The sequence below is a fragment of the Triturus cristatus genome, chromosome 2_2, assembly GCF_964204655.1.
Source record: "Triturus cristatus chromosome 2_2, aTriCri1.1, whole genome shotgun sequence".
In the NCBI taxonomy this organism is placed as follows: Eukaryota; Metazoa; Chordata; class Amphibia; order Caudata; family Salamandridae; genus Triturus; species Triturus cristatus.
This window is the reverse complement of record NC_140582.1, coordinates 1,146,121,775-1,146,193,863: the sequence shown is the minus strand read 5'-3', so window position 1 is coordinate 1,146,193,863 and position 72,089 is coordinate 1,146,121,775. Positions and strand designations below refer to the sequence as shown.

At 47.2% G+C, this 72,089-nt stretch overlaps 1 long non-coding RNA gene across 2 annotated transcripts; it reads left to right on the top strand.

The window, feature by feature from the left end:
* The first annotated feature begins 22,450 nt into the window (after positions 1-22,450).
* On the top strand, positions 22,451-48,933 carry LOC146863263 (uncharacterized). 2 transcript variants are annotated; one of them, XR_014978580.1, is made up of 5 exons: positions 22,451-22,556; positions 26,112-26,187; positions 27,367-27,429; positions 46,712-46,782; positions 46,870-48,933. It is a non-coding gene; the product is annotated as an uncharacterized LOC146863263 (long non-coding RNA). The 2 variants fall into 2 exon arrangements; XR_014978581.1 differs by lacking the exon at positions 26,112-26,187 and having other exon boundaries at positions 22,459-22,556; positions 46,870-48,921.
* Positions 48,934-72,089: the final 23,156 nt, after the last annotated feature.

The following is a 72,089-nucleotide window of genomic DNA, read 5'->3' as shown; positions in this document are numbered from 1 at the left end:
ACTTTCCTCAACCTGCGCACGTGTGCCAGTACCGCGGGCTGATTCCGAACGGCCGAAGGTATGTCAATGGGTATCATGTTGGCGTCGTACCCGAAATTGGCCTTGAACGGTGACATGCCCGTAGAACAATGCCAGGCATTGTTATACGCCAATTCGGCCACCCATAACAAATCCACCCATGATTCATGAGCTGCATCGGAATAACACCGGAGGTATTTCTTCAGTGTCTGATTTAACCTTTCGGTCTGCCCGTCAGTCTGTGGATGAAAACTCGTTGACAGCGCCGCTTCCACCCCTAGTGCCTGACACCATGTTTTCCAAAAACGGGCAACAAACTGAGGTCCTCTATCAGACACGATCACTCGGGGCAAGCCGTGTAATCATATAACCTGAGAAGCTAGTAGTTGAGCAGTCTGACTAGCGGTGGGAAGATTAGAACAGGGCACAAAGTGACCCATCTTGGTTAGGTTATCCACGACCACCAAGATAGCTGAATGTCCTTTATCCCTGGGCAACCCGGTTATAAAATCCAAACTTATGTTCTGCCATGGGCGAGCTGGCGTGGGCAGGGGCATTAGTTGACCTTTCTTGCGGGTGTTCTCCCCCTTGGCTCTGGCACAAACTGCACACTCCCTCACCCACCTCTGAGCATCCGTTACCATTGAATCCCACCAAAAGTATCTCCGAAGTAGATGTACAGTCTTGGTTATTCCTGGATGACCAGCCATGGGTGTTACATGGCACCAGACAAAGGCCTTTTTCTGCATTTCCTTCGTGGGTACATACAGTCCCTCTCCTTGAAAAGGTAGTCCTTGTTTCACTGCCCTGCCGGGTTTCCTCGCCGCCCATCTTTCCCAGGCTCCTAGGGATCGGGAATCCCTAATGGTGTCCAAGAACTTCTCAACCCGAATCACCCCTAGTACCTTGGTCGCCGGAATGATAGCCTGAGGGGTGATCTCCGATTGCTCCCCCGGCACCTCCTGACGGGACAGTGCGTCCGCCTTCCGATTTTCACAGCCCGGTCTATAAGTGACCACGAAATTATATCCTGCGAAGAACAACATCCAACGCATCTGACGCTGCGTTAAATGTCGCGCTGAGGTCATGTATTGCAGGTTTTTATGGTCTGTATAGACGGTTACCGCCTGACTGGCCCCCCACAGATAGTGCCGCCACTCCTGGAAAGCCCTCTTGATAGCCAGGAGCTCTTTTTCTGCTATAGTATAGTTGACTTCAGCAGGGCTCAATTTTATCGACAGGAAGGCTACCGGGTGGAGGAAACCAGTGAGTGCATTACGCTGGGATAACACAGCTCCAATAGCCTCCTCGGAAGCGTCGGCTTCCACCACAAACGGATGGTCTGTGACAGGATGCGCCAAAACTTGCGCTGTAGTAAACGCTCTTTTTAGGGACTGGAAGGCCTCATCGGCCTCTTGGGACCAAGCAAAGGGAACCCCTTTCCTCAACAACCTCGTGATAGGAAGAGCCGTGTGAGAAAACTGCCCTATGAATCGGCGATAGTAGTTGGCGAACCCCAAAAAACTTTGCACCTCACGAACGTTTCTTGGGGTGGGCCAATCCACTACCGCCCTGACCTTTCTCTCCGACATCTGTAACCCCTGGGGACTGAGGTTCACCCCCAGGAACTCCACCTCACTTACACCAAACTCGCATTTGCTCAATTTGACGTATAAACTATTTTCTCTCAGTTTTTCTAACACCCGACACACATGCTCGGTATGACAAGATACATTCGTGGAGTAAATCAAGATGTCATCTATGTACATGACCACGAAACGGTCCACATATTCTTTCAGCACATCATTGATGAAGAATTGAAAAGCCGCCGGGGCATTGCAGAGCCCAAACGGCATTCCTGTGTACTCATAGAGACCGTATCGCGTCTTGAACGCCGTCTTCCACTCATCCCCCTCGCGTACTCGAACCAGGTGATAAGCCCCCCGCAAGTCCAAGCGGGTATAGATCTGGGCTTCCCTCACCTGGTCAAGCAACACTGGTATGAGGGGGAGAGGATAACGATTGCGCACGGTGTTTTTATTCAAGACGCGATAGTCCACACATGCCCTTAGAGCCCCATTGGCTTTTGCAATAAAGAAAATGGGAGAGGCTGCCGGAGAGCGCGAAGGCCTGATGAAACCCAACCGAAGATAATGATCAATATACTCCTTGAGGTGGATGGTCTCGGGAACCGACAAGGCATATACTCTGCAGGTTGGGATGTTCGCCCCCTCCACCAAATCTATACGGCAATCGTACTCCCTGTGTGGGGGTAACGATTCCGCTCTGACCTCACTGAACACATCACTGTATCTACTGTACTCCACAGGAAGACGTACATCGGTTTCCACTGCAGTAGCGGCCAAGTACGGGGAAGCTAACACTGCTATATGAGTCGAAGGAGAATGTGACATGTGTTTCTGACAGTAGTCAGGCAAAAAATGAATCGACTTCGACCTCCAATCCACCCCAGGGTTGTGTAGGCGTAACCATGGCATACCTAAGATCACCTCGTATTGAGGGGCGGCTATGATATTAAGTGCCACTATCTCCGAGTGTACCATTCCTTTTGCCCTAAAGGTGAGCCCCACCTCACTAGTTCTTTCGGTTATTTGACCTGATTTCAACGGCTGTCCGTCTACTGCTAATACGTCCTCCGCGTTGTCTCGGGGAACCCGGGGCAGTGCTAGACGGGATACCAACCCGTCATCTATAAAATTGCCTGTTGCGCCGGAGTCCACCATCACCGAGACTTGATGGATTTGGAGGTCGCATGCAAGCTCCATGCACAGAACAAGATGTGATTCAGTTTCACCCACCCCAATGGTGGATAAAGAGGTGAGTTTCCAAGGTTGACCTCCCTCCTCCCTCTGTCTAGGGGCCTCAACCGGTACCTCCTCTGTTACTACTGAAGAGACCGCTATTCTCTTGAATCGATTGCCCCCAGAGGTTTTGGGTTTGAAGGGGCACTCTCTAACATAATGCCCCTTCTTACCACAGTACATACAGAGACCCTGCGTTCTCCGGGCTTCCTTTTCTTCCTTTGACAACTGAGCTCTAAGAGCCCCGATTTCCATCGGTTCAACACTTTCTTCTGGTCCTCCCCCTGCCTTCCGACCTGGACGCTCCGAAGGACCAGGCCCTCTGTCCCATCGTCTCCTGCTACCCCCTCGCTCTGACATACGACTATCCAGACGTAGAACCAAATTAATCATATCCACACACGTGGTTGGTTGAGGGTCCACTTGTGCCACTACATCTTTCAACTCCTCCTTCAACCCCTGGTAAAAAAGGGACATCCTCTTTTCCTCAGGCCAATCTGCCTCAGCCACCAACCGATTGAAAGTAGTTAAATAGGTGATTAATTCATTTTTTCCCTGTCGTAACTCCAGGAGTTCTTTGTCGGCGCTGAAAGTAGTGGCCCTTCTATCAAACATTTTTTCAAATTCCTCTTTAAAGGCTGACCAATCCGATAACATAGGGTCGTTCCGTCTTACCAAAGGCACAGCCCAATTGGCGGCGTCCCCCGCCAAATATGATATGGCGAAAGCCACGCGTGAATGATTGCTGGGAAAAGAGGCTGGCTTGCAAGAGAAGTGCATTAACACCTGAGTCAAAAACACTTGTGTTTTACGAGGGTCGCCAGAGAACCTCTCGGGAGTAGCCAACGGAATGGGAGGGGGCACCGTGACCTGAATGGAGGATGCTGAAGAGGAGGCACTAAAAGGGTTCCTAGATAATTGTTCCACCTTATCTCTTAACGCCGAAGTTTCGGCTCTAGAAGCTGCCAACTCCTGTTGTACCAATACTAAGGCATGTAACACCTCCTCCATGGACGCCATTATTGCTGTGACTGAATCAGGCAGAATGCAATTCGTGGGTTCGTGATTCTGTCAGGTTTTCACTCTGCGGAATCCAGACGCAGCAATACGCTCCACCTCCGGACCTTCCCAACACCCTGAAGTATGAAACACAGGGTGTTCGAACGATACGGTGAGGGAAAAAATCCCCAAAAGGGGAAAAACCCCAAAAGGAAGGGAGAGGGAGGGTCAGCAGGGAAAGGAAGCTGGAAAACATAAACAAAAGGGTTAACATAAGGCATACATGCTACTCTCATTAAATTCTCGCTACAATCATTTAATGATTCACCTGTGAGATCTCAGCACACTGACTCTATCCCTGGAACGCTTCCGCTATCCCTTCTTCCTATGGACACACACGAACCCAGATTCGTTAGCGTGAAGACAAGCCACCTGTCATGCTCTCTAGACAATGTAAACATATACTACCTACCCTCATGAGAGGGCTGCTCAACCTCTAAGAGGATCCATGGAGCTTACTCCTGAGTACGAAGGTTTTTGCTCCTCTATAAATCCCCCGGAAATAGCAGCAAAATAAACAAAACAAGAATAACGTGTTGCGGGGTATATTAGCAGCATATACCCCGAAGTTTTCAACCAAAGCTTTGTCCCCACACTGGGATTCCTCCAACCACGGAGGGGCGTAGGGATCAACTACCGCCGCCCGCGTTGGCACCTGTAATCCACTATGGCTATCTTCGTGACGGCAATGCAGAGTCTACCTGCCCCTCGCACTCCGCCACTTGTATGTAAACAGGAACACTAGCACGAAGGCAGCGCCTCTCGGCTGTTCCCCGATTTACCACACTTCCGTGTGGCTCCGGTTACTCTCACCGTTATTGTCTGGGATTCAAATGTCTGGTCAAGTGCGTCTTCGGGAAGTCAGTCGACCGCACGCCAGAACTCCGCCAAGTCCACGGTCGGAGTAAACCGCGACCACTCCAAACAAGGGAAAAACTACCGGAACTTCGAATGGTAGCTGCCGCTCCCTTGGTTCCACAAAATCACGAACGCTTACGTTTCTGTTAGCGTCTCCTATATCCGGTCCTATCGCAACGGCTGATGGGAGTAGTAGTTCCAGCCCCCGAACTTATGGGAAATGTAGTTCGTTCGGCAGGCTCAAGGGCTAGACCCTGACATCTTGGGGGGTATCGAAGAAGAAGGTCTTGTCCTGGAAGACGACCCAGAGACGGGCCGGGAAGAGGAGACCATCCCGGAGACCAGGCCACGATGTTTCTGTTTAACATCGTCATAGGTGCGCCGTTGGGCCTGCACCTCCCTGGTATAGTCGGGGAACACCATCATTTTGTTATTTTGAAAGATCAGTGGCCCCTGCAACCTCGCCGCCTTAAGGATAGCGTCCCGGTCTTGAAAATTGAAGATCCTCATGATGATGGGCCGTGGCAGGGCCCCGGGCGGGGGACGAGGAGTCAGGGAGCGGTGGGTGCGCTCAACAGCAAACCAAGGGATCGCACCCAGGTTTCCATGAATGTATCTGCTCTGCCTTGTTCAGCTCCTTCAGGAAATCCGACCAGGCGCAGGTTGTTCCTCCGTGATCTGTTTTCGGCATCCTCAGCCCGGCGGTGGAGCTCGGAAGTGCGGTTCTGAAGCTGAGCCACCTGGGTCTTAAGCTGGGTTATGTCATCCTCCGCTGTGGAAATACGCGACTCAGCTTCCATAATCCGGGCCGTGGCGTTGCGGAGATCCTGACGAATGAGGGCCACGTCAACCCGTACCTCACCAATCTTGACTTCGACTGAGGCCTGGGAGGTTCCAATGGCCTGCAGAATGGTGTCCAGGTCACCCCCAGCAGGAGTGGGGGGTGCCACAGTCCCCCCTCCAGGGTCCCGGTCGCTAGTAGTATACCGGTCCATCGTGGATTGGGTTGGCGGGGCGGCCGCCTGCGTGTTACGGACTCTACCCATCTTCATCGGTGAAGAAAGTCGTCGGTGCAGGCCAGGAGATGAGGCACGGCCGGGAGTCCAGCAGCAGGAGGAGACCGGCACCCAGACCGTCGATACTCAGGTCCGGGCGCCCCCTGGTAAGGCCCGAACCGACCGCTCGCCGAGAGCCGCAGCCCGGCCTGACCAGAGCGGTAAGTGATGGTTGATCGGAGCCCGATGAGAGAGAGGCCAGGCAGGTCCAAAGCCCCCCACGGGCCGGCAGACTCAGGGGAACCCCCCGAGGAGAAGTGCGTTACAGGGGGGGCCTGGAGCAGCGATACCATCACTCCACCTGCCACCCGACACAGTGGCTGATCACCGTCCCCCCACAGTCCAGGGCACAAGGACACCACCAGGTACTGGCACCTCCAGAGGCCTTGCAGCAAAGAAGAGGTCAGCGCTCCAACACAAGTCTGAGTTAGCAGGAGAGATATGGCGAACCAGCCGGAATCCGAGCCCCCCCACTGGTCACCAAGCACAGGGGGCCCCCTGGAGAGGAAATGCAGCGTGGGGGGGAACGCTGATGTCCCTCCGCCGCCTGCCACCTGACACAGTGTCCGAGGCCCCAGCCCCACTCACTGGTCGTCCGAGGCCTGCAGATATCCCAAGGCGTGGGCGCCTCCACAGATCCGGCTCGGCAGAGACCAGCAGCAGGTGGAGACCGGCACCCAGACCGTCGATACTCAGGTCTGGGCGCCCCCTGGTAAGGCCCGAACCGACCACTCGCCGAGAGCTGCAGCCCAGGACAGTCGGAAGGACGGGGAGACACCAACGGGCAGGAAGGACTCCAACCCAGTACGGAGGTTGCCGGACCGGAGAGGCAAGAGGGCCAACACACCCCACGGCCAGCAAACACGGAGAGGCACCTCCCAGGAAACTTTGGCACCAGAAGGCGAGTGAGACAGCAAGAAGGAGGGGGATTATGATGGTCGAACCCAGCCCCACACACCAGCAGGCAGCCTCCAAAGACACTAGGTAGACCAGACGCCCCCAAAGGCCGGTCGTCCCCGGCCTGACCAGAGTGGTAAGTGATGGGTGATCAGAGCCCGATGAGAGAGAGGCCAGGCAGGTCCAAAGCCCCCCACAGGCCGGCAGGCTCAGGGGAACCCCCCGAGGAGAAGGGCGTTACTGGGGGGGGCCTGGAGCAGCAATACCATCACTCCGCCTGCCACCCGACACAGTGGCCGATCACTGCCCCCCACAGTCCAGGGCACAAGGCCACCACCAGGCACTGGCACCTCCAGAGGCCTTGCAGCAAAGAAGAGGTCACCGCTCCAATGCAAGTCTGAGTTAGCAGGAGAGATATGGCGAAGTAGCCGGAATCAGAGCCCCCCACTGGTCATCAAGCACAGGGGGCGCCCCCGGAGAGGAAATGCAGCGTGGGGGGGAGTGCTGACATCCCCCCGCTGCCTGCCACCCGACACAGTGGCCGAGGCCCCAGCCCCACTCACCGGTGGTCCGAGGCCTGCAGATATCCCAAGGAGTGGGCGCCTCCACAGATCCGGCTCGGCAGAGACCAGGGCAGATGGGGAGAAGAACGTCCGCAGCTCCGGTAGGCCTCAGGAAGGGACCTGCAAGGCCTGCAATTCCCCCGAGGCTCGAACGCCTCTGCAGATCTGGCACGACAGGCTGGGAGCTGAAGGAAGGACGTCCACAGCCCCGGAGGGCCTCAGGGGAGCACAGGGCTACACCCCAGCGGGATGCAGCACTGGGCGATATCCGGGCCTCCGACGTCCGCCAGGGAAGGCCTCACCCCCACAGGCTCGTCAGACCGCGCAATCAGCGCCGGGCCGGGGAAAAGCACCAGAAGCAATCGGGGAAGAGTCCGTTCCCCACACCACTGCCCGACACCGGCAGTCGAGGCTCGGTTAGCTGTGCGCAGCCGCAGGCCCACCTGGTGAGACTCAAGTGTAGGCCCCCCATAGCCGCAGGCCGGGCCTCGATTGTAAGAAAGCCGGGATGCTCCCGGCGGCCGCCACACACCACCTCCAGCACCGGGGTGCCCTCACACCAGAAGTGTCCGCAGTGCGGACTTACACAGGAGGCAGGCAGGCTCAACCACCAGCGCAGCCAGGGGAGCCGGACCCCCAAGAAGGGGCCGAGTATAGGGAGGAAGGTCCACCGGGGCTGCCATTTTAAGGACTCAAGGCTGGTGGAAGAAGGCGGCAGCCCTCCACGGCGGGGTCACAGATCCGCCCGCAAAAAGGATCAAAAGAGAGCCAGCGGTGTTGGGAAGCTCAGCGGGTATGCATAAGAGGTGAACAGCAGCTGGTAACGGGCGGATGCCAGGTGGATGACGGAGGCGTCCGGAGCACTCTTAGAGTGCATCCGCCATCTTGACGCCTCAGGTCACGGCCACCGTAATTTGTTTTAATTGTTATCTACATCAATTTCTCTGGGAATTTGAGATTTGTATTTACTACCAGTCTACTACTAGCTGATTTGTCCTCCTCTGCGTAGCCTTCCCCACAAAACAGGGAGGATAAGTGAGTTTTTGGTAAGGCTTTGCCGCCTAAAGTTGTCAGATGTGGTAAAATGGGATGGTGGTTAACCATGCTGATCATATCAGCATGGTAACCCGATCCTTAGGTGTTACCCTGCAGAAATCAAATTTGAAAAATACATATGTTTACAGATGTTTTTAGTAATCATATTTGTCTTTGCTAATTTTAAATCCAGTTATTTGAATCCGATACCTTGGCCCATCACCCATTTTACATGGCATGCTTTTGTATGTAATACATAAATATGTATAGTGCCATTCAGAGAACTCAAACCTACCTACAGAAAAAGACAGTGCTGTACAACAGGCTTACAAGATGAACCAAGGCTGCGAGAAGTCATCCTTTTTGCCCTGATCAGCCCCATTTTTAGACAGATACTGGTGGCAACTGACTCTGACTGTGCCCTGGGCTTTGTTATCCAGGCCCAGAGCCAGGGCTCTGATTAAAAAGGTATATGGTAATTAGGTGTAATTACAATTAACACTGACAACCTACCTGTAAGTCCCTAGTATATGGTAGAGCATGTAGGTTCAGACGCCCAGAAGCTATGAGACACTTAAGTGTGCACTACTGTGTTGCCTGCTGTCATTTTAAAAGCCAGCCCTGCTTTTAAATTAAAATTACATGCCAATTTGACTTTGGATTTAAAGGTACTTCCAAAGTATTAAACAACCTTATTTGTACATACTAGTCCTCCCTAAGGTCTAGCCTAGGTGCCCACAGGGTAGGGTGTCATGTAAAAATGAGCAGGGACATTTAAAACAATGTTTTATATGCCCCGGGGAGGGAAAAACTACCAATTTAGTTGTTCCCCAGTGTAGCACTTTTAGTTCCATAGGCAAACATGTGAATACTGTAATACAGTGTAACTATTGACTGGAGTGAGCTAAAGAATTATTTCAAGGACTTAAAAGATTGGTAATGATAAATCCAACAACTTGACTCTGTTGAATTTATCAGAACTAATACAGAAAATAAGTTATAGAAGTTTATTTTCTATGAGCCAAAATACGGCCTTCTAGCAGCGTCTCTGGATTGGTCAGTCCTTAACAGGCTTAGCCAAACTGCTTTGATGAGCTTATAATTGATCTACACAGAGTCAGAGGTTATTTAATGGGGAGTATCTGCAGCTGCAGAGAACATGCTACAAAGGGGGCTGGGTAAATCAAACTGAGCTTCAAAGAGAGCAGGACAGTAAGTAATGCCAGACGGGCCTACCCCCTTTTCTTGTACCCTCCAGCCAGATGGCAGCCCCAGAAATAGAATTTGCAGGAGGTCTGGTGAGGAAGTGTTAAGGGAAATGAGCCAAACCAGTAGGTTTAGTAGTTTAGCCAGCTATTACTCCCAAGGAGAGCTATTCTCTATATTGAATTTTAAAGTACAGTGCTTCGTGGGACAAGAAAATGCCACACTTTGGAGGATGCTGTCATGCTTTGGGTGATACCCTGTACCCCATTGGCCAGGGGCTCCCTCCTGCTTGTCTCTCAGAATGTTCGACAAATATGTGAGAGCTGCATAGCAACTCAGATCTGCTGCCTGAAACTATGAGGAGAAGGAAGACTTCCCTGGTGGAACCCTGGTCTCCACCCGGAAGACTGCTCCTGCTGCACACTTGGAACTACAGCCCTGAGGACCTTGCCTTCCTCAAAATGGATTGAGGAGAGGACTCCCTGAAAGCAACTAGTTAACAGAGCTCACCTACTCCATCTCCCCTTATGAGTCCCCTGCCCTGGAGTGCTTCGAGTATTTTGGCAGGTACTTTGTGGGAACTGTTGTACCAATTTCCGAGGAGCAACTCATAATTAAACTAATAATAATAATATTAACAGAGAGACTCTGGAACCTTGGGTTTGTGCTGTAGACTCTGTGAACCCTCAAGCAGAACTTCAGGAAGAATTTGCAGACGTTTGGAGCATCTTTTGGAAAAAGCTCCATCAGGTGACCGACCGGCATCGAGAGTCAAGTTTATCTCCTCGCACTTGGATTTCAGGTTCGTCCCACTGAAAGCTCTGGAGCTCAAGACTTCTAGGAGTTGACTGGGGGCTCCCACTGAACCAAGCTGACGAAGACACTGGGAATCCGGCCTGCTGGAGAGGCCCGCTCAATGTCGAGAGAAAATCCTCAAGAAAAGTTTCTGAGTGTGAAGGTAACATTTTGACCATGGCCTCCTGATTAGTGTATCTGACCAGGACTCCCTGTAAAGTGCAACCAGATGTCCCAAGTTGGTGTTATATGTTTTTAAACACTAGAAAGGGAATATTCTTTACAAATTCATATCTCCTATATAGGGTTTTTGTCGTTTAGGTGTCATTTTAATCATACATATATAACCTATTTTCATAAATTGGTTGTGGATTTTTATTGTGTGTTTTGTATTACTTATTTAAATTATTGGTGTTTTTAAATGCTTTACACACCTGTCTCCTAAGTCAAGCCTGTCAGCTCGTTGCCAGCTACCATTTCTGAGCAAGGGAATAATTTATTGAGACCTTATCAGGACCTTACATTGCATTTGTAGCCTTATTGCTAGTGGCTGGTGCATGCTTATCCCTAATAATAATCCACCACCCAATAAAGGTCATATACAACAGAAATCTATGAGTTAATGGAGCCAGGAATTCCATACTTATGATGAATGAGATGATCTTTAAACAAATTTGTCTGCAGCTCTTTTCTGAGTTGTAGGAGACAAGCCTAATAAGCAGACAGATATAGTTCAATATTCTTAATATCTATCAAGAGGATGGTTTCCTGTTCTGCATTTCTTTACTTTCCAGTTTGTTTACTCAATTAAAGTAGAGGTTAATTGACCATAAAATAGCCCAGAACAGTACAATATAGAAAAATGCATGATAGTATGGTATAGCATATTAACATATATTATGGATTTGTAAAGAATAATCTTTGCAACTGCCAACAGTTTGCTCACATGGGCACATCCAGGTGACAAAGGATTTCTATGACCTATGGAGTTTCCCCACAGTTTGTTCTGTCTCCTGTCATCTTCAAGCTTTGCAGAGATCTTTGGTGTTTTATTCACAAGTAACATCATTAAAATTCACCAATCTGTCGGTAATACAGACATGTGCTTGAAAGACTTATCTGCTTCATACATCCAATGCCTCAAACACCACTTGCACATCATAGAGATCTGCATGGCTAGCGCCTACCTGAAGCACAATACAACCAAAACAGAATACATGTTTTCTGCCAAGAACAATAAAAAAGATATAGTACAATCATGGCTTAATGACACAAAGATTGACGGCTTCGAACCACAACTGTCATGAATTTTAAGCCACCTAGATTCACCTTGACACCGATTTCACCCTCAAAGAACACACTGCCAAGAACAAAGATGCCTGGTAAATACTTTCCATTTTAAAGAAAGTTAAACAGTTTCTTGCTGAAATTGACTTCAGAGTTGCTGCTTAAGCTCTTGCCCTAAGGCATCTGAATGATGGTACTGCTCTACACCATGGCCTCCCAGACTCTACACTGGCACCTACATACAGCAGTGCATCTCATTCAGGGCCTAAAGAAATATGATCACATCACTCCCATCTTGATTGAACTCCTTGCTGTCCTGCACCATCTTGAAAACTAACTATATCCTTTACAAAGCTATCATAATCGTCCCCCAGCATATCTTGTAGACAAGCTCCACATCTCTGGTGAATCACGGCCCACCTGCAGCCAGGATGAAATCAAACGTCAGACTACAAATTGTTGGAAAATAGCAAGAAAACAGGCCTTTTCCATTAATGCACCCTGGATCTGGAATAATATCTCCAGATCAATTAGGAGCACCCCTAAGCTGCACTAATCTAGAAAACCGTTGAAGACTCACTTCTTTAAATACTCCTGCATCACAATGCTTTAACATTCCACAAACCAGCTTCCTCACTTATTACTTGTTGACTTTCTGCTTGTCTTTGACCAAGCTAGGACCGCACAATAGAAATATCACATAAATACATCTATACATGATTTATTGAAAACTACATGCAGCAGTTGATTTATATGAGTAATTATATGCACAATTTCATTGGAGGCATTCATTTGATACAAAGGACTGTGAAAGAGTCCTCATGACGCTGGTTTGGTTACAGATAGTTATTTTTATTATATTGGTCTGAGATCCCGCTGAGTCTTCTTGATTTCAATACAGAAGAGGGATAACAGCGAGACAACCAAAAATATTATAGTAAGACAGCTCATTCAAGAATATTAAAATAGTAGAAAATAATGTATTTCTGAACTTAGGGAAAATATACAAATTTGAAAACAATCACTTCCTTAATTTACTCTATAGAACCAACCATATACAAATCTTTAAGAACTCACTCCAAAAGAAACCGATAATAAGATCTTCTAGTCTGCATCCTTTCAGTAACATGACAGAATTTGTGGAAAACAATACTGACTCACCAAAATATCATCAAAATACAATAGTACACAAAAATATTGGCATTCTATACTTAATTAAATATAGCACAAATATCGATGAAAAAGTATCACAGTCCAAAAAAATCTATCAATATCTATATTGAACATTCAAATATCGAAACCAAAATATTGTCTGCTAATTACATATATAGACTAGTGATTCCCATACTTTTAAGAAACATAACAAACCTTTAAATACAACAAACTTTTGCAACCCACATTGCTTTAATGGACGAGGCAGGCAATGTTTTAATGTAACTAAAGCATTGTGCAGTAGTGCATTGTGATTTACAGACAGCACATTTTCCAATGAAATGGTCACTACATTTGCACAGACATACAGTTGTACTACTAAATCTATATTGCACGCACATGATAATGTGTGGAAATCAGGTTTCAGTGAATATTATTTGTGCATTACCAAGTAAAGTGTCTTGATTTGTTCTTATCTGAATAAAGTATTTGTTTAAATCACACTTCAGACTTACCAAAAAAATTTGCTTCCTTTTTGCTTTTCTTACTGATGAATATGTGTTGTTCATTTACGGGAATTTACAGTTTGTTGTTGTTAGAAGGTGGTTCTGACCATCTGAGCCGCCAGGATTTTTTGCTTTTTGAACACCTATTTGTTGAGCTTTTACTGTAGAAGAGCCTCATAAGTTGGGACTCACCCACATTGATAAAATAGACTGCATGTGGATTTTACCGGTGTCCCCCTGGCGAGAGTAGGCCGCTGCGCTGCAGCCGGAGTAAGGGGCACCGGGCTGGTTACATGCAGACACGTGTGTACCTGCGTGTACACACATGGAGGGGCTGTGCAGGCGAGATTCCTGGCATGCGCAGCCCAGGAGCAGGTACAGAAAGAATGGTGTGGCAGGACTTATGCAGAGTTGGGTGATGACATGGAATAGGCTTTATACTATGAGAAGAAACATGTAAGGGAAAGTCAATGTGCTTTACTGTTTTCAATGAAGGAACACTCCATTATTCTCCTATGAAGATGGGGATCACATGGGGTAGTTTCACTTCCCTAGGGCCTACAAATTCCAGACACGCACCAAAGTACACTGTAACTTATCTGAGAAGAAGTATTCTGCTGAGTCCATAGCCATATCTGAACTGCTTATGGGTAATTCAGAAATGTCATATTCCTCTGACTCAGCTCATAACTAGAGCCTGGCTGGGTGTGACCCTGCCAGGCTGTATTAACGACCTTCCTCCCCAAGCTGTAGCATCTAAGATTTAGCCCTTCGCGGCAAGCATTCCAAGGGCGAAGGTCTCCTCTTCAAGAAGTAGAGAAGGTGGGTCGAGCTGCAGGTTATCCATCATCCGCTGTCACCTGGTGCCAGGCACCAAGCTGCTCTGGAGAGAAGGCAGCAAGGGGGAAGGGGACTTTTCAGAGACCATGTGGCATGTGACCCCTGGACGACGCCATTTTGAACTATCCCAGTGGCCTGGGTAGGAAGGAGAGACCAGGGGCAGAGAGATGATGTGACGCTGCCAGATAGAGCAGCGGAGCCTTCCTGCCAGCCCGCTCCAAATGCTTTTAAAAGGTCTTGGACAGGAAGAGGAGCTCTCTCTGGGGTGTGATCTGCTGAGGGAGACTGGAGCTGGAGCCTTGCGCTATGGGCAGTTGGAAGGAAGAACCCCCTGACTGGCCCAGGATCCTGAATTGCACCAAAAGTGGAGTCCAGGACCAGTGTGCAGAAGCCTGGGACTCTGCTCTGGGAGAATAGAGGCCTAGGAGGAGAGCCAGGAGAAAGGCTGGTGCAGGGAGCCGGTGAAGACAGGTCCCTGCTGGGTTCACCCTCCTTGAGACCAGGAGGGCAAAGGAAAGTGCTCCCAGTGGCTGGGGCACGCCACCAGGAGCAAGAAGAGGCCTAAATGGTGCAAATCAGCAGCCTGGGGGCCGAAATAGGCCCCCCAGAAGGTAGGAGACCTTTGACCTCTGAGGACCAGCGACGAAGCGCGAAGTCGGGGAGCACCGTCGTGCTCCCCGTGAAGGTGCCCGGGGGTACCAGGAGCCTACCCTGGGCCCCGAAGGAAGAAGTGGAAGCTGGGGAGCGCCGTCCCACTCCCCGTGAAGATTTCTGGAGCCCGGGATCCCCAACTCTGGGCCCCTGGTGGCGGCAGTGTGGAGGGGGAGTGCCGATGCACTCCCCCATAGCGAGTTGGGTCGAAGCCGGGGAGCGCTGTCACGCCTCCCCTGAAGACCTCCTGGAGGGGGCCCGGGACCCTCAACCCTGGACCCCAGTGAAGCCCAGAGGAAGGGGAGTGCCACCACACTCCCCTGTGGAAGGAGGAATGCTGGGGCAGTGCCGTCGCACTCCCCTGAAGACCTGCCCGAAGGAGCGGGCAGACCAGAAGTGAAACACTTGCTCCTGCGGGTGCACTCCAGGGTGCGGGTTGGGCGGGGAGCCAGCTGGAGCAATCAGGGGTGGGCTCACCGAGCTGCCATCAGCTCTCCCCAAAAGGTCCTGAAACGTGGGGGCCCTGATGGGACTGGGCCCCTGTAAAGAGGAGAGGAGAGGCTGGGGTTGGGCTCCCCGAGCAGCTCAAAACTCACCTGCCAGGAGGGGGTCCAGGTGGGACAGGGCCCCCAACTGGATGAAGATGCGGCGTGAGGCCGCCAACGCTGAAAGCACGGCTCTCCCCAAGCAGCGGGGGAGCCGCTACTATGTTATGCACACGCTGGAGAGAAGCGCCCCATAATGCTTTGCAGCACCTGGACAGGCCTGCTGGAAAACATGCCCGTATTTCGGCTTATGGTGGCCCCAGGAGGACGGGGTCGCTGCTCAATGCCTACACAGGAGGGGGAGCTGCAGGAGCAATGCAGACTTCCCCAGCATGAAGATGTTAAGTCCCTCCCTAAGTCTCTGGGGGACTGGAAAGAAAGAACCCCTCAAGGGCTCAGCCAAGCGTCAACAGGGGCTGTAACTTTTGTTCTTCTGTTGGGGGTGTGTTTGGGACTGCACCTAGATATAAAAGGCTGAGCTGGGGATGTCTGGAGAAAGGCATCCCCTAGAGGTGAAGAGGTGGAATTGCACTAGAAGTGCATTATTTAATGTTATTGTTTTTGGGGGACTGAAAGTCACATGTGTAAATGTGAAGTCATAAGCAAAGTGGGGTTATGTTGCTGGACATTCCTGCTAGGTTGTCTGGCTGTATATACTTAATCCTGTGATTAGAACGGTGATGCCTTTTAGGGGCTTTTATTGCAAAGCATTATAATGGTTATCAGATATGATAAGAACTGCCTTTTTAAGTGATGCTTAAACATGTATTCTTGCTGCTGCTTAGGTGAAGAACAACCCAGACAGTTAGCCCCTAAGATGTAGAGGTGTGTACTGTATAGTCAGTATGAGATGCTCCGTCAGGGTTATGTGTCACCATGGCAGGTGTACCCGTTTTATATGCTTGTTGAGATAAAGGTGGTGGGTCGCCACTGGGATGGGTCCAGTGGGCAAGGCCCTCGCTCCAGGTTATGGTCAACCTAGGGCATGGGGGGCAGGATTATGTACAAACATGGGAGAGGGGGTACTAGGCCCCACCCCGCTCCCTGCGGGAGGGGTGGGAATGTTATGCAATGTCACAAAGTAATTCCAACAGCTTATGTATATTTGTAAATTGTTGCATAGTATTGAGTAATGTGTGGGTTTAATAAGTGTACTCCTTTTATATCGCAAAGTACAGACTGAACAATCAATTATTGAGTGTTATTTCTGCATACTGGTAAATGCCGATTACTAGTCCACACCACCTCCCTTGAGTAAGCCTTAGACTGCTCCGCAAGGCTACCCTCTGAGAGTGAAGCGCTACAATGGGGTGTTTGGTTCCCAGTGAAGGACAAATGACGTCATGTTATTTGTGCAGGCCTCACAGATACTGCCTCGTTATCCAACAGTTGTGCATTACGAAAAATGACATCCTACAGCCTTTCGGTTCACACTTCATGTACCCCAGCAAGTTTGTCACATAATTCACTTTTCTTTTTTTCTGTGACTGCAAAGTGAGAGGAATTTGTAAAGCCAAGAACCCATGTTAAAAGAATTAGCAGAAGAAGTCATAACCTGACATGTCACCTTCATCATTGAAGTGTAGCAAATGTGACAAGATAAATATAGAATTTAAAGGTATCTTCAATTATTGCTTGGACTTTCATGACCCACTAAAAAACGTCTCACTACAGACCCACAGTTTGGGAAACACTGATGTAGACCATATAAAAAATAAGGACACACACAATATCAATTACAATGATATCATTAAAAGAAGGAGAAATAACATTTTAAATCATAAACTCCTTTTTATAAATCAAATAAATATAACAAACATTAATAAATAAACAAACCATGCAAAAATATATTAAACGAAAACAACAAACAAAATTATTCACATATATAACCATATAGATTCACCATACAGTTACTATTGAATATAAACACAGTTAAAGAGAAACAAACATTATTACAAGAAATCAAATATTCCAACACACCTTAAAATCAATACAATAAATTAAACATTTTAATTATATTGATACAACTTAACAGTTACAGCCATTTAAAACTAAAACAGAAACACTACTGATGGGCCTCCCAAAAAATCAAAACTAGATGCAAAGTAGGGAATACAATTTCCCATAAAAAAACTAACAAATAAAAATATAAACATAATTAGGAAAGCAGTATAAATAAATCACTAAACCTCAATATTTCTGCAGAAAAATTGTAACACCAGCAAAAAAACAACACATTGGTTTAGTGCATGAAGAGAAACAAAAGAAAGACTTCAAAAATTAACAAGGCTCCTTCACAAATAAGTTGAGAATTTAAAAGAACTAAAATGTAACCTGACAACATTTTAAAAGACATCTATAAATACATTACTAAAGTCTCTCATTTATTATGTTATTATGATCAGTAATGCTTAGATACTAACAGGTAGAAACAAGTGTCCCTTGGTGGAAAAGTATACAGTCACTAAATGCAATACTTAGGGGTCCATTAGTATGTAGGGCGGATTGCTACCGCCCGCATGGCGGTGGCGATCCGCCCTACATCCTTCCCCGCCCGCCACCCATTTCCCCCCCGCCATATAAGTATCACTGACTTCTATCATCATGCAGAAATCCTGGAAAACAAAATTGAAAGATAGGGGTGATCCTAAAAAATTAATTAAACATTCCTTTAAGCACTCAAGGTTCTATGACCTGGACCACCTGTTAAATGTTAACAAAAAAAAAAAGAATAAAACCTTGTAAAGAATCGTGCTTGTAAGTCAGTATTCAGGCATGAGCAACAAAATAAAAATGTTTATAAATCAGAACGGAAAATCCTAAATAGCGGACTTTCGATGCCATGACTAAACCCCTTTTTTCATTTAGGCGTAACAAGACCATAAGAAATGCTTTAATAAAGACATATAAAAAAACTGATGGCGAAAGCCAAACTACCCTGTACAATCAAAAAGCAATAGGAAACTACAGGTGTGGCACCTGCTCTATTTTCCCATACTGTATTGAGGCAAAACATTTGAACTTCAATGGAAAAACACTGACAGCAAAGACGCTCAACAACTGTCAGACTAAGAACATAATATACCTGCTTGTTTGCCCATGTGGCATGGGATACGTGGGCGAGACAAGCAGGGAATTGCGTGTCCGTCTTATGGAACATAAATCAGCATTGAAAAACAAAAAAGAAAATGCACCCTTGACTGATCATTATCTGAAAAAGAACCACAACTGTAATCAGTTTAGTTGGTTTATACTTGAGAAAGTGAACATAAGTAGGAGAGGAGGGAACCTGGATGCTATTAGAAAAATGCATGAACAATGGTTTATGTGTTACCTAGATACCATTGAGAAAGGATTACATTCTCGAGAAGACTGAATGAAACTGATTATAAATCAGTAATTTCTCTCATTTCGGAATCTGTGTGGTTGTTAATTTATTATCTTTAATTTCAGGCTCAGTCAAAATAGGCACCCGTATGATGAATATAGATGGTGTGTAATAAAATGACTCTGTAATACTGTCCCCATATGAAGTATCTCCAAAAATAATAAAAAATGCCATCAAATGGTTGACCAATTATCAACAAAAAGGAAATAGAACAGGAATACAGGTCTCAGAATAAATTTGATTATGGCATGAAATGGGTCAACAGTAGAATAAACTGATGCCATAAAGTAAAATGGAGTCCTTAAAAAAAATGCTCTGCATTTTGGCATTTATGCTATTGCCAAAAAAGTCTTCGGAGAAATTGGACTATGGCGTGGAATGGGTTAATAGTAGAATAAATGGATGCCACAAAGTTAAATTGATTTTTTAAAAGCTCTATTTTTTCGCATTCATGCAACTGTTAAAAAGTATATGGAATGCCCTAAGGTAATAAAAAGAAAAGAGGCAGCCACTATCTTAAATTGGTGTGTCCATTCCCGGGTTAGGAGAGGCAGAGAAGAGGCTGAGTCTGTGCTATAACTCAAGTACAGCACTTCCGGGTTATGAGCGACAGAGTCAGCGAGTCCGTAATGGATTGGTAAAATCACATGGCTGCAATTGTGCAAGGGGTTAATAGTACAAATAATGGATGCCATGAAGTTAAATGGATTGCTTAAAAAATACTCTGCATTTCGGCTTTTATGCAATTGGCAAAAAAGTCTTAGGACAAATTGGACTATGGCTTGGAATCGGTTAATAGCAGAATAAATAGATTCTGTAATGATGGGCCCTAGGCCCACATGCTAGGTGAAGGAGGACACAGGACACATAGTTGGGGATAGTGGGAATGGCCACGAGCACGTGCGCTCGGCCCCTTTTATTGCCAGCGTCACCTGACACAGTGACGTCTGTGGTGGGTGGGTGTACAGTGTAGTACAGCAGGTTAGAACACTAGAACGTGTCCATGCATGGACACTACATCCCTCCCAATTTTTAATAACAAAACCCAACGTCAACGTTCAACCTGGGGGAGAAAGAAAGATATACACAGTTGTAATACAGTGACCAAACTTCTGCAGAATCGCTCACGCTTCAGCTGCTTGGAGTCGCAGAGGATGTTCTTCCTGTCGCGGACGATGCTCTTCCTGTCGCAGACGATCACCAGTTCACTGTGGCACCAGTCATGGGTGCTCGATGGATCTAGTCTGTTTGACGGCTCTGCCTTGAAGGTGTTCTCACAGTCTTTCCTTAGCTTTACTTTCTTGGCGACAAACGCAGTCGAGTTCTTGTGGTTCACCGCTAGATGTTGCCGTTCATCTTTCGTCCAGTCCTTTCCTTTATCTGTGGCGTGTGTTCTGTTTTGCAAAAGACGGATTGGTTGCAAGACACCCCTCTCACCATGATGCCTCTCTCGCAGGTGTTCCCCTGCCACGGGATATCCCTGAGGCCCTCTGGCTCGTCCTGAGCTGGGTGTACTGTGTCGTGTTACTCGCACGCCAATCCGTGTGGGTGCAGAGGAGACGACAAGTCTCACCTCGGGTTCTGCAGTCGTGCCTGGAGGGTAGCTGTTGGCTCCTGTCTTCGCACACAATGTCTTCATCCTCCTGGGACCTTTGCTGGAGGGCGGCTGATGACCATCTCTCGTCGCGGGGACGCTCACTCACTGGCATCCCTGAGGCCTCTGCCCCTGGGTCACCACGGCTGGCGTTGTCCAGTGTCCGTGTGACCCCAAAGGTGGGTGTTTCAAATGGTCCGGCCTGCTCACCTCTGCAGATCCCAGGTGCGCTGAAAGCATCATCAAACAGATGGTCTTTTCTCCGTGCCACGGGTGTTCTTCAGGACTTGCGCACCGTGTTCTGACGCTTGTCACCTTCCTTGTCTTTGAGGTGTGAGTAGTCTTGCCACACTCTTCTCTCTTTCCTCTATTTCTTTCTCCGTGAGGATGTCATGTCACTCTGACTTCTTCTTTTGTTGCAGTGGCAACCGTGCCACTCAGATCTCTTCCTTTCCCCTTTCTTTTGGTGGCAAACGTGCCACTCCGATATCTTCTTCCTTCTTGTAGTGGCAAACGTGCCACTCAGACATCTTCTTTTCTTGTAGTGGCGAACGTGCCACTCAGACATCTTCTTTTTTTTTCTTAGTGGCGGACGTGCCACTCTGGTCTCTTCATCTCTTCGCTTCACGCCCTACTCTGGACCGTTCCTGTTCTCCTCTTATCTGGCCAGGCTTCTCCATGCAGCGCGCGCACTCTGCACGTGTTCCCCCTGGTCTTGTCCTCGTCCGAGAACACTCTCTTCATCTTCCTCAGCATTCCGAGTTAGGGTCGTGACCTTCTCTTCATCTTCTCCTTTCACCAATTACTTTGGTTGAAGTTCGTGGGGCCATGCTCATGGTCCGCTTCGTTCTTCTCCCTTTTCACCAGTTACTTTGGTTCTTCTTGAGCTTCTTGGACCACTTGACGGTCCGCGCTGCCGATCACTGGCAGGATATCTTCGGTCTTGCGTCAGACCTCTTTGTGCGACTCCTGGCGAGTCGGCTTCTTTGGTGCGACCATGTGGCAGGTCGGCTGGGCCTTTGTGGTGCGACCGTTCGGCTGGTCGGCTTGACCTTTGTGGGGCGACCGTTTGGCAGGTCGGCTTGGCCTTTGTGGTGCGACCATTTGGCTGGTCGGCTTGACCTTTGTGGGGCGACCGTTTGGCAGGTCGGCTTGGCCTTTGTGGTGCGACCATTTGGCTGGTCGGCTTGACCTTTGCGTTGCGACCGTTTGGCAGGTCGGCTTGGCCTTTGTGGTGCGACCATTTGGCTGGTCGGCTTGACCTTTGTGGTGCGACCAATTTGGCTGGTCGGCTTGACCTTTGTGGTGCGACCGTTTGGCAGGTCGGCTGGGCCTTTGTGGTGCGACCATTTTCTGCTGGTCGGCTTGACCTTTGTGGTGTGACCGTTTGGCAGGTCGGCTGGGCCTTTGTGGTGCGACCATTTTTGGCTGGTCGGCTTCACGAGGTGTGTCACGTCGTGTGACTACCTGTGTCCGCTGCCTTGTCAGGCGCTGGTGCGTGCTACTCTTCGTACCGTCGTGGTACCTCTTCAGTGTAGCGTTGCTCCTAGTATCAGGATCACTTGATGTGGTGGCTTCTTGGCGCCACTGGGTGTTGCTCTGCATCCATGGCCGCCAGTGTCGGATATTTGCTGCGCCCATCCTCTTCAGTGGGTTCCTCTCCTGTAGGCGCTGCAGTGTACCTTCCGCGTCCGGCGTACATCTGCACTGAGTCCGTTTGTTCTCTCTCGAGGGTTCGCTCCACTTGATGCGGCGACAGCGCAGTCCTCGCTGGGGTGGATGTGGCTCGACACCATTTCTTCTTACTTCCTCCTTATTGCTGCGGGATGGCGCTGCATCCCTGTGGCACACTGTCTCTCTTCACCCTTGCAGTTCTGTGCTTCCGTCGCGTTCCTGCGCTTCTGGCACATTCCTGTGCGCCTCCGTCGCGTTCCCGTGCGCTCACCTTCGCGCCTCCGTCAGACCTTGCGGTACTTGCCTTGCTGCCTCTTCTCCCTTGCGCTGCGAGCCGTCGGTCTCCTGTGGCTGCTGGACTTCTTTGGATTGCTGTAGGCTTGTTGATGTTCTTGGTGTGTGCAATACCACCAGTGGCCACTGGGTGTCAGTGTTGCTTTTCTTTGGCTTCAGCAGCAACCCTTCTGTACTGCCAGAACTCTATCCCTTGTTTTCCTTTCCACTCCTCCAGGCTTCACTCGTGCTTAGGAGAGCTGGAGGGGAGCTGGAGCCAGGCAGACCAGTGGAGTCCAGATGGGGCTGGAGCAGTGGGGTCCAGGACATGGCAGCAGGTAAGTCTCTTTTCAGTTATTTTATTCTGAGGCAGGTGAGGGGGGGCACAGGCATTTTCAGTGTGCAGTATATGTTCATGCATTACTCTGTGGGTGAGTTGTGGGACTCTTGTCACTGCGGGTGGGCTCCGCTTTACTCTTCAGCAGCTGCTTGGAGGGCACAGGCACGTGGGCTGCACAGGGGGCGAGGCAACACTCCTTGGGGGCATGGTGCCATCGCGCACTCAGTTTTAGGTGAACTTTCTGCGGCGCTGGCCGCTTGCTACTTGTGGGAGCACTGCTGGGGGTCCTACTTGGTGGGGCATGCTCCGTATGGCCAGCGGGCCATTCTTTACCTTCTGCAATCACCCTCATGCGGGGTAGGCACCCGCTGGTGGTGTCATTTTCCTCTCTACTTTCTGTTCGTCGCGGGCCAGGCACCCCTTTGTTTATTTATTTAGCGCTCGGATCCGCGCCTTCCTCCAGTGCGTTGCTCTCCCCGCCCTCGGCAGCTCCTTCAGTCACTCGCTGGCCGGGGCGGGGGAGAGATGGTGCCGCTATGCCGGGAAGTGTGTCCGGGGTCGCTGCTCTGTGCTGCGGGTGGGCTCCGCTGTCGCGTTGTTCCGCCCCCTCCCCGCAGCCGGTCTCCTCACTTCGCGGGCTGCGCAGGGAGGGGGTGCCAGTACCTCGCTTCTCTCTGGCCGGACCGGGAGCTTCCTTCGTGCCGGAGGGCACACCGGGTTCCTCTACGCGGGGTGGGCACCCGCTGCGACTTTCCTGCATTTTCCCGGGCTCACCTTCAGCCCGGCTGGGCTTCCTCGTGACGCGGGTGGGCTCCGCATGACACAGGCTCCTGTGAGGGGTCGTGGCCGACGCGGGTGGGCTCCGCTCGGTGCACTCTTCGATCCGGGCACGGCGGCAGGCTAGACAGGTTCGGGGTGGGCACCCGATTTTCTCCGGCTCACTCTCGGCGTCGCGGCCGGTGCGGGTGGGCTCCGCACGGTCGGCACTTCCTTCTGGGCGCTTCTAGGCACAGCGGCAGGTCGGGGTGGGCACCCGACTGCCACGCTTCCTCCCTGGGGCACAGCGTCGCCTACCAGTCTTCGTGGCGGTGCGGGGTGGGCACCCGGTCACCGCAGGGCCTGCTGCGGGCTCCGCTCGCCTGGCTGGCTTCACGGCGCGTGGCGCCGTCACCCGGGGGTGTGCTCACCGGGCAGTCCTCCTTCCCCCTCAACCATCAAAGGTGCGCCGATCGGGGGCTGCACACGCGGGGTAACGTACCCGCCTCGTCGCCAATGTAATGATGGGCCCTAGGCCCACATGCTAGGTGAAGGAGGACACAGGACACATAGTTGGGGATAGTGGGAATGGCCACGAGCACGTGCGCTCGGCCCCTTTTATTGCCAGCGTCACCTGACACAGTGACGTCTGTGGTGGGTGGGTGTACAGTGTAGTACAGCAGGTTAGAACACTAGAACGTGTCCATGCATGGACACTACATATTCCACAAAGTTAAATTGATTACTTAAAAAACGCTCCACGTTTCCGCATTCATGCAACTGTCAATAAGTAAGTAGAATGCCCTAAGGAAATAAAAAAAACAAGAGGCGGCCACTATCCTAAATTGGTGTGTTTATTTCCGGGTCATGAGAGGCAGAGAAGGGGCCGACTCTGCGCTATAACCCAAGTACAGCACTTCTGGGTCATGAGCGACAGAGTCAGCAGGTCTGAAATGGAATGGCAAAATCACATAGCTGTAAGTAATTAAGAGGCAGACATTCTAGCCAATTGCATCGCAAAGACCAAAATATTTAAACGGGGACCACACACGCTAATTCAGTCGGCTTGTCTGTGGTGGAAGGACTGCTTGGAGCCTCGCTAGCGGTGTTTTAAGATAAGGAGGGGGCCTGATGCAGGGAGATCGTAGTCTTAGAAAACATCCAGTTTATACAACAATTCCCAATAACTCTAATGGGTTAGGGTCTCTTTGTATTCCAGTGCAAACGACTGAAAGGCACTTTTAGAGACCGTCGTCTTTTTGAAGAATTTATAAACACCATTAAAATCCAGGTCATGAAAGGAAGCAGCAATAAACAGGTATGACTGGCTGCTTAATTTACAAACTAGCAATATAGCATATTCAGACCAAAAAAATAAAGAATTTCTATTAGATTTTCATTTTATAGATTTTAAACCAAGGAATTTAACAATGAGTGTATCAAGGAAGTTTATTCGAGCGGGAACAGAACATAAAGATCATATCATTGATCCTATCAGGTGAGAATAGGTCCACAGTTTTAAAATGCTCACATATACATCAGCCTGTTAAAATAGCAACGAGATGGGTTATTTTTTGTCGCTGGCATTTCTTTCAAAAATAGACCTTTTGGACCATGGGCCAACAACATGCCCTGCAGACCAAGTGAACAGATGTATCAATAATATGAAATAAGGTAAATCTCCATGTCTCACACATGCAAATAACCAAAAACGGGGACCCTCAGGGGTTGCCTCTGTATAATTAATTTCTGGGTGGTCTTTAGCAGGGGACCGCAGACATATATCAGAATGAGCCCATCTGATAGAGGCAAAGGTGTAAGGTGTATTCGAAATGCATGGGAGGAGATGTATGTCATCCTTAACGAGTTATCAATGCTTGAAACGGGTATAATCGAGTAATAGAGTAATAATAATAGAGTGACTTATGAAGTTAAGTTTTTAAACATACTAAACGAATACATTGTATTTGCCTCACACACTATTCAGACCAAAAACAACCAAACAGTGCCAATAAGAGAGATTTATGCTTGTCTTGAAAAAGATGGGATATCAATAGAACCATCGAAATGCGTCGACGCTTCATTCAACATAATCCGTGGAATTAGCTTATCCTGTAGATAAGGAAAATAGATTGTATCCAGGATTAGCTATATAACTGTTCAGATCGGATGTGTTTCTAAATGACAAAATGTACTGTCTGTATTTGTCTCTCTGTTGATTGTTTGTCGGTATACATAAATAGAAATATATGAATTTGAGGTTTTGTGCATGGGATACATGATTTCAATTGCATATGAATTTGACACTAATGTTTCTGCAATCACTTTTATAGTGATTTCAAGGTTTTTGTGTATGGGATATATGATTTTAACTGGATATGGATTTGACATTAATGTTTTTGTAATTACTTTTACAGTGTATTTTTATTCTTGTGATATCTGTGGTTTTTTATAATAAAAAATATATTTTAATATATAAATCACAATAGTTGTATGTGTAAACCTTTCAAGATCTATCATATGGGCTATAAACTTTTTTTGCTGAGTACTTTGAGATTTAGTATTGCATTTAGTGACCGTACACTTTTCCACCAAGGGACATTTGTTTCTACCTGTCAGTAGCACCCTACTCCCCTGGTCTGGCACAAGGGGTCCCTCTCTTCTTTTACTATATGCTTAGATAGTAAATCAATATAATATAATATAATTCAATTTAAAATTAAAGCCCCTCCACCCCCCAAAAGTAACCAAACCTGTATATTTAACATGTTTAAAACAAACATTTTCTCACCAACAGAAAATAAAGGCTCAGCTGATTCAAATCTCGACTACATCAAAAAGAAATGGCAGAAACCTAAAGCAACAGCACAAATGTCAGTATAAAATGTAAAACGCATATCATTTCTAAAACTTTTAAGAGCATGTTTAAATTACATAAAATAAATGTTTTTAACGTCATAATGCATTTTAAAAATATGCTGCTTTCAGACAGAATGTCAACAAGAGCCACACATATAACATCACAAAAAAGGCAAACAACTGCTTTCACTTGTGGGATACAAATATAGGCAGAAAAGCACAAGGAATGTGAATGGAATTGTATTAAATATTATGCAAGTGCTTGCTAAGGTAGGGATAAATCAAAAACTATACTGTAATTAACGAGAAAGAACACAACTACCCCCCCCCTAATATAACAGAGATAGAAGTAAGGCATAATTTTCAACATTTAAAAGAGATAACAACCAGTTCCCAAGAGCCTACTACTAACATTTTAAAAGGCATACAGCTCAAAGTACCTAAGCATGTTACAAGTTAGCCACCAGCAATTCCTAATTTTAAAACAACTAATATAATGCGCTAAAAAGGCACAAGTCAAACCCCTTCTGCCCGTAAATGATACAGACATACAAATTCCAGAAAAGCTAACCACCACACATAACGAAAAACCCTTCCTCCAACACCACAACCTCAATAATGACAGAAAAATACTTCCTATTGTCCTAAAACGAAGTCAGTACTTGCACTCCACCTTCACACAGCCATGCACGATACATGGCAAATATCATAACATTAACATACCCGCCACTTATGCACTGCTGCCTCCCAAGCAAAGTGCAACTTTTAAACCTCATCAAAGTAAAAACTATAAACTACTCTGCACACAAAGTTATAATATTTTATAATAGACATGGAACAGCTGAATAGAGAATGATTCAAACAATAGTTAAGGCCTTCTTACAAGTTCGGCTGGCAGTCCAAGATTGGGAGACGTCTGCCTATTACTAGTTGGGTGAATTGGCTTTGCCAAGACCACTGCTGACCGTCAGCTCCAATAGCACACCAATGGGGTCACGGTCGGCCGAAGGCAGTCTCCATAGGGCAGTACAGAGATGAAACACTGCAATTCGTATTACGAGTTGGTTTTCCCACAAGCCAGCAGCATCGGTCAGACCGCCGCCTAAAGGTCGGCAGAGATGAAGGATTTGGGGTGCATACTCGCCCCTATGCAGTTCTTTGTAGCAGATATTAACTTGGATCCCTTTCTCCAGGTTTCCCCTTCACAGCAGCTTCTTCACCCTGAGGGATGGGACCCCATCTGTGCCGAAATACAGGTAAGTCCATTTTGTACCATATACTCATTCCCGGGGCTGACCACATATTGGTCAGATTCTGGCAATGGGTTGGTGATATTTTTCTACCTATATCATGCATATGTGTGGATTCAACACACATGCAGGCGAAATGTACACATAGGCATTGATATATATATAGAAATACATTGACCACAGGCGCAAGACCGCAGCAGTCACACATAATATGGCTGTTGGGTGGCCAAAGGGGCATCAGTCTCCTGGTGGTCGCAGACACGGTTCATCTGCGATTGGTCCGCCAAACTCATAATAAGGCCCTTAAACTATACCCACAATCAGCCATACAAGGCTGCTATTAACACTTCAACTAAAGCATTTGGAAACATCTACAAAAATCTGCACTAAGGACCTGATTACGATGCAGTCAAGTTTCAAGTTTCAAAAGATCTTTATTCGAATTTGTTAAAATTCATAAAAGTACCGACACATCAAAGAACATATACATACACATAATACAAAACAGTTAGATAATTTACATTTCATAGTAACAAAACAATTCATACAGAGAATAGACAGTAAATTCCATTAACTTATAAGGTTTTAGCAGTAGTATTTTTTGACTGAATCTGTTTACAAGGACTTTCCATAGTCTTGCGTGCACGTATGGCTAGTCTTAGAAAAGTGCTAGTGCGAAATGTCAGTTCATCATTGTCCAGGGTGAGCAGCAGCATGTAGGATTCCTGAAGTGTAAGAGGTCTGAGCTTTCTAAAATATGGGGTTAAAAGCCATTTGGTATATCTCACATAATATTTACAGAAAAACAGAAAGTGCAAATCATCTTGAGTGCTTGTACCGTCACAGGGGCAGGGGGTAAGGACAGTATGGTGTTGATACCCCAGAGGAAAAGAGAGCAGAAATTTAACAGTACCTGCCCTTAGACGAAACAGTAGAGATCGTTCCCAATTTGACATAGGCAGTGATAGGTAGGGTGGCATGATTTGCATACAGAGACCATTACCAATGTATTTTTTGACCCCTGATTTCTGTAGTTCAATTCCAAGCCGTTCATTACGATAAAGTGCATAGAGTGCCTTTTGAACCTCATGTTTGTCCTTTGGTTCAATAGCCGTTGGCTCAGTAAACAAAATACCTCTTCCAATTTCATTAAATATTTTAAAAACTTCTTTAAACCAGGGGATCTGTATGCCATTATCACTATTGAGGCAGTCCCTAATGATGTTTTGCGTAAGGGCAGCAGCCTCATTCCTCCAGATTCTGATCCAGAAGAGTGCTGGTCTTGCTTTAATAAAGTCGTTTATAAATGGGAGGTTAAGTTCGTTATGACAGATGAAATTGGAAGAGGAAATTGGTGCTCCCAGCAGTTTCCTGCAAAATCGGTTTTCCTCTCTTTGAATACCAATGCTGCTGGCCGATCCCCAAACTTCGGCTCCATACGTAGCAACAGGGGAACACTGTAATTTAAAAATTTGAACAATAGCTTTAGTGGCGCCGATTTTCTTAGGGCGTGGGAGACTCAGGACGGAGTTGTTGGCTTTCGAGAACTTGCTCGTGGCGTGGGCCACATGCCCACTCCAGGAGCCGTTCGCAGCGAAAACCAACCCCAGATAAGGGAACTTATGGACAGATTCGAGTTTATCTGTTCCAATTTGAATAGTGCCGAGTTTCCTTTTGCCCGGCCCACAAGGCATAATAAAAGACTTTTTAAAATTAACTTTTAAATCCAGTCCCTCCATAAAATTTACAAAACTATGTACAAGCAGACGTAAGGCGTTTGGTGTACGTGCCAAAAGGACAGCGTCGTCTGCATATAAAAGTACGGGCAAGGGATTTCCTAAAATGATTGGGACATCGGGGGTAGCTTTCTTTAAACAGTTGGACAGGCCATTAATATAAATGATAAACAGCAGGGGTGCTAAAACGCACCCCTGTCTCACCCCCCTCCCTATCTTAATGGCTCCCGATACCTCTCCGCCCATACCAATACGTACCCGAGCTTTCAAGTCAGTATGGAGATAGGCTAAGAATCTAACAAGAGTGGCATCGAGACCATTTGACAGGAGAGTTAACCATAGCTTGGATCTATTCACAAGATCGAATGCGGATGAAAGATCCATAAAAGCTAGGTAAACGGGGGATGAGCGAGCAATGCAGTATTTATCTATTATCAATTTTAAGTTTAGGCATTGCTCGACTGTTCCTACCCCACTCCTAAACCCCATCTGGCAGGGGTCTAAAAAGTCAGAATCAGACGCCCATACCAGTACCCTATTATAAATTATTCGTCCTAGTATTTTTAAAGTATTGTCCAGGAGGGAGATGGGACGATAGTTTGCTGGATCAGATCTGTCTCCCTTTTTGTAAATGGGGACAATAATACTAGTAGCCCAGGTGGCAGGCATGGCTACATGTGGAAGACTATTAAAAATATTTAAAAGTATTGGTGTCCAAAGATCAACGTTAAATTTAAGGATATCTATAGGGAGGCCGTCTGGCCCGGGCGCCTTGTTGCCTAGGCTCTCTTTGATAGCTTTCCTGACTTCTAAGTCCGAAATCTCTAAGCCTGCTGTTTGGTTCAGGTTAGGGAGAGGTTGCTCATCAGAGGGGGCAGCATAAATATTAGAAAAATGGGTCTCCCAGGCTGTACTGGTTATGTTGCAACTAATTTTAGTAAGCTCTTTGCCCATTTCCCTCGTTCTCCTAACTGCCGTCCAAAATGGGCCGCTGCCACCCAGATTGGCGCTGATAACCAGCTTATCCCAGTGATCGGAGAGCAAATTTGCCTTCCTTTTCGATGTTTTATCTTTATAGTTTTTCCTGGCGGCTCGAACAGCGTCCTTACACCTGGGATTGGCAGAGAGGGCCTTTCTTAACTCTCTATTGGCCACGGAGCAAGATGTATCAAACCACCGTGGCTCTTTATGGTCAGTAGAGAGTGGGACTGACAGGAGAGTTTTTATATTGGTGCATAAAGCTTCAAAATCAGTAATCAGTTCTTCATTATTTGTACTGGGGGAGGAGAGACATTTCAATAGATCCGGATATGCCTCCTGAATCGTATCTATAATGGCCCCACAATCAATTCCTCTCCATTTAAGGCGAAGGCCATCAATTGAGGGTGTGATATCCCTAGCTCCATTTAAATTCATAAAAATCGGACTGGGTGCGAGGTTAAAAATAGCAAACAAAGGATTATGATCGCTGAAGGACGTTTGCACCACAGAAGATTTGATTAAACAGTCCGTTAACACAGGTGATGTAAAAATGTAATCGATAATTGAACCGTTATCCCTGCCCTTAAACGTAGGGGCATAGGGAAAATTCATATCATACCCTACACTCATTACATCAACAAGATTAAAATCAGAGAGTATGCTAATCAGTTCCAAACCCCTGCGGTCATTACAGTGATCAAAGTTAGTGGATCCATAGTTATCTATAAGTTTCACATTAAAATCTCCCCCGATCAGAATACTAGTCTTAATATCTACTGACATGGAACAATCAATTATATTTAAAACCTTAGATAAGGCAACAAAATTTTTGTTCGGTACACCATTAAAATCATTATTGTAAAAATTGATTAAATAAATTGTGGTCTTTGATTTCAATTTATATTCCAGAATTTGAATGTTGGAATTAGCAAGGTTATCTGACTTCAAAACATTAATTGTACCGCCTGCCAAAATTCTAATCCCCGTAAAGAGTCCACCCACCGCTCGGCCAAAACTAGGTTTTAGAGATGTCAGGCTGAAACAGTGGTAGCCTTCGATATACAGGTTATCAACAGCCCAAGTCTCTTGGAACATGAGTATGTCTATGTCCTTAATTAGTTCGGTCCAGGCAGGATCAGAGAGCTTGGATTCTAAACCTGCGACATTCCAGCTTAGAATTGATAGGCCGTGTTTGAACCCCTGGTTAATAAATGTGCACCTAGTATTCCCATTATCATAGATAGTTGATTCGTTTGAAATGGCCGGAGTGCTATCCGACAATATGATTTCTGGAACTACTGTTTTAGCATGGAGTGATGCAAGTGAATTTATGATTGTGGCATCCTCTTGGTTACAGGCTTTTGCATTCTTGCATGATTCATTATTAAGGGGTATGCTCAGTCAATCCTGTTCGTCTAATGATGATAGATAGTCGAACCGATTGAAAGTTGGGATATTGTACATTGGCCTGACTTGTGTCGTCTGTGCAAACTGGAATGGGTTAGGGATTGGGTAAGACCTATCCCTATGATTGCTCTGACGCATAGTTGGGGCTTGAAAATGTTGTGGATGGTTGGGGGTAAGAATTGGCATTAGAGATTGTGGATGCCAATTGGGGTTGTTGGAAAAGGCGGCATTTAGGTTCTGGTTTTGGGCAAAAAAGGGTGATTTGACCCTTGCACCAAAATTCATCTCTTGGTATGAGTTAATGGGGAAATTGTTGGGAGGGTTAACCGTGGCTTGTTCTGGAGGTATCAGGTGTCGATAAAAATATCCTAAGGGAAGGAGCGTGGTGTTAAATTCCCATGGCGATGGTAAAGGGGCGTTGGCTAGTGTTTTCTCTGCCCAATGTGGTTTTCTAAAACTAATAATGACACAGTCGCCCTCAAATTTTTTCATAAGGGGTCCAATCCAACCCACCCGCTGTGTGTTAATAATCTCCCTTGCACCATCAATCGGGTAATTGCAGTTAGTAATTAGCCAGTGCAGGGTTTTATTTTTGAGTGATATGGGATTTTCATCCTGATCCTCTCTTAGTTTAGTAACGTTTACTAACACTAATACATATGCACCGCATTCCGGAGGAAGATTGATGCGGGCCGGAACTTGTCTGGGCGGTTTTGGGATGGGTTGGGTCAAGATAGGATTGCTTGTAGAAATTGAAGGGTGACCTGTGGTGCTCGCAGTTGAGAGTGTGGTATTCGCGGTGGTATTGATGCCAGGATCCTTTCTTTTATCTGTGGATTTGCTATTAGTGTGTGGTGTTGCTGTTTTTTGTTTAGTAATTGGGCCATTGGCCAGCGCAACAGGTACAACTTTATCTGCATTATTTGGGGCGACTGGGGGTACTTGTAAGATAGTTGTTTTGGGGCCTACTATATTGGTGGGGTTACTATTTTTTGTACTGGTTGCAGGACCTCCCTTTAGGAAAATCTTAAGAGGGTTGCTCAATTCATCTAGCTGTTTTTCTAATCGAGCAAGCCTATTTTCGATTGGGGATAGATAAATGCTTAATAAATCCCCCAGTCTTTCCAACAGGGGGTCATATGCCTTGTCTATATTTCCGTTAGTGTTCGTTGTACTGCCCTGCTGAACAGTTTCACTATCATCCCTCTGGGGTATTACCGTAACCTTAGTCGCGTTATGATTATTGTCAGGGACAAAGTTGGTATTTTTCCCAGGTTTCCTTTGTGCCCGGCCATATTTCCTGATCGTAGTTACCCGAGGCTTGGGTACGTGTAACTTCAGTTTTTGAACTGCCCCCTCACGCCTACCTCTAGCATGCCTGGTGTTATCAGCAGATTGTACTTTGGGAGAGGGGTTAATTAGTAAGTCAGGCGTTTTTTCCAGGTCTGTGCTAGTGTCGGTATCTGTGACTAACAGGGGAATTGAGGCTGAGAGGTTAACCTCGCTAGGAATGGTGTGTATGTCAGCACAAACATCAAGTAAGGGTCTGATGTTATTAGGCATAATTTGTGCAGGTGTAGTGGCGGTAGCAATGAGGCCAAGCGAAGAACGTTTGGCATGCGCCAAGTCTTGTGATACCCTGCGTTCTAGTAGGTTTATGCCCTGGTTGATGGCATCATTGGCCTTAGAAATAAAAAGGTCAATGGGGCCAGTCACAGCGGCAGCAGTTTTGCTGCGGGTGCCTCTTGGGGCCATGCTGACAAATAATAACCCCTGTTCTGCGGTTTGGGTTGTTACGCAGGACTACAGATACAAGTATCAATGACACATAGCAAACATTATAGTTATAAGGCAGATAGTCCCGGAAATGATAGCAGTACCCACAGTTCCCAAATGAGGAATGGCCAGTGGACCAATGAACAGTACCTTCAAGTTGTAACGAATAGGTGAATAAAAGGAGGTGGCCCCGTCCCGTCCTCCTCGTGCCTCTGAGGGCCTCAGAGGGCCCGCCCTTGTCCCGGGCTTCTCCCGGCGCTGCCCGCGCGCGTCCCGCGTCGCGCACAGTGTTGGGAGTTTATTATTAGGAGGAGGAGGGGCTAACTGGCCACAGGTGCTCCTGGCTCACCGATTAGCGCTGGGCTGCTGGGAGTGGTAGTCCGTGTTCTTCCAGGTACACGGAGGGTGGCGGGGAACAGGTTGGCTTTTCTTCCCGTTTTCGACCCCCAGAAGTACGCCCTCAGTCCACGGGCAGCACAGGTTCCCCACTGCAGGCAGGACAGGAAAGGAAAAGCGCCGGCAAGAAAGCCTCACGCAGCGGCACCCCAAGGCTGCTATTAACACTTCAACTAAAGCATTTGGAAACATCTACAAAAATCTGCACTAAGGACCTGATTACGATGCAGTCAGAAACTCCTTCGACCATCAGTCGCAGCTTTTCCGAATGCCTCGCAATATGCTGGTCGGATTCCTTATCAACCACCTCATTAAAATAGGGGCAGTTGGAAAGGAATCCGAATGGTCAGAGAGTCCGTCCGCCAGTCATAGTAAAGTATAGGTATGCGGACCGAACAGTGTTCAGTCGCATCCTAATTAGTCAGTCGGACTGCCGACCGGGTGTCGGTTGGTCCTTTGACCAAGACATCCTCCGCCTGACACAGTAATGAGGCCCTTTGTGTAGAAAATGCAACAAAGAGCGAGTTTGCTTTTGAAATTAAAAAGTTATTAGCTCTGACATATGTACGTGTAACAGGCATGGCTAACCACTACAACAAGCCAATAGAATCCCATTTTATCAAAGAAATTAAATAAACCCAAAACTATGGCCACTAATGGACTAATTTGAAGACACTGCATTTGGCAGACTGCACTGGTCTGGACACAAATGCCAACCTAAAGTCCAGATACCATGGTGGAATGTCTGCAACAGCACCATGTCTCACCAAGCGTAAAAACCATCAATGCAGTGGAAGGATGGCACAATGCCTTCCAAGCCATACTAGAAAGTGTCCAACCAGTACTATAAAAATACAAAAAAGCCCTCCAAAAAGAACAAAGCTACTACTAACTAAGGATAGAACAGTCAGTAAAACCACATCAAACCTAAAATAACTAAACAAACCAGGGAAATGTTCAAAATGCCACCATTCAAAGTTAGCCTCTATAACAAAGGAGTAGACTAACTAGAAATGGTATCTAAGTCTATATTCTATAGCACCTACCCACCAATCAACTCACAAATGTATACTGCAAAAGCAACCAAAATTAGTAATTTGTTTTATAAATCAGTTTAAAAATGAATCAATAAAGTATAAAACAAGACTGATAAATACGAATAATTAATTGTAATATTTGAATTAATATACATATAAAAATAAAAACATTTCAACCCATAATTAAATAAAATATCATACTTAAAATATCATACTATAGCCTTATAGCCCGCCGTAGCGGGCTATACCGGCTGTTAATGGCCCGCTGCAGCGTTAAAGGCCCGAGCCGAAGGCGAGGGACTTTAACAACAGCAGCGGGACATTAACAGCGGTATAGCCCTGCTACGAAGGGCTATAAGGCTATTAGAACATTCTGCCACTAGAGGGCAGAATGTTCTACCAAAACAAAGCCCTTCAGGGAGCGCGAGGGGATTGAAATCCCCTCAGGCTCCCTGAAGTCTTTGTTCACAGCCAGAGCTGTGAACAAAGACAATCATTGGAATGTTGGAGCTCCGGGCTTATACCAGCCAGTATTAGCCCGGAGCACTCCATTGTCTTCAATGGAGCTGCCAACGTTCCAATGTTCTAATTACAGTTACGTAGCAAATGTTCTTGATCCAGCGCAGTCTCCTAAAACTTAGGCCTACCTCAATACACTACATAACAACACAGCAATAGTTTCCACTGAACAAACTTAGCAAACACAACTACCACCAAAACCCACACTAACTACACCTACCCACAACTCCCTACTCCTAAACCCTAAAGAATTTATTTTAAAAGGCCTTACCTTGTCGGTCGCACAGCAACAGGTGACCACATCCACCTCATAATAACACTAATAAAGTACAAAATATAGGTAGCAGTGAAGACAAAAGGGCTTCTAAATTAAAATTAAAAAAGACTATCTTTCTATTGAAATCAATAGAATTGTTACAAAACGTTATTATAAAGATTTACAAATGTATATAGAAGTGTATTACAATGTTTGAAAAATGTTAAAGAATGTATTTAGTAAATATTAATATGTATGTAAATAATACATTAAAGAGTACTATAAAAATATAACTACAAAATAAATAATACTGATTAATATGTTCTAGAAATGGGATAAGAAAATGTAAACATACAGGTAATATGTTTAATAAATATATGTATGAAAAAGTAATTACATACCATTTCTCTAAAAATGCTGAAAAATATACATTTATACTGCTGTAACATGTAACAGGCTGGACATTAAAGGGGTCAAATCTATGATTCCCACTCCTACCTAAATCACACAAGTCCTATCTAAACGATTTTCGGGAAGGTGTTGACAGAGAGTCCGCCTCCCCCCGTTCAGATCTGAAGCCACCGAAGTCATCTGCGGCGTTCCTCAAGGTTCCTCGCTCAGTCCAACCCTCATTAATGTGTACATGAGCCCCCTCGCAAACATCGCACGCCAGCACAACCTCAACATCATCTCCTACGCCGACGACACCCAGCTGATTCTCTCCCTCACCAACGACCCCGCCACCGCCAGAGCCAACCTCCACGAAGGGATGAAAGAGGTAGCCGAATGGATGAAGAACAGCCGCCTGAAACTGAACTCGGACAAGACGGAAGTCCTCATCCTGGGATCCTCACCCTCCGCCTGGGACGACTCCTGGTGGCCCCCCGCCCTAGGCAGCGCACCCAAACCAACAGACCACGCACGCAACCTGGGCTTCATCCTGGACTCCACCCTCTCCATGACCAGACAAGTCAACGCCGTCTCCTCGTCGTGCTTCAACATCCTGCGCATGCTACGAAAGATCTTCTGGTGGATCCCCACCGAGACCAGGAAGACGGTCACCCAGGCCCTCGTCACCAGCCGTCTGGACTACGGCAACTCCCTCTACGCCGGAACCACCGCCAAACTCCAGAAAAGACTTCAGCGGATCTAGAACGCCTCAGCAAGACTCATCCTGGACATCCCCCGTCGCAGCCATATCTCCGGACACCTGAGAGACCTGCACTGGCTCCCGGTCACCAAGAAAATCACCTTCCGACTCCTCACCCACGCACACAAAGCCCTACACAACCAAGGCCCAGGATACCTCAACAGCCGCCTCGACTTCTACGCTCCCAAACGCCAGCTTCGATCGACCGGCCACGCCCTCGCCACCGTCCACCGCATCCGAAGAGCCACCACAGGGGGACGGTCCTTCTCCTTCCTCGCCGCCAGGACGTGGAACTCCCTCCCGACCCACCTCCGCCTGACCCAGGACCACCTCGCCTTCAGGAAGCAACTCAAGACCTGGCTGTTCGAGCAGTAGCGGACCCCCCTCCCCTAGCACCTTGAGACCCTCTGGGTGAGTAGTGCGCTATATAAATGCTTTGATTGATTGATTGATTGAACACTAAAGGGGTGAGATCTACTATTTCTATTACAATGTAAACCATGTTCAGGAGGGTGTTGAAAATAAGAGGGATAATATTTAGTATCCCTAAAAGGAAATATATTATTTTAAAAAGAAATGAAATAAATATAATGTACAATACATATTTACTTATACTTAGAAATATATACAATATAATCAAAATATATAAACTAAACAAATTGAAATATAACATTTAACAGAAGGTAAACAACATTTAAAAACAAATAAAAACAATAATAAAAATGTATGTGTTATGAAAATTAAATAATATAAATATATAATTAAATACTTTATAATAACATTTCAATTTTCTACACCAACTATACTAATAATATACACATGAAGAGCATAATATTTGCAAATCAATAACTAATACAATTATAATTTCTTTAAATATAACATTACATTTAATACATTTAATTCACAAACAATTATTAAAATAACATCATTTATTAACAAACTAGGGGGGGGGGGGGGCTTTGCGGGCCGACATGGCGGACGCGTGTTAGTCAGCCTCCGTCCAGACCAGCATTTATCCGTCTGTTATCCTGGCTCCCTCGGACCCGCGATCGGTCCTGGAGGGAGCGCTACGGCACCGACGATCTGTGGGGGCCGCTCGGTGAGCGGCAGCGGAGATAAGGCCACCAGAGCGCAGAGGCGGTTGCGCCCGCGAGGTGTGGCCTAGCATTCCGAGGCGGAGCCGGGGAGCCAATTACGGCGTGCCGAGAGGCGCCGTGAGCCGCGCGGCAGCCTTGGTGAGCCTGTGACGGTGGCCCCTGGTCTCGGCGGCCCGGCAGCGACTCTCGCGGAGCAGATCGGCCCCAGGAGCCTGCATTGCGGACACCGGTGAGGAGCTTGGGGGGGAGGATTGCCCCGGCCAGCGGAGCGACTCGACTGGGCCTGCCCACCGTGTCCGGGAGTGAGGCCGGTGCCTGGGGCCTCGGGAGCCGGGGGTCCTCCTCCCATACATCTTTTCAGTGGCGGAGAGGTGTTAGCAGCAGGGAGTGCAGGGGGCCCTCCCCCAACCACCCCTCCCCCCTCCCTGATTGTCTGGCCGGACTGGCAACTGCACTGGGGGATCGGCGGCTGCATTGGGCTGCGGGGGAGTAGCTGGGGGGCCCTACGGGAGCTGACTGGTTGTCCCCTGGAGTGGGGATCCTACGCTCTTCTAGTCCTGGGGGCGTCTGATGAGGAGAGGCACCAGATCGGGACCATACTCCAGCGGGGGGCCCCCGCGACGAGCCAGTGGTCGGAGCGGGCCCAGGAGGGTCAGCGAGACTGCAGGGTGAGGACAGCAGATCTCACCGGATCGTCACAGCGCTCTGGGACTTGGGGGTGCTTGCAGGTGGGCGAGCCAACATTAGTGAAGGTATCTGGGCCTCGGCTGTGGAACCGGGGCCCGTGATCGGCGGCCACGCCGGATCGCACCCCCTGGGATGGTGGGAGAGCTGTCTGGGATCCGAATGATGGCGTCCCGGGAGGGGCCACGTGGTCTTGGTGCCCGACGTCTCAGCGGGGTCTGCTCGCGGACCGAGGCTCACATCGGGGGATTGCGGGCCCCGGGTCGGGGGTGCTTCCCTGCCTCTACTCATTCCCCTCTTCCTTCCAGTGGGCCGGGCGACTAATTCATCTGGGGTGTGCCTACATGGGGGAGGCCCTGGTGTCGGCGTCCTGTCCATCGTGGTCTGAAGGTGTGAAGGATCCGCCGCCAAGACGAGGGACAAGGGTGGAGGTGGAGGTGGCTCCACGAGGCATAGGGCTATTGACAAGTTCACGGGCCCGGGAGCGACAGGGGGAGCCGCCGGGGTATCTCAGGAGGCCATACCGGACAACGCGGCACTAATGGCGGCTATCACCCAATCCCGAGATACGCTGGACGCAAAAATTGGCGCACTGGGAGCTGATGTTATGTTACTGCGCCACGATCTCCGGAACGTGGTGTCCCGCATCACGGAAGCGGAGACCCGCATATCTGGGGTGGAAGATGACGTCGGCGTTCTCAAGCAGAACGTGGCGGGCCTGGAGAGCATCCAGAGAGGCTTGGCGCTTTGGGTCGAGGATGCTGAAGGACGCGCCCGGAGGAACAACCTGCGCTTTGTAGGCTTCCCGGAGGGGTGGGAGAATGGCAATATGAAGTGCTTTCTTACACAGTGGTTGGAGAGCTGGCTCCCACCGGATGTGCTGACCATGTGCTTCGTCGTGGAGCGGGCCCACAGAGCGCTTCTGCAGAAGCCCCCGGTGGGGGCTCGCCCAAGACCGGTGATTGCGAGGCTGCTCAATTACCTTGACCGAGACACTGTGCTGAAGCAGGCCCGCGTCAAAGAACCTTTGCTCTATAATAATCAACGTATCCTGGTGTTCCCGGATTATACACGACTCGTGCAGCAGCAACGCCAATCGTTCATGGCGGCAAAGGCTAGGCTGAGAGACCTCAATCTCCTGTATGCTCTGCTATTCCCTGCCCGCTTGCGAGTGGTCTTTCAATCCCGCACCCACTTCTTTGACTCTCCGGAAGAGGTCTTTAAGTGGACTGACGAAACTGTTAGGGTGCAGGTGAATACGCCGCCTGGCCTGCAGTCAGACTCCTCATCGAGTGAGGGGCTGTCAAAGAATCCTCGTGGACAGCGTTGGAAGGGGCATAGGAGATCGCGATCCCGGAGGCGCTCCGCTTCCCGTGGAGCCCAGCCCCGAGAGGACTCTGCTTCTCAGTTCCGGACACTAGATCCGTGATACCTGTGAATAGGGTGGTGCCGGGGTGCTTCCTTCATTGGACTATGTAACTGTTGGCTTTCAGGGTCTAGAGGGAGCCTTAGGAGGGCTGAACCCCCACCGACTCTGAGTTTGTGGTGGGTGGGCCTGGGTGATATGGGCGGTAAGTTGGGGATCCATTGGAGGGCGCTGCCTGTGCCCCCCGGCTGGGGGTATGGAGCCAACCCCGCCGCGACAGGTACTTCAGTGTTGTTGAGGTATGGGGAGGGGGGTTTGTTACGGGGAGGGGGTTTGGTTGGGTATATGAGTTGCTATTTCACACTGTACATATCGGTCGTACGCACCCGTGGCTGGGACCTCTTATCTGTGCTACATCAAGGCATGTTGCCCAATAGCTAGTGGGAGGGCAGAAACTGAGGTGTCCCCGTGCGCCCTTCGTATTGTTAGCTGGAATGTGCGAGGGGTCCTGGATAAAATTAAGCGAGGGGCGAAAAGGGTCGAAGCTAATATTCTCCTTTTGCAGGAGACTCATCTGATGGGCTCTAAGGCCCTGTGCCTGCAGCGATATGGTTTCCAGCAGGTCTTTCATGCGGGGTTCCTGCAGGGCTCTAGGGGAGTAGCGGTATTGATACATCGCAGGGTCCCATATGTGCATGCGCAACAATGGCTGGACCCGCAGGGGCGATACGTGTTTCTGCGGAGCAAGATTGGGGAGGACCCTATCGTGCTAGGATGTGTGTACGCCCCCCCCATTACAGTGGTCCTTGGTGGAGCGGTTGCTCTCTCTGTGGGTGGACATGCCGTACGTGGCTGCGGTGGTGGGTGGCGATTGGAATGATGTGATGGAATTGGGGAGGGACAGGAGCAGGGAGGGAGGGGCCCAGGGTGGCACTCAGCACACGAAGTTGCACTCACTGGTTAGGAGCCTCGATTGGGTGGACACCTGGTGGCACGTACACGGCGATAGGAGGGAATTTACGTACCTCTGGGCGGTCCATAAGTTGTTTTCTCGGCTCGACTATGTTTTCATCCCTCGGGTGCTTGCAATGCGGGTGCGGTCCACTGGGATCCTTCCTAGGGCACTGTTGGACCACTCGCCGGTATTCGTGGTGCTGCGGTTAGGTGGGGGGCGGCAATCGTTTTGTTGGCGACTAGCAGTGTGGAATTTGCAGAATGTCGAATACGAGAAGTCAATGAGGGAGGCGATCGTGGATTACTTTGTCTCCAATGCGGGGTCGGTCCCTAGTGCCGTAACACTTTGGGAGGCACTGAAGCCCACTCTACGGGGGGTAGACATTGCATGGTGTGTGGCGGCCCATAGGAAGCGTCGAGAGGGGTTGGTCAGGGCTGAGGCGGAGATTGAAGGGCTTGAGCGTAGATGCCGGGAGGAGGGCGGCAGTCCAGGGGTACGACAGCTCCTGTTGGCGAGGCAGTCCTATGCCTCACTCCTGATGGATGAGGCTCGCCAAGCATGGCTGGCTACACGCAGCAGGATCTACCAGTGGGGCGACAAATCGAGCAAAATGCTACATCGGCTCTGCCAGGGTGTTTTTCATCCCCAGGTTACCCCGGGGGTGCTGGATGTGAGAGGGGTGCCGATGATTGACCCTACGACCATAGCAGAGAGCTTTGCCATGTACTACGCAGATTTATACACCTCTAGGGAGTGCCTGCCGGAGGCTATGGTGGACAAATTCCTTGAGGATCTCCCGCCCAGAGCTCTGTCTGATGAAATGCGCCGGCAGTTGGAGTTCCCCCTCTTGGAGGAGGAACTGGGTAAGGCCCTAGGTGAGCTCAATTCTGGGAAGGCACCGGGACCCAATGGGTTCCCCAGTGAGTTCCATTGTAGATATAATCTACAACTAGCGCCTTATTATCGGGCGGCGGTGGAGGAGGCCAGGGATGCTGGTCGGCTTCCACCAGACTGGTGGCATGCAGAAGTGGTGGTGTTTCATAAGCCTGGTCGGCCCCCGGAACAGCATGCTTCATACCGCCCTATATCCCTCCTGAATGTGGAGGCTAAGGTTCTGGCCAAGGCTCTGGCTAATCGCCTTCTGCCTCACATCTCGACATTGGTACACCCGGACCAGGCTGGGTTCATGCCCCAGAGGGCGACCCGGCACAATATACGGCATGCACACGTGGCACTGGCGGCGGTCCGGCAGACGGGGGCCGGCTGCGCTCCTACTGGCGGACATGGACAGGGCATTTGATTCCCTGAGCTGGGTGTATCTGTTCGCCCTCCTTCGTCGGCTTAACCTCGGTCCTCGGTTCCTGTTGTATGTGACTCTCTTATATTTCGACTTAACGGCTTCGGTTCGCGTGGCAGGAGCGATCTCGTCCAGCTTCCCTATTAGACGTGGTACCAGACAGGGGTGCCCCCTGTTGCCCTATCTTTTCGCCCTCGCTATGGAGCCGTTAGCGGCCTCGGTGCGTATGGATGCACAGTTGGAGGGATTTGAGTGGGCCCCGGGCCTTTCGGACAGGATCGCAGTATATGCGGATGATGTCCTATTCTTTTTAACGGCATTGGACAAGTCGGGCCGCGCATACTGGAGATAATGCAGATATTTGGGGAAACGTCCGAGCTGTATATGAACCCCCGCAAGTCCACACTGTGGGTCTTGGGTCCTCGGGTGAGAGTGGATGCGTGGGCGTCGACGCTACAGGTAGCGGAGGGAGGACTTAAATATTTGGGAGTCTTTCTGTCGGAGGTACCGACGTTATCCTGGGAGCGGAACTTGGCGCCGGTATGGGAGCGCGTACGTGTAGATCTTGCGACTTTGTCCCGTATGCCGCTGACTATTTACGGTAGGTCAGCGATCTTTAAGATGGTCGCGCTCCCCTGTTTGCTATACCAATTACAGAGCCACCCGTACCCGATCGCGCCTCGCTGGTTCAGGCTGGTGAACTCGGCACTGAGCCGGTTCCTGTGGGGGCAAGGGGTGGTGCGTGTGGCGTTGCGCACATGCTTTCTCTCCACATATTGTGGAGGCCTTGCGACCTCAGATATCCTCTCATACTACCAAGCCTCACATCTGTTAGTTCTCAATGAGTTGTGGTATGGGGCAGGGGGGACCCAGCTTATGCGCATGAGCGGCACCTCATGGGGCGGTACACTCGGCACACGATCCTCTATTCGGCGAGACTGCGGGGTGCGCTTCTGCCGGCGACGGGGGTAATCTTCCAGGTCTCGCGGCATTCTTTAAGAAGAATGGGGTGGTGGAATACCCTAACGGAGGAAACTCCACTGTGGCACAACGGACGCCTGCCTGACCTAGCGGCCCTGCAGGGCTTTAGCGGATGGGATGCCATCGGCATCTCCACCCTGGGCGATGTAGTGTGGAATGGGTCCATTAAATCGTTTCAGAATCTACAGGAGGAATTCTGTATGCCTCGGACACAATTTTACCGGTACCTCCAGCTCCGACATGCGCTTTCCCCCAGTCTGGAGGACCTTGCTTCCATCCCCGAGTTTAGCCCATTGGAGGCAAAGGTATTCATGGGCGACCTTGCCACCAAAAAAATATCGCGGATATACCAGTCCTTGGTCATCCACAGTGGGCCTTCACTAGATAAGCTGCGGAAGGGGTGGGAGGAGGACATATGCACGCTGGAGAACGAAGATTGGAGGGAGGCCCTGGCCTCCCCCAGGGTAGCTGCCATAGCAATGCGCCTCCGACTTGTCCAATTCAAGTATCTTCACCGGGTTTATTATACACGGGTTCGGCTATACCGAGCGGGCCTGGTTGCCTCCCCGGAATGTCTCCAGTGTGGCAGGGCGGAGGGCACATTCCTACACACGGTCTGGCGATGCTCGTCGCTGGATCGTTTCTGGAGGGGAGTCTTTTCTTTTCTGTCTGAGGTCCAGGGGTGGATGCTCCCGCGCACGCCACAGCTAGCTCTGTTACATGTGATGGAAGATACCGGGGGCAACATATATAAACGGCACCTTCTGCTGCTAGGCCTCACTTTGGCAAAACGTGATATTGCTAGACTGTGGAAGGACACGCGGGCTCCCTCGGTGGCCTCCTGGAAAAATGGCCTGGACTTCTGCATGGGGCTGGAGCAGCCCATCTTTGTGGCACGGGGTTGCCCACGTAAGCATCACAAAATATGGAAGCGGTGGGTGGACTATAGAGTCCTGTGGTTGGAGCCTCCGAATGCAATAGTCGATGACCCAATGGAATAGGGCAGAGATGGGGTGGCTGGTTCAGATGCTTGGGGGAACGCCTGGGGGGTGTGTGTTAGAATGGTCTGGTCTTTCATTAGAACGGGTAGTATGTCTGTTTTTCTTTTTTCTCTGGTCCTCGGTTTTTGGCGGGTGGGCAGTCTTCAGTGGGAATTGAGCAACTCGGGGGGGGGGGGGAGTTGGGGGCGTTTGAAATGGGCATCCGGAATGGTATTGTATACCCAAAATTGTGTTGGTTTTTCTTTTACAATGTTAACATTAACAAAAACAAAACTGTCATTGGCGTTCATGCTACTGTACAACCTGATGATGCAGTGGTCTCTGGGGTACAGAGCCCTGCGCTTATTGTGCGAGTGACAATAAAATCTGTTGTTAAAAAAAAAAATAACAAAATATATACAAACAATAACTACAAATTAAAACAAAAATAAAATATGTTGTAAATACATATAAAATAAACATATTAAACATGTGTTATTTGTAATCATAAATTAAAAAGCAACAACTTGAAATAAAGAGTTACAATTGTAAACCCTACCTTTTAAAATATAACAATATAAAAAACATAATTACTATTCTTCAAATGTAAAACAATAAATAATATATAAATCTAATAATAAATACACCAAATATCTTCCCATCCTATTTCCATATTAATCCAACATCCAACTAATAAAAATATTATTAACCATTGTACTTAAAACTTAAGATGAAGTGACGGTACACCTAGATGTCATCAGCATAGATGTCATCAGCATACATTTGTAAGTGCACCCCATGTTGACCGAAGCCCTGGCGAAAATTTGCATGAGTAAGTTCAACCGAAATAGTGAGAGTACTGAGTACAACTTGTGACTAAGTTCTTTGAGGTAGAATAAAATTCACTCTATAGCTCTCCTTGCAACCTATAGTCAGGAAGCCTATTTAATGACAGCAATTAACTCAGTGTCATTGGGAGGTCGCACATTATCAGAACTGATTGCCTGTCTTTATCCACTGTGAGGGAGACTGCCTCCTCACAGTGGATGGATGGTTCCTAATGGGAACCGTCCACCCTCATGGGAACAGTCCATACCAATTGCATGCCCAAACATGGTCCCTTGCTCACTTTGCCACTGGAATGAAGCTAGCCAGGCTGATAGGGGGTGTTACTTCGAAACCGGTCCCAGAATGCTTGTTTCCGTTCCAGGGTGGACCTGGCTTGGCAGTCCAGGCTGGACTGTTCTCATGAAGAGCAGGGTCAAGCCTGATTTGCATATAACTGGGTCTAAACTGGGGTGGTGAAGTGAGCTAAATAACGATGATGGATTTAGCCCAGATCTAATAGTGACTGGGAGTGAGTGTAGGAAACATTTCAGCACTCCCTCCATCATTTTATTGTGTTTGCAAATGTCGTTTTTGCGCCCTTTAAGTATCTTAACAATGACTCTTGATCATGCAGAAAAGTGATTTGTTTCACATAGTTGTGTAGCTAATTAGTAACTTCTATTCAAGGATTTCATTGGAAAAAGGCTGCTTTGATATTAGGTGGTATTTGGCTGAATCTTAGAATCTGCCATTTGTAGTCCACTTTCTTGACTGGTGTTAGGACAGAACCTTCTATTTTGATGCAATGATTAGATGGTCTTCGTACTTCGGGCTAGAAGAAATTGTTTCATATCGGCCTCAGTGCATTGTCCTTGTCATGTTTTAAGACTTTCTTTTTAGTGTCAGTTTGAAAAGCTTCTCATCTTCCAAAGGCTGGAATGCCATGATCAACAATTGTAGACTAGGTTGGGCTTGTTTTAGTTTGTCAAGCTCTTTGCTGCACCATTTATTGCTTACTTAAATCCCTGATGTGTACTCATGGGAGTCTGGAGTCCATACCATTGCTATTCACACCAATTCACAACCTCTCTGAAGGTGGAAGAAATCCATACAATTTGGAGTACTTTCTGTCTCTTCTGAAGGTCGGGTGGAGCTCAGTACCCATTTTGCCAGCTTCTGATGGGGTAGTGGACTCCTGGGAGCCTTAGTCTGGTGCTAATTTGATCAGAACATCAAGTCCCAGGTTTCCTGGGTTGCGGCTATCTTCGGTGCGGCCAGGTATAAACAGAAGTCACAACCATTGCCGCTCGCTCAGTCTGAAGGTAAATCATTCAGTCAGAAGGTAAATCAGAGCAATTGTTGAAGTTCTCTCTACTCATGAATCCCAATCTTATGATCAGTGGCTGAAACACTTAGAGACCCCCTCTTAGTGAGATTACTGAGTGAAAAGAGTTCCATCTGGTGCTAAATGACTGGTCCTGGTAGGTCAGGCCATGTTCAAACAACGTTGCTTGCCCAAAAGGTCTACTCAGGAACAGTGAATACAGAGAAGAATCCTTGGCAGCAAAAGATCAAGCAAAGTTAAAAGCATCCTCAAGTATAAAGTGGATGAACTGTGATTTTAAAATGGGAAATTTTGCGACTTTAACAAAGTTCCACTCAGGTGTTAAAATGAGGGAGACTCTTTTTTACCAAGAGGCCACATTTACATTGCTAAAGTACACTTGCATGGTATATTGTTGGTTGAAAATTAGTGTATCATATGGTTGTTGTAAAAAAGCTCTTGTTTATGTAGTGTATGCTGACAAGAATTTCTTCTACATTGTGTTGTATCCTCTCTAGTGAGTCACTCCCAAGAACAAAACCCCTTGAAGTCGAAGTTAGACTGATCAAGAAATATCACGTGACCACAGGTAGGCAAGGCAAATTGGTTGTTCAAAGAATGGGAAAGAAGATTAGTTCCTGAGACCTTAATGCCCGCTGTTCTCCTTGTACTACAGATCTACTTCCCAACTACAACCTTCTCCTAAACCCTTCCCCTGACATGGGCACACTGCCAGTCTGCAGCTAAAACTCACAGTTCAATGGGGCCTGGAGGGCGGCCCTAACGAGCATCAAATCACTCCTGAGGAAGGAGGACGCCGTACTACAGGATCTCTTCTATGGGTTTGAATGGGACTAGCTTGTTGAGTGATTTGATAATGCTGTGATAGAACATTTTTAGTCTGGTTTCTGGGCATGATGCTTTAGACAGTTTCTTTGTGACTAATTTGCAAATCTCCATACTATTTAGTATGCCTAATTTATGACTAGTTTTGGTCACCTGTTCCTGGGTTGAGACTGATACATTATATTTGTAAGGTGAAAACATATTTAGGAGTGTTCAAACCAACTCTGAGTCTGTACAAATAATTTGGTGTTTTCAACATTGAGAGAACACAAAATCTAATGTATGGCCAGCTGTCTGTGTTGGGCCATTAAAACCTTGATTGATGCCCAGGGCCATAATTTTTTCTTAGATGTCTGGTGCATCTTTATTGTTCGATATGTCTACCAAGGGCCTAATTACGAGTCTGGTGGTCCACGAACCGCCAGACTCGCGGGGGCGCGGTGGTGGTGGTCTTCTGACCACCCTATTACAATTAAGGAAGTCAGACCATCATTGTCCCGCTGCAGACGCCAGGGAATCGCTGTTCCTTAGTGGTGTTGCGGCAGTCAGGAGGCAGCAATATGCTTGGCGGGAACACTGAGGTCCAGCCAAGCATATTAAGATTTTCTTCTCCACCACGTTTTCATGGCAGTTCCTCCTCCATTAAAACCATGGCAGTGAGGAAACAAAGGGGGCCTGCAGGACCCTCTTGTTTCTCTCCACCATGGGGTGCATGCAGGTGGGCACATCATGTGCCCCTCTGTGTGCATGCACCCAAGTTCCTGCACCACAAGAACTTTACAGTCCATGCCGTGCAGGAACTCTTTTGGCATTCCCATTGCGGTGCCCATTTTCAGGGTGCTGCCATAGAAACATAAAATAAAAGCCCACCACACACGAGAAATACTCGTATTTTGGTGGGCAGCCCAATCACAGATTTGGCGGTGCACTGGCCGGGCGGACCTGGCGCCGCACCGCTAAACTCGTAATCAGGCCCTAAGTGGTTAAAGTCTGTCCTTATCAGACTTTCTGATACTAGGATTTCAGGCACAAAGTTAATATGTGAAACATACTTGTGGACAGAATATTACCACAATGATTAATAAAATGTTTGAGTTGATTTTCATAGAGTATTTATATATATTTAATTTGAATGGCATTGCCAAACAGGGCAACTTTAGATCATAAGTACATAAGAAACATGTTTTCCCAGCCTCTTATATCCTATTCCTCAAGCTGTAAGCATTTGCATTTGTAAGGACTTTGCCGCTTCATGGTGCAAGTGACTCTGAGCCAAGATCATAAGACAGTTGCCATCATGGAATCGATTTGTATAGAAGGTTAAAGAAGGCAAATAATGATCGAAAAAGGAAGAGAAATCACCAGCTTGGTTGAAGTTCCCAAACTGTAGTCCATGGATCCCCAGGGGTCCATGACACATTCCCAGGGGTCCACAGGCAACAGTTTTAAAAGCCCTGCAAAGTTCCTTGTATAATCAGCAGTTTTCAGACAACAATTAAAGTGTCAAGATAACACCGGTGATTAATGTACCTAGTGGAGAAAAATTGAAGTTTTGTCTAGTGGCTGCTTTGACTCATCTATGGTAGCACAGATGGTTAATATGTCTGCTGCAAAAAACATGTACCATGCATTTAAAAAAATGAATTATATGTGCATTGCTCAATGGGTTACTGCTTTTGTCACAGAGATTCTTTTGTTACTGTGCAGTTCATAAATTACAATTGTAATCTAGTACAGTGAGCTATGAACTGTCATCAAAGAACTGCATGCAAACTGCATGGTACAAGTTAGTAAGTTATGTTTTTTCCCAGTGTTTCATTATCCTGATGCTGCTAAAAAACGGTTTGTTTGGGTAGAAATAAATTCTTATTATTAAAGCCAACTCTAACCACTGTGTTATGCCTGAATCCTGAGTTTGTGCTTCTCCAGAGCAAACACTCTTAAAAATGCCTACCAACATGGATGGCATTTGACTTCTACACCTTGTAGTCCCCTTTGCCTTATATGTAACATTTTCTATACACTGATGTACACATGTATGATTCATTTTCTCTGTATGTGTGTGAGGTAAAGTGCTCTGACACCCTACAACGGTATGAGAGGTGCTATAAAACAGATGAATTACATGTGACAGAGGGGCTATGGAGAGACGGTAGGCACTGTTGGAGGCTGATAGTGAGGGAATCATTGAAAAGCCCCCAAATATATTGTTGCATCCTAGAGCAAAGTAAGGTCATCATAAACTAAGCTAATACAATTCAATATGTAATGAGAAATGTGTTGTAGAATGCACCATTTATTCCCAAATTTTCTTGGGGGGGAGAGCCCTCAAAAATCCCCCTTTGTAGTGGTCAGGCCCCCTCGCTGCACTTGGAGTGCACCATACAGAGACAGGCCTGACAACATTTGCCAGAGCTGCTTTGGGTTTCCAGTCTGGCCGTGGCAGGAGCAGGAGCCTAGTACTGTGAAATAAAACCACACATTGAAAAGTTAGCTGCTGAGATGCAGCACCAACTTTCTATTAAAATGTTTACATTTTTGCAAGTTTTTACAATATAAAATACTAAAATCTTTAGTAATTTGAGTATTTGCTTAGTGTGCACATGTGTGTGTTTATTTTCTTTGAATTACTGTCTTGCTTGGTGGTCAACGGCTTCCTGTAGTGACTCAGTGGGGGTCCTCAGGAGTCAAACGTTTGGGAACCACTGGTCTAGAACATCCACCCAGGTCTGGTTGGGTAGTCTGTGGCTGCCCCATATTTTCTGTCTGTATCTCTCAGGGGTCCAAATTTATTGACAAGAATGGCCCTCATAGAAGGGTACTATGTCTGGTCCTCCACCTATAATGTTAGGAGTGTGTCCCTCTCCACGGTGGACATGTACCTCCACAAGCAACCCCACCAAGTACTCCTCAGGAACCTCATGCACCCTTAGAGCAACTTGATTTGTCTGAGAACCACTTACCAATGTCATCCCCCACCACATAACTGGGTACCAAATCCTTTGGTATGCAAACCTTTTCTTCTCCACTGGACACCTCAGATATGCTTCCATCATTACTGCTGGACTCTACTTGCATAGCTTTGATGTCCAGTTTTCTGAGGCTTAGCTTATGGGCCATTCTCTTTTCTGCCATGACCAGCCTCCATTCTTCCAAAGCTTGCCTCTTTCTTAAAGTTAGCAAGCTCCAACTTAAGCGTTCTCTCTTCCCCCTGTTCTCCAAATCCTCTGGGGATAGACTCCTTGATGACACTGCTCCCTACCGAGAGTAAAAGCTCCAATCTTGGAAGGATGTTGCTCCCCTCCTCTACAGGCATCAGTGGTACCAAGGGCCTTGTGACCAGAGAGGGTCTCTAAGGGCTGCAGCATGTATTACGCCACCCTAAGAGACCCCTCACCAAACACAGACATACTGCCACAACAGCCTGCGTATTTTAGTGCAGATAAATGTGAAGCGTCAACCTGGCACACATCCCTGTGTGCCAGGCCAACCATCATTGCAAGAGGCATAGGTAGGCCACCCCTACAGCAGGCCTTCCAGCCCTAAGGCAGGGTGCACTATACCTAATGTGAGGGCATAACTGCATGAGCAGATATGCCCCTACAGTGTCTACGTCTAATCTTAGACATTATAAAAGCACAGTGAAGCCTATGCTGAGTACATGGGCTGAGAGTTTGTCACTATGAGTTCAACAGCTCCTTGATGGCTTCACTGAATTCCAAAATGTTTGGTGGCAAACATCCCAGCTTAATAAACCTGCACTGTGTTGGATTTATTACGAAATGCATCCCAGAGGGCACCTCAGAGGAGCCCCCTGAAATCCTACCAACTTGTTAGTGTGTACCTGACTGGTCCCCACCAACCTGCTACCTCTAGACATGTTTCGTACCCCCTGAGGTGGGAGCATTTTCCTTCCGTGGGTCAGAAACAAAGTCTGGGTGAAGGTGCTTCACACCTACCCCCAAGCAGGGCCAGCATAGAAAGGCAGTGAGACTCAAAGGCTTCCCATCCTTTGTGATGCTGACCAGGGCCTCTCCCGCTAGTGGAGTGGCCTGCGTCCCTGACCAAGCCCCATTTTTGTGGCAAGGTCGGCGGGAAAATTAGTAAACAAATTAGTAACCAAGAGAGGTGTTTCTCATCTCAGCCAGGGCCACCCCTAAGGTACCCTGGGATGAAGTGACCCCCTCCTTTCAGAATCCTCCGTATTGTTTTGGAGGACTATAGCCAATAGGGTTAGGGATAGGCCTCCTCCCCAGAGGCCTACTATGGGTGTAGGCACCCTTAAAGTAAGTCCCATTGACTATTACCTTCTGACCCCTGTAACAGCCCGAACATTTCTATTTAGGGGCACCCTGAACCTTAACACTCAGATTACAGACGACTTACAAAGAAGAGGACAATGAAGACCCAACCACTGCATGACAAAAAGCTCCAGCCACTGACTTGGCCTCCAACCCTGCCAGCCTGTCTGCGAACTTTGAACTTTGCAAGCTTCCACGACTTGTCTCACAGACCAGCGATCTCCAAAACCCTGGGAGGACTGCCTGCCTTCCATAAAGACTTCAGATCACCCATGGACAGTGGACTTGTCGAAAAGAAAACCAACTTTTAAAGACCAAAGTTCTGCCTGGGGAACCGTAAAACCTACTGCCTCTGCCCCCGATGCCCACTGCCTGAGTCCCAGTGGCCTACTGGTCCAGCAAAGGTTTCCCAGCACATCTGATCAAGAGTCCACCATGGGCTGACCCCTGCATCCACTGTACGAGGACCACCCCAACTGCAACCTACACCAGTAAGCTGTTTTCCGATGCCAAAGGACATCCCTGCACCCTGAGACTGGGTTATCTAACTGTGCTACTTACCTGTAAGTAGTACCACTTCAATTGCCCCCTTTCTCCATTGGATAATATTGGCACTGGATACCAAGTTTGAACTCTGCACCCAGGGGTCCCATTGCCACTAGAGATGCAGTTTTGTCACTTACCTGAACCTTACCTGGTACTGAGTCTTTTTTCAGCAACTCAGTATCGTAAATCGTTGATGATTGTGTTTCCTCCCATAGGATAACATTGTATTGATGAAAAATGTAGTGTCCACTTTTTATATTGAAAAGCATTAACATTATTTATTACTTATTTACATGCAACAAAGTATATTTGGCTCTATAAAATAAATATACAAAAAGTATTCTTACAAACCATTGGTCTTGGATTTAGTCCTTGAGCGTGTGTGTCATTTATTGCCTGTGTGTGCACAACAAATGCTTCACACTGCCCTTTGATAAGCCTAACTGCTAACCCACAGTACCACAAAAAAGAGCATTAGTATTATCTACTTGAACCTCTATAAAGCCTCTGGGGATCCAATGGACTCTGTGCACACTATAACTCATTTTTGTATAGAACATACAGAGCCAGCTTCCTACATTGGTGGCAGCAGAGGGATCTACGACTTTACAATTGTTGAACCACTCTGACGAAAAAGTGATCACAGGACTAAAATCCAAATGTTTAAAATTCCTGCTAGGGCTTTGGTCAAGTCCCTCTAGCATTTTTTAAAGTTAAAATGTCTACTATAGTTAGGGGTGCCTAGAGGTTTTTTTGTCCTTTTAAAAAAGGACCCAACTTTAGTGAAATAACGGAAGATGCAGAAAATGTGGTTTTGGTGCTCGACCTGACCCCTTACCTCCATCTTGGCACTAAGAAGCTAAGGGCCCTCTATGAACTGAATACAATTAAACTGGTTCTAATAATGCCAAGCTCAAACTCCAGGAGCTTCTGGCAGAATATGCTAATGAACACCCTTCTGAAGAGGACATCCTCACAGAAGAAGGAAGTAGTGATGAGGGGAACAATTACCAACCTCCTCTCCTAGTCAAGGAAAATGTAGTCCCTGCACTCATCTCTCCAAGCATAGTGCACAGGGTACCTAGCTCCCAAACAGGTAGACCAGGAACCCCAAGCACTATTGAGGACAGCCTCAATGAGGAGGACATACTATTAGCAAGGAAGGCTCAAAGAATAGCCCTGGAGGATAGAGAGGGAAAGAGCAGATATGGGCCTAGCATGCATAAATGGTGGCAGCAACATAATTCTTAGGGAAAGAGAGAACTCTTATGACCCTAAAATCCCCAAAGGGATTGTCCTCAAATATGAGGAAGGTGATGACATCACAAAATGGGTCACAGCCTTTGAGAGGGCCTGTGGAATGAGAAAGGTGAAGAAGTCACACTGGGGAGCATTGCCTTGGGAACTGTTCACTGGTAAGTGCAGGGATAGGCTCCTAACACTGAGACAGATGCTACCTCATGAAGGGTACCCTGATTGGTGGCTTTGGGTCACAAAGCCTCGAGCTAGTCCTGGGTTGATTTTATAGACTACTCAGTAAAAACACTAGATGACTGGTTAGCTGGAAAGGAGGAAGTGCATGACTATGATGGGCTTTATAATCTGCTTATAAAAGAACACATTTTAAGTAATTGCATTAATGAAAAGTTGCATCAGTATCTGGTAGACCTATGTCCAATTTCTCCCCAAGAATCTGGAAAAAGGCAGACCACTGGGTCAAGACTAGGGTGACCAAGACTATCACTGGGGGTCACCAAAAGAAAGGTGTTACAAAACCTCCCTAGGGGAATGTGGTGATCATTCTAGACATAAAAGTAAAGAGTCTTCTAAAGGCCCCCAGAAACCTGCCCAGGAGGGTGGTCCCAGAACTCTTCACAATCCAAAATGTCCTGGTGTTTCAACTATAAAAAGGAATCCCCCTAGCACTCCTCCAGTTCGACTGGTATGGCAAGTGTCCAGGTGTGAAAAACACTGAACCCAAAGCATGTCAGGGTCCACACTGAAGCAATTTCGTCTCTGAGGGTGGGGTAGATTTCGCCATTCTTGATGTCTGGCCCCCTTAATATGAAAAAAGGCAGCAAACCTCGATTAATGGGACTAGGGCAGAAGGCCAGAGACATACAGGTGCCAGGGTCACCTTGGTGACAGAGAAACTGGTTTCCCCAGGACAGTATTGGACTGGACAAACATACCCAGTAACTAATGTTAATCCCATAGCTATCATGTCCTTAGAATGAAGAGGGCAGTGCCTGACCGGGGAGTGAAAGCAGCCCAGGCAAAGTTTGCCAGAGCAGCCCCCATCTGGCGTGGAGCGAGCGAGCGCAGCGAGCGAGGTCGACCACTACCAGGTGGGTTTGTGGGGGTTCTCCCCCCAGAAAATTTTGGAAAAAAACAGACCAAAATGGTGCAATTTACAGCACATTTTTCATTACAAATGTAATTGTATCAACTTTTAAAGCACAGTAAATAGTAGATGATGACCTTAAAGAGCACCAGGTTATCCAGTCATTATGCCTACAATTAAGGCAGGTCAGGTGCCTCAGTGCCTGCCTGGTCACGAGGGGTGGTAGTGGTAGACAGTGGGTGGTGCGTCGAAAGTAAGTGTACGCGGGCCACGGCCTGCACACACTGGCCGCACGGCACCCTGTCCCTGCACATGCACAGTGCAGTAGCTGGGTGGACTGGTATGGTAATGTGGGTTGAATTTATTAGTGTGTGTGCAAGGCACACGCACTACTAAATTCAACCCTCTACTGTCTGTGCGAGTAAAAAGTACCACTGCCATTCGTGAGTGAGAGGTCACCTCACCAATGGCAGTTGTGCTTTTTCTCCGCAGAGCACAGGCAGGAGCGCACACTGCACTGTTCATAGCTGCCAAGGTTTCAGATTGCTATGTGTGACATTTTCATAAATTCAATGTAATTATGAGTGACATTCAATGACTATGAGTGACACTTTCTTGCGAGCTGCACTAGTGCTGCTGGCAAATTTCATCTGTAAGTGGCTCTGCGTGAGACTGTGATTGCACCAAGCAACACACCCACTGCTCTAGTGGTCTCAAAAGGATAGAATATAAAAAAAATGGCATGGTCTGAAAATACAGACAATTACAGATTGTGCGATAGCGGCTATAGTTAGTGGAGCACTGTAAAGCTACGCAGATCAATAGTTTGTCAAATTTCCAGGATTTCATTTCTGAAATGGACTGAAAACAGCCCAGATGCTTTTTAGCTTCCAGCACAGCACTATAAAAAGTTCACAAATAAATACAGTCAACAAAAGTGTACCATAATCGTTATGGGAAATATTCATTGTAAATAAAAAATTAAAGTGAGGCAGGACAATACAAGATGTTCAGGCAAAAAAGCAAACAGCAACTGGTGGCGTTGTGGTTTGTGTTTACGCGGCTTATGCCTGACCCCTTTCCCAGTGACAGACCCTTAGGGAGAACAGAATATGCCCACAGTACCTTGAAGAAGTGAAGGATTTAAAACTAATATTAAAAGCATAGACCGCCAATAAGTAACACACACAAATGGAGAACAGTGCTGTCAGGAAACTGCAGGTAATTTATATACATGCCTTGCATGGGCACCCTCAGGATGCTTCAGCTTCAGTGCTCCAAGGCCCCACAAAGCTTTAGCGTGCTCATTAGGCGGTTATGCCTATTTTTTGGTGCATTTCCACATAGCACTTTGGGATTCCCTCTCAGCCCTACAGGCCGGTATGCTGCCCCACGTTCTCTTGTTTTAATTGTCCCACCTAGAATGCCCCTCCCTCTGACCCAGCCTCAGCAGCGGAGCCCCCCACTTTACGACACCTCCAGCTTCTTTCATAGTCACACCCTGTTCACATCGGTCACTTACTTCTGGCTCTATCAGCCCTCATTACCAGCTCCTCTCTCATTCACAACATCCTTTCATGTAAGGATCAGGGACGCGCTATTAGGTAGATTATGGCGGTGCTCCAAGGGGCTGCATTACACCTCGCAGACGGGCATCTAGGGTGTGCATTGAGGGGCCGAGGTGAGAAAGGGACAACATCACTGCATTTGAGCATGAATGAGGGAAGTGCAAGGGTCACGGGCATCCAGAGGTGGTGCTGGGAACAGTAGGTGCAGTCCTGCCAAGTACCACACATCAGGTGTTAGTCTAATGCATTCCAGGGTGGTGGTCCGCATCACCGCACTGAAATGCATTAGTCACACATTATAGCTGTCAGTTTCCGCGGCTGGCTGACTTGTGACGCAGACCAGTGAGTCCTGAGTTGCCCACACTGGCCAGTGCGGTGAGTCAGTGAATTTTTAAGTAATACAGCCTGCGGTCGGGCAGGCTGTATGTGTGCTTCAGTCAGTGGTCGAAGTGGGGGAAAAAGTAGGAGAACTGTGGGCAAAGAATCAGAGGGTGGGAATAACCCGAGGATTGGGTCAGTGGGCGGAGTCAGAGGTGTGGCAGAAAGAGCAAAATATCCCAATTTTTTGTATGTGTTTCCCATTTCACTAACAGGTTACAGCTTATTACATTATTAAATTCAACCAATGGATACACATGTTTATTTAAGGTTTAATATGAGTTATTGACATTAAAATACATTTACAAAGTGGAATATGTTTGCAATCACAAAACATCCCAAATACACTTAATAGTGGAAGCACAGGCCATTTGTCTCCGAGCCATGGAGTTTCTGTCATCAGCACTTCTCCTTCGTTTTTCCAAAAGAGCAGTTCAAAAATGAGTGGCAAAATATCCTAGTTTGCAAATGTTTTCCACATAATTATGGTTCTGCCATATTTGCCACATAATACATCATCTGCCACATAACACATCATCTGCTACATAATCTGAGGATTTTGACTAATACATTGTTTGTAGCTCAAACGGATCAAAAGTTACGAAAAATGCACAGGCTGATTGGTCACCTTTCTCACTGCTGCAGTTATGTTCCACTGGTACTAATACAGAAAAATCTTTGCAGAGACTGCTGGCATGTGTAAAAATTTCAAAATAATAAAATATCTGAAAATGTACAGTGCCCTTAATACCAGTGTAGGGTGTCAGAGCACTTTGTATCACACATATTACACAGAGACAATCAATCATACATGTGTAAATCACTGTATAAGAAATGTTACAAAAGACAAAGGACTACAAGATGTAGGAGTCACATGACAACCATACTAGTAGGCAGCATAGTTTAATAGTAATTGGTCTGGAGAAACACAAACTCAGAATTTAAAAAGCAATACCTTGGTTTGGGGTTCTCTTTAATAATCAGAATTGATTTCTATCCAAATGAACCTTTTTTGCAACATTAGGATAATCAAAGACTGCGGAAAAACCATAACGCTCTAATTTATACCTTGTGATTTGCCTGCAACTCTTAGATACCATTAATAACTCACTGGACTATGCGAGGATTTTAACCTATTAACTGCAAGTAACAATAGGGTCTCTTTGACAAAAGCAGTAACCCACTGACCTATTTACATTATAAAAAACACTATAAATGGTACCAGTTCATAGATTAAAGAGAAAAAGAGAGCGCTCAGCAGCCCAGGTCGGTTGCGAGTCATGACGAGTGTCTCCAAAACTAGGAATGAGTATGCAAGCGTGGGGAGTGGTACTCCTGTGTGTGTTGTGCCCTCACACACCCTTGTGAGTGTAAAGCATCATCATTGGGCACTGCCCTCCATGGGGGTGGTGCTGCAGTCCCTCACGGGCCCTACTGGAGGGCTCTCTGGTGGAGATCTTTTAGGAGTTGCCGCATTTGGGTGTGTGGGCCAAGTGGTGGGTGTAAGTGAACATAAAATAACCCATTGGTATCCCGATTGGTTTATTAGGGGTCCACTGGGTTAAGCTAAAATCTGGACGGGGATGGAGATGCACTTTATGCAGAAGAAGAGGGGAAAAAACAGATATATTCCTGCGGCCCTCAACCCGTGTAACACTGTTATTGAGGTGTTAAAAGTGAAGAGTGGTCGACATGTTTCGCGCTGTCATTGGGTCCCTAATGGATCCCTACGCGCTTCATCAGGACCTACTTGGTAGACCTGGCCACTAGCAGGAGCCCCAAAAAGGTAATCCATGTGAACCATCTAAAATGTTTCTATGAAAAGGCTGATGTAACCATGATGATGGTGATTGATGAGGACCAGGAAGCAGAGAGTGAACCTCTCCCTGACCTTCTCTCTTACAGTCCAAAAGATGGGTCAGTTGATGGAGTTTTCTACTCAGACACCCCCTCTGCCCAACAGCAAACTGACTTAAGTATGTTGAGCTCTTCTTCTTAATCCCTGGACAGATACACTGGTTTACGTATGATATGGACACTGGAGACAGTTTGCCTGTCAAAACAAAGATCTATTGGCAGTCTGACCACGATAAGGAGAGCATCAAAGCTGAATTAACCAATTGTAATTGTATCAGCATTTGTAAAGCGCACTGTGACCCTACGGGTATCCTGACGCTAAGATACGGTACAGTGCTAAGGAGTAAACTGCAGAACTGACCAGCCAATTATGCTCTGGGAAAAAGCCAGGTCTTAACTTTCTTACAAAACAGCAATAGGTCCTGTATTTGCCTCAATTCTAGAGGGAGACTATTCCATAGGTGGGCAGCTGCTACGCCGAACGCTCTTCCCCTATTGTAGATCTCCTAATCCTTGAGATAATTGCCAAGTTGGGTGAAGAAGATCGTAAGCTGCGTCCAGGTGCATACCAGCCAAACCTACCCTCAAGCGGTTTGGGCCCAAGTCCATGGAGCGCTTTAAATGCGATACACAAGGACTTGAACAGTATCCTTTGGCTCACCGGGAGCCAGTGCAGCTCCGCTAACGCCAGAGTTGTTGATGACCGACGTGTTTTTGATAGTGCAAGCTTTGCTGCTGCCGCCTGGATTCTCTGGAGCCTCGTGATTAGGTATCTCGGGGACTCCAGTAGCAAGGCGTTACAATAATCCAGGTGGCTAAGGATAACACTCCTAACCACTGCATCTCTAGCCTGAGGAGGTAGCAATGGTAGCACCTTCCGGAGTCCGCTAATGAGAGTGTAGCAGTTCCCAACCAGCTTATTGACATGCGATTCCAGGTTAGGCTTATCATTAAAGCTGACCCCCAGGTTATGTACCATACTCATGGGTACTAAGAGGGTATCTATAGGGATAGGCCAGAAGTCAAATGGTAAAGGTGATGGCACACTGCCCACCCCACAGTGCAGAATCTCAGTTTTTTCATTATTAAATTGCAATGAATTGTTTCTTAACCACTTCACCATTTCACACATACATCTATGAAATGTTTCTTGAGAGTCGGCATGGTCGCCTTCTAAGGACACTATCAATTGAGTATCGTCAGCATAATTGACCACACTAGTCAGTCAGTATTTCTTTATTCGATGATTAAAAAACATCATAAAAGCACACATATACAGACAGTTAAAAGTACAATTAAATCATTTTCCAGAAGCCTGACTACAACTACACATTAGTAAACATCACATTTCATTTTAAAAAACAATCAAGTTGGTTCTCTAGTTGCCCTTAGTCGTACCGCAACTCTAATAAAATTCATGATACTACAGAGTGTCAGGGGGTCGGCCGCTTTTTGCAAAAAAATTAATGCATCTTTAGCATGTGCAAATTTCGCTTGCTTTAGGATTCTTACTAAGAATCTGCGCCTAGGCATTGAATAAAAAGGACACAAAAGTACAAAATGAAGGGTGTCCTGCGGAGACCTATTGTCGCAGCCGCAGGCACCCTTCTGCTCAATCGATAATGTAAAACCTGGTGGATCAGCCAGTAAGTAAGGTAAAAGATTGAGCCTAAAACGCGCCATTAAAAATCTATCCTGAGCGTTATGCATGAGGTACAAATACGGCTCCATCCCCTCACTGTTTTTTAACAGGTTATGGGCGTTCACGGTGCTTTTAATCCCTTCGGTCTCTGTTCTGCTTTTGCATCTCTGAGACAAGAATAATCTCTTTATAATCAACTTGTCTTGTGACACAATTCTCGTTGGATGTAAGAAGAGATCCTTGCGGCCAAGGTTTTCCAGACTGATCAATACATATTTCAACCATGGAATACTCAAGCTTCTATCCCTTCCCAGGCAGTCATTTATAATTTGTCTACTTAAGGTCGCCTCAGGGTTAAGCCAAGATCTCATCCATGCCAGAATGGGTCTGAGTTTGACCAAATCTTCTAAATATGGCCTCCCTAGTTCTCTATGGGCTATTACAGCAGGGGTGCTCTGTGGAATTTTCAAAATTGAGCGTAGAATTTTATTTTCCTCCCTCTGTAACTGCTGAATATTTACAAATCCCCACACTTCTGCGCCATAGATGGCCTTGGAACAACAAATCGCTCCATAAAGATTAATACTTTGCTCGGGGGACCATCGACCCACTCAACGCCCATAGCCTACAATAGCACCGTTGGAGGATATCAACTTGCAACAGTGTTCCTCAACCAGGGGTTTGAATTGCAAGGAGCCATCGAACAATAGGCCCAGATACGAAAAGGCCTGAACTTTTTCTAGTGTATGGCTACCTATTTTGTAAGAAAAATTATTACAGGGTTTATTACCAGCCAGCATCACATATGACTTGCCCAAGTTCACCGATAGGTCTAAGTTTGCCATGAACTTTACAAAACCATCTATTAGCAGCTGTAGGCTCTTAGGGGTACGTGCAAGTAGGACCGCGTCATCAGCGTAAAGGAGGACTGGGATGGGACGCGATCCTGCGCATGGGCAATCAGTTTTTAAATTGATCAGGTACTTCTCTAGGTTGTTAATGTAGAGTGAGAATAAAAAGGGGGCCAAAATACAACCTTGCCTCACCCCACTAGTACATGGGAAGGATTCCGTCAGCCCTCCCTCCATGTTGTAGCGTACTCTTGCTGAAGTGTCCCTATGTAGTTCCCTCAAGATGTTAATCAGGCCCAAGTCAATCCCCAAGTGTGTCATCATGGACCACAGTTTGTCCCGATTTACATGGTCAAAAGCGGCTGCCAAGTCCATGAACCCTAGATAAATGGCTTCATTGCTGGCTTTGGTATATTTCGCTACCAGCATATACAGGTTCAAACATTGATCACTTGTGGATCTCCCTGTTCTAAAGCCGTACTGCGTGTCTGAGATAATGTTATTCTCCTCCGTCCACTCGGTCAGGCGGTTCAAGATTACCCGGCCCAATATTTTGGCTGACACATCAATCAATGAGATTGGGCGGTAGCATTGTGGGCTGTCCCTGTTCCCCTTTTTAAAAATCGGGACGATTATGGCCGTTGACCAGGTTCGGGGAAGGCCCAACCTAATAGCGGCATTTATCACTCTCGTGAGTATTGGGGCCCATAGCTCAATATTACTCAGGAACAAATCTGGCGGTGTCCCATCAGGGCCAGGGGTCTTATTTTTTGTCAGGCCCTCAATTCCCACTGTGATTTCTTTTAAAGTGAAATAAACATCCTGCCCTAGCTTGGTTGTCCCTCTCTCCTCTAAACTGGGTGCTGTGCCATAATTGTACAATCCCTTAAAGTGTGTAAGCCACTGGTCCGGGAGAATATTTGTCCCAATCACTGGTGCATTCTCATCCTGGAAACAGGGTTTATTGATTATTCTCCAGAACTCAGTGATGTCTCTCCTTTCTGCGGCCTCTCTTAAGTCAGCCCAAGCTTCGCCCTGTAGAATTGCTTTCCTTCTCTTAATCTCTTTCTTATACCTCAATCTGCACTGGGCTACTTTTTGTTTATCCCTTGGCCTTTCCTTAAGACTCCCTTTAAGGTCCCTTAAAGCGCGGGAACAGTCCCCATCAAACCATCTCGGGCAATCAGTTCTCCTTATTGGGGCACTAGTTTTTAAAAGCCCATCCACCAGGTTGGTTATCTGCCCAAATGCTTCAATTAACGGTAACCCCTCCACTGTGGGATCAAGACAGCCATCAATGAAGGTTTTCCCTCTATCCATAAGGGATTTATAAAAGTGTTCCCCATCTATCTTTGACCACCTAAGCCGCCTCCCCTGGTCTGTTGCTCTCTGATCGATGCCACCCGACTGTTCCCTGCCAGACTGGGGCTGATATAAAAGCTCCAATACCACAGGATTGTGGTCACTAAAAGGACTCCATTCAATCCCTGCGGCTATGACCCTAAGCTTTAGGGGGCTAGATAAGACAATGTAGTCAATGAATGACGAACAGCCTCGACCCTTAAAGGTGGAGGCGAGCATCCCATCTTTGTCCAAAGCCATCATATTCATGGTGTGCACCAAATCATGAGTGTCTACAACTTTGGTGAAAGCCAAGCCTTCCTGGGTGTGGCAAAAGTGAGGTCCATTTTTGACTGGGCAATGGGACCAGTCGGCATCAGTGGGAAGTAAAGCCGGGCAGAGGTGGCAGTTAAAATCGCCCATGACTAGAATAGCAGGGGCTGGTGCCCCCTTGCTCACTTCCATCTCTTGGTTCAACCTGTGATCCAATTCCAGGGGGAGTGGATTGTTATCTCCAGGGGACCCATTATTATAAACATTAAACAGGATTAGCTTTAACCCTTTGCCCTTGAACCATACGGCCTGAAGGTTCTGCAAGGACCAGTTCGTGCCTTTCCATGATCCCTGTAGATTTAGGTCCACATATATTGACAGGCCACCCCTTGCTCTGCCTGATCTTGATTTTTGGGCTTGGACAAAGAAGCATTTGTACCCGGGCATTTGAAAGATACTGTTGTCAACCACCCAGGTCTCCTGGAGGCTAATTATCTGAAACTGATTTATGTACTGCCTCCACTCACAGTTATTGAATTTATTTGCCAAACCGGCTATGTTCCAGGAGATAAGTTGTATCCCTCCCGAAATTTTGTGTGTGCCAGCTATGCCTGCCAGGTTAGGTGATATATTTGACAATCCCGTCGTTATTCCTAGTGCTATTCCACTACCCCGTGGTTTATGCTCGCTGCTCTTTTCCCTTGTCTTACTCAATGCTACGGTATCTCCCCCCCTTGGTGCGGTTAGCTGTAATGAGGATTTGCCAAGGCTCTCCCCCCTACAATTACACGGGATTTCGGCATTCTCCCGTTGCCGGGGGGTTAATAAGGTGTTTGTTTGTATTGTCTCTATTGCTGCCTCTTGTGGATCCTCCGGGGTCATGTTCCTCTCTTTCCATCTATACCAGGGATCTGCTGTGGGTGAGGAGCTATTGAGTCAATCATTCTCCTCAAGCGATGTCAGGGGGCTAAACCTATTTTGCCAGCTTGAGGGTCCAGGGTACTGTCGCCAACATGCCCCTGGGCCCTAAAATTATTGGGTCTCTCTATGTGTCTCCCCACTGATAAGGTTTCATAAGGTGCTATGTACCTAGGATAAAAATAGCCCAGTGGTAATGATTGTATACCACTAGAGTAATTAACTGACCTATGCGACATAATATGTTCCACATTTCTTTTGTCCCTAAAGTTAACTATAATGCAGTTACCCGCAATGTCCTTGCGTCTAGAGCCTACCCAGTCTACCCTTCTGACATGTAGTATTTCCCCACTAGCGTTATCATTATTAGTCAAAGGTTTATTGATGTGAAGCCAATATGTGACCTTGTTGCGTAAGTCTACGTGTGTCTCGTTCTGGTCACCCCTTAATTCTGGTGCTCCTGCAAGCACTATAACATAAGGAGAGGCTTCCGGTGGGAGATTAATTGTCGGCAGGGGCCTGGGTGGCATCGAGGGGACATCAGCATTGGGCTGCTTTGGTGTTTGCACCCTTTCTGTTCTGTGTTGTTTTGTTATTTGTGGTGCTGATGACATTTGCTCGGGTAGGCCCTGATCATTCTGTGGTGCCCTAGTATTTAAAGTGGGGGCTCTATCCTGTTGTGCCGAGTGGGTCATTACTTCTGGAGCCAGACTCCCTTGAGATTGGCCGGCGTTCTGCCCCATCGGTTGGATAACCGGTTGTGGGCCTGTGTTGGTATCATGCATCACTATACAATTATGCTGTTCCCTGTATTTCCCAAAATCCTACTTCTATTTTTTACCTCATTTAGGATTTTGTCCAGCCTACTAGCCAGCGGTTTTATTTGGGTTACTATAAATGATTCAAGGTAGTTTTGAAGTCTAACACAATCTGCGTCGCCCATAAAGGTGGAACTGATTTCTGGACCACCTTGTCTGCCTGCTCAACCCTTGCTCTGCTTCTTGTTTCATTTAGGGGAATACTGGCACTACTTTTCCTCACTTTCCGTTTTTTCCGGTATACCTTCCGTGTCCCAAACCTTTGTGGTAAGTTGTTAGAGTCTGATACCCCCGTGTTTATCCCAGTATCTGGCTGCCCACATGGGAGATCTAGGTCCAGTATTTCTGGAGAGCAAAAGGGAGAGATAGTCATGACTTCGCTTACTGGACCAAGTGATAGAGTAGGGGAGACCGGCTGAGGGATTAGAGACAAACGTCTCTCTGTTCGCTCAATTTCGCATGATACAGCCCCAATAGCTTTCTGTAGCATGCGATCAATAGCCGTAGGCTTTGAGGCTGGAGATGGGATTATACATATTTCAGGTGTTTGCAACTTGCGCAAGATCGGGGAATTGCATTTCGCCCTCGCCGCTCGGGTTTTAACCTTACTTGCCATAGTGTTAGCACAAATAGCACAAAAGGCCTCCTAACAGTCAGTGTCTCACCTCAATTTGGGTGCTTATTTACAATATGCAACGTGACATATGTGTGTCCATGTCCATAGTCTCTAGCGCAAACACTTTTCTTACTTGAAATAGATCTCATGAGGGGTGGCCTGGCCCGGCCTCCTTTGGCCCCTGACGGCCACAGACGGCCCGCCCTCTGCCCGGGCTCAGCCCGGCGCCGCCCGCGCGCGTCCCACGACGCGGAGGGGGCAGGCGATCTTTATGCACCTCCGGGCGCTCTCAAGGAGGAAGTGGGCGGAAGCAGGAAGTCACAGGGCAGCTGGGAGCTGTAGTCTCCCCCCCGCGGCGGCCGCGTAGTTCAACAAACGCAGGCAGCGGAGGAGAACAGACAGCGTGTGGACCCCAGCAACAACGGTGGCAATGTCAGCTCCACAAGGTAAGCGTTTTGAGTCCCCCGCTCCACCGAGGGGCAGGCGATCTTTATGCACCTCCGGGCGCTCTCAAGGAGGAAGTGGGCGGAAGCAGGAAGTCACAGGGCAGCTGGGAGCTGTAGTCTCCCCCCACGGCGGCCGCGTAGTTCAACAAACGCAGGCAGCGGAGGAGAACAGACAGCGTGTGGACCCCAGCAACAACGGTGGCAATGTCAGCTCCACGAGGTAAGCGTTTTGAGTCCCCCGCTCCACCGAGGGGAAGGCGATCTTTATGCACCTCCGGGCGCTCTCAAGGAGGAAGTGGGCGGAAGCAGGAAGTCACAGGGCATCTGGGAGCTGTAGTCTCCCCCCACGGCGGCCGCGTAGTTCAACAAACGCAGGCAGCGGAGGAGAACAGACAGCGTGTGGACCCCAGCAACAACGGTGGCAATGTCAGCTCCACGAGGTAAGCGTTTTGAGTCCCCCCCTAATATTGACTTTGATGACTTCCATGAGCGGCCGCATATAAACATTGAATAAGATGGGGCTAATTGAGAACCCCTGAGGTACCCCATGCTCACTGTTAATAAATTCTGATTGAAAGGGAGGGAGGGCTACGGCCTGTCGTCTTCCGGCCAGATATGATTGCATCCAGCTCAAGGCTATATCTGCCACCCCCATTTCTTCCAGCCTTGCCAACAGAGTGGCATGGTTCGCTGTGTCGAATGCGGCAGACAGGCCCAAAAGGATCAAAGTCGCAGATTGTCCCCTGTCCGCACGCATTCGAAGATTATCCAACACGGTGGCCAATGCTGTCTCTGTTCCATGGCCTGAGCTTATTATTACCCTCCAGGAAGAGGGAAAGTGCCTGGCTCACCAGGCGCTCTACTATCTTTACTGGATACGGTAGGAGGGAGATTGGTCTATAGTTCTTGGGGCAGTTGGGGTCCAGTGAGAATTTCTTGAGGAGAGGTGTTATCACTGCCTGCTTCCAACAGGCTGGAACCACCCCACTACTGAGAGACTGATTGCACAGCTGGTGTAGCATTGGAAAAACCTCTGGGCCCAGCTCTTTCCAAAATTTGGGGGGGGATCGGATCCAGCGGTGAGCCAGAAGAGACCCCCAAGGCCACCACAGCAAACTCTTCCTCCGAGGGCAGTTCAAAGTGGTCAAGGGTTTTCTCCTGAATCAGTGACTCGGACCTATTGACCCTAGCTCCATTTATATTGGATTGTCCTCTTTCATCCCCTTCAAGATGCTGGAGTTAGGGGATATTGAACTCTCTGTGTCCCTGGGTCAGCCCAGTGGACTTAGTCCCTAAGCCTCACCTACAGGGTGGAAGAGAGATGGGTTTTAGTGTGGAATATGAGGTCTCAGTACTGTCACCAAGACAGATGCTCACCCTATACCCAGAGCTGATGAGCTGATAAGCTGATAGACAAATTGGATGCAGCCAAGTTTTTCAGTGATTTTGACCTAACTGCAGGGTACTGGCAGATTGGCATGGCCCCAGGAGCAAATAGAAAGACAGCATTCTCCACACTAGAGGGGCATTATCAGTTCACTGTTATGCCCTTTGGCTTAAAGAATGCCCCTGCCACCTTTCAAAGGTTGTATACTTGGAACACCTTGTAGGTGGAGGCCAGGTACAACCTTTACATCCCAAGATCCAGACAATTCTGGCCTGAGAGGCTCCAACAACCCAGAACCAAGTCAGGGCATTTCTTGGCTTGACTGGGTATGACAGGAAGTTTGTGAAGGGGTAAGGTTCTATTGTGGAATCCTTCACAGAACTCATTTCCAAGAAGATGCCCAAGAAGATAAACAGGACAGTTAGTTGTCAAAAGGCTTTTGACACCGTGAAAGAGGCAATGTGCTCAGCACCAAATTCTCATAGCACAGATTACTCTAAGCAGTTCATTGTGCAGACTGATGCCTCTGAGCTAGGGATAGGAGCAGTCCTGTTGCAAAACAACAATAATGGCCAGGACCAGCCTGTTGCTTTTATTAGCAGGAGGTTACTCCCAATGGAACAATGTTGTGTTGGAATGCCATAGAGGGGGAGGCCTTTACTGTGGTCTGGTCCCTGAAGAAGTTGAGACCATATCTGTCTGGTACTTGCTTTCTTGTTCACACCTACCACAGACCTTTCAGATGGCTTATGCAGATGAAAGGTGAGAACACAAAACTTTTGAGGTGGTCCATCTCCTTACAGGAAATGGACTTTACAGTGGAACACAGACCTGGGACTGCCCATGCCAATGCAGATGGACTTTCCAGTTTCTTCCACTTAGTCAATCATGACTCTCTTGGTAAACATTAGTCTCATCCTCTTTCATTTGTTTTGGGGGTTGTGTGGGAAAGTACCCTTTTTGGCATGGTTGTCCATGGTGTGATAATGGACGATAGTCTTACCTTTAGTCGCCAGGTAAATTCAGTAGCGTCAAAAACCTTTTATGTGATTAAAACATTCAGGAAAATATTGCTGTTCCTGCCCCCGAGCAGCCGTCAAACAGTAGTCGCGACTCTTGTAATGTTGAGATTGGACTACTGTAACAGTCTGTATCTTAATGTTCAACAAAGGCTCCTGAATAAACTTCAAATGCTGCAGAATGCAGCTGCCAGACTGCTTTCGGGCACATCCCGGATTGCTCCTATTTCCAAGGAAATTAAAAAACTGCACTGGCTTCCAGTAAGGAACCGAGTTCGCTTTAAATCCCTTTGTCTGGTTTTTAAGGCGCTGCAAAGTACAGGACCTGACTATTTAAACCACAGTTCCACTGGTACATACCAAAAAGACCTCTTTGTTCATTAGGGGCCAGGTTGATCTCAGTGCCACACATAAAAAAAAGTTTGATGGGGAGGCAGAAACTTTACGTACGGTGTGGCCAAAGCCCGGAACGACTTGCCGTTTCAATTAAGAAATATCACGGACCTCTTAGCTTTCAGGGAAGCCTAAAAACCTGGTTCGTTGCCCAATAAACTTTCTTCCGTTTCTTGCCAAAGGAGATGTAACTAGCGCCAGGACACCCCCGGGTAACTGCTGCGCTGTATAAATATCATTAACATTAACATAACATCCCCCCCTTTTGCTTTACTCTGATGCATATTTGTCTGAGTGTGCACTGAGCTCCTGCTAACCAGGCTCACAGTGCCTGTGTTCTTTCCCAAAACTATACCTTTGTTTCCACAACTGGCACACCTCTGGCTCACATGTTAGTCCCTTGTAAAAAGTAACAGTGGTACCAAGGGCCTTGTGACCAGAGAGGGTCTCTGAGGGCTGCACCATGTATTATGCCACCCTAAGAGACCTCTAACTAAACACAGGCATACTGCCACAGCACCGTGCATATTTTGGTACAGACAAATGTGAAGAGTCAACCGGACACACATCCATATGTAAATACAGATCCAGCTTCCTACATTGCTTTTGAAAATTGTAAAGATAAGTACAGCTTTACCGTTAAAGAGGATTTATCATTACAATTCCATAGGTACGAAATGTGACAGATCTACCTCCAACCAATTGGGTATTACAACTTATTATGTGTAATATGGATTCCCCAATGTTAACCTATGGGAGAGGTAGCTCTCACAGTAGTGAAACATTCATTTTGGAGTTTTTCACTACCAGGACATGTAAAACTTAAAAGTACATATCCTACTTTTTAATTACAAAGCACCTTCCTCTATGGGCTACCTAGGGCTTCCCTTAGGGATGACTTATATATTATAAAAAGGGAGTTTAAGTCTTGGCAAGGGGTTTTAAATGGCAAGTTGATATGGCAGTGTAAATTGCACACACAGACTCTGCAGTGGCAGGCCAGAGATGTTTTAATTTTAAAGGGCTTCTTGGCTGGGTGGCACAATCAGTGCTTCAGGCCCATGATCAGCATTTAATTTACAGGCCCTGGACTCATGCAGTGCAATTTACTAGTGCCGTATAGGCAAATTAAATATGCCAACTGTGGATAATGCAATCAAACCATGTTTAGGAGAGTGAAAACATGAACTATAACACTGCTTAGCAGTGCAAAAATGGTCAGAATCCTTAAGCCAACAAAAATGAATACAGCAGAAAGGTGAGGAGGAAGGTAAACTTTGGGGGGTGACCCTGCAGAATGGGCCATTACCAACACCCTTTGAGGAAACTGAGAGTGTGGAACAAAGCTGATAAATCAATACTATATGAGATCTATCTGAGATATAGGAAGGGACCCATTGGAGGACAGGGTCTTGGCAGCCAATTCTAGCTAGCCTTTACAGCAGCAGAGTATGGCCGATAGTATCAAAGGATGTTGAAATGTCCTAGAAAATGCCAACCCTGTGCTTGTCAACTTCCAATCCAAGTATGTCTAAGGTGAAAAGGACAACATGTCCAGTTCCATGGTCAGTAAGGAAACCAGCCTGAGGGGGGTTCTAAAGCTTGTGGGTGTCCATGTGAGATTGTAATTGGGAAACTAACAATTCTGTTTGACATTTATTTGGAAATGCAAGAAGAGAAATGGGTCAAAAGTTCAATAGCATACAATGGTCAAAACTAGAAGTGACTATTGCTCTTTCCCACTCTATTGGTATTTATTTACCCAGAGACCAGGTAGGAACGAAAAATTAAAACTAGTAAAAGGAGCTAGGGAGGACGTAGTTGCTTATAACACATGGTCTGGTCATGTGTCTAGAGTAGAACCAGGCGGTTTAGCTTTACCCAGCACATCAATAACATCTGGAACTGATGGAATTAACGCTTTCCAAGTAAAAGGTGAAGTGTTCATATGGCTAGGGGACTCCAAGACACAAGATGGTGCTTCAATTTTTGGTGATTGGAGAATTATTTAACTTTTGTTCAAGAATGGAAGGGTGATTATTGAACTGAGAAAAAACATGGATCAATGTTTTGGAAGATTTTAATGCCTGAGAGATGTGGTTGTAAAAATGTTGCTTAGCCTCCTTCCTAGCTGTGATGTAGTTCGATAAAGTTACTTGAGTGCCGGTTTGATGCAGAGTAGTCTTGGACCATGATTTTTCAACTCTCCTTGTTTGTGATTTCAGATCTTTAATGGCAGGCATTAACCATAGGGGCTCAACTGGAAAATATCACTCCATGGTAGAGTGGAACTGACGAGGAAGATGGTTTTCAAGGGCCTTAGAAATTCAGGTAACTTTGAGGAGAAGACAGAGAGGCAGACTAGTGATAAGAGGGAAGCACTTTGAATGTAGTAACCATTTACGCTGGAATTATGTGGCAGGGCTAAATAAATTATACTGCAAAAAAGGCAAATCATGCAGCATAATGCAGCACATTTTGCGATAGTATTAACTCATTAATTTGTAATTTTTGCACGCTAACACTATTTTGGCAAAGGTTTCTCCTTGGTAAAAGTTTGGCCCTCAAATATCGCAATACGCAACAGCTAGGCGACCAATCAACCTTTGCCAAGGGCCTTCCACTGTGCAGCAATACATGTTGCTGAGCTTTTTATGACTTTTTTTCATTTTAGCTAGAAACAAATTTGCAGATTAAGTGGCATGAGATGGATTACGATGCAAAGGCAGCAAATCCATAATTATGCGGAAAGCTCCGCAGCCTCAAAATCACATATGTTATGTTAGCAGGATTTGTAAAGCGCATTACTGCCCGGAGGCTTCTAAGCACATATTTCCATTGGCCCTGGTAATAGCAAAGTACTCTGACGAAATACCTGTACGAGTATTAGACGTGTGCACAGGGTTTTCTATATTAAATATGGGATCCGAGAAGTGACCTCTTTACGCATATGACGTCGTGTTGGTTCCAGACTTACCTTGTTGAGAGACAGAAGATTTTAGCCGGGCTTGAGGGATTTTTGAACCACAAATTAAGACTCCCGAGGCTAATTATATGATTAAGATTGATGGCTAGGTGACCCAAAAAATCGTTTAATAGCGAAGTTTGAAAACTGAAGAATTGAGGGGCATATTTACAAGCTGTCGATAAAAAAATTATCGCCACTTTTGCGGCCGTTTTCGGCCGAAAAGCGGCGTTAATTTAATCGCCTAATTAGCAAGGCCATGCTAACGCGTGAAACCTTGCTTTAGCGTGGGGATTCCTAATGCCCAGATTTGCATCTCTAAGGAGATGCAAAGTGGGCGTTCCTAAGCGACATTTCTCCTATCATCAAGCCCCACGCTATGAAGCATAGCGGCAGGAAAAGTAGCGATAACCCCTGTTATCGCTACTTTCCTTACGCCTGCTTCAGGACTGACTTGGCCATGATATCCTATGGAAGGTGGATATCATGGCTAAATTTGTGAGTCCCTATCAGCAAGCTAACGCCACACTACGTGAGATTATCGCTGGGTTTCCAGCGATAATCTCACGTTAGGCAGTTGGCGTGAGGATTTTTATCGTTGAGGAGATAAGCGTTGCTAATAGCACGCTGTCTCAGCGATAAAAATCCACGTTACCCGGCGATAATTATCCTCACGCTAGGTCGCTGAGTGATAATTATCGCCGGGTGTTGCTGATATGCCCCTAAATCTACGCCCTGTGCCCATGATTTTATAGTTAGCAGTAACCAGGCGATTATTGCAGGAGATATTAACAATGAGTGCAAATAAATGACACGTACACTGCAACTACCAGAATCCACTGGGACGACATCACTTACCAATATCTGCTAAATATTTTGAAAGGTGTTTTTAGACCTGTTTGTAGTAGAGTTTCCATCTTAATGCTTAAATCTGCCTTAAAACAATGGGCACTCATTTTCAGCCTGTGCTGAGTTTTCAGCCAGCTGCTCTAAATATGTTGGCACTTGTAGATAATTTTTCCAATGTAAGTGAAGCTTTCAAAGGCCCCTGATTGTCTTGGGATTTTCAATAAAAAATAAATTACTGGCTTAAAGCCACCTTCGCGACGCGAACCAGGGTCAGCTCTGTAATTCTTTCTGAGACAGAATTGAAATGGCCGGAAAAGAATCGTGAGCTGCGCTGTCGCTGACAACGGCTTTCCAAGTAAGTAATCGTGGCTCATTTGGAACCTTTTTCTTGGAAAAACAGACAGTTGCTTAGAAATACTCCAGAATGTAATGTCTTCCTTGACTAATTTACCTCGGAAGCACTTTCACGTCTGCTGACGTTGCCAGCACATTTCTTAGAATGATCAATTACGTGCACTCGAGTCTTTTGTAAAGAAAT